Source organism: Octopus sinensis, linkage group LG17 (genome assembly GCF_006345805.1).
Source record: "Octopus sinensis linkage group LG17, ASM634580v1, whole genome shotgun sequence".
Taxonomy (NCBI): domain Eukaryota; kingdom Metazoa; phylum Mollusca; class Cephalopoda; order Octopoda; family Octopodidae; genus Octopus; species Octopus sinensis.
The window spans coordinates 5,772,195-5,827,211 of record NC_043013.1 but is presented as its reverse complement, the minus strand read 5'-3'; the positions used below and the strand labels follow the sequence as shown (position 1 = coordinate 5,827,211).

General features: G+C 37.7%; 1 protein-coding gene across 1 annotated transcript; it reads left to right on the top strand.

The window, feature by feature from the left end:
• Positions 1-12,527: 12,527 nt before the first annotated feature.
• LOC115220868 (proliferation-associated protein 2G4) lies at positions 12,528-54,388 on the top strand. The gene is made up of 13 exons (XM_029791046.2): positions 12,528-12,682; positions 21,412-21,540; positions 30,686-30,791; positions 34,942-35,011; positions 38,558-38,650; positions 40,142-40,205; positions 41,647-41,725; positions 43,504-43,582; positions 45,113-45,191; positions 47,008-47,059; positions 49,161-49,255; positions 50,540-50,667; positions 52,359-54,388. Exons 1-13 carry the CDS (start codon positions 12,598-12,600, stop codon positions 52,473-52,475), a joined length of 1,176 nt encoding a protein of 391 aa, XP_029646906.1. The 5' UTR covers positions 12,528-12,597; the 3' UTR covers positions 52,476-54,388.
• The last annotated feature ends 629 nt before the right edge of the window (positions 54,389-55,017 follow it).

The following is a 55,017-nucleotide window of genomic DNA, read 5'->3' as shown; positions in this document are numbered from 1 at the left end:
TTTGTAAGGAAAGTAGATGGGGTCTGGAATAGGGGAAGGGTCTAAGAAGTCATTGGAATAAAAGGTTAAATTTGCCACGTGAGAATTTTGGAACCTGGACGGACGAGGTGTTCTGGGAAGGAGGGGTGTGAGGGGGATGTAATGTACCATGGACATTCCAGGTAAGAAAAATGAATATTATGACGATGGAGAGGAGAAGGAGGCTAATTATGGTTAAGATTGCAATGATGATGGTGGTTGCGATAATGGTGACGATGATGACGACGATGATGATGATGACAAGGATGATGATGATGATGAGGAGGTTGGTAATAGTGGTGGTGGTGATGATGGTGAAGATGACGCCAACGAGAATAGCGTGGAGGAGGAGGAAGATGTTACTACTAATGATGATGATGGGGGTGCCACAATGGTAATGACAACGGCAATGGTGATAATAAATAATAATAATAATAAAACATTGTGTACAGTGCTCAGGTTCACTACAACTCATCTAAAGTGTATGTATAGTACATAGGGTAATGTACAAGCGTCAGGAAAAGAACAGTGCATGAGTCATGACATACACATATGTGTATGAGTATGGAAGGGGGACAATGATGATGATGATGATGGCCAGAATCCCTTTATAGCAACAGAATATAAAGCATTTTGATCTGCTGCAAATGGAATAATTTTGATAAGAAAATATTCATTAAAGAGATTAGATAAAACATGAGACTGAAAGATTTTGGAATGGAATCATTAGTGGTTACTAGATAGGTCAACTAAGAACCTTCTACATCAAGATACTAGAAACAGCAGTCAAATTCCTCTCAACATGCACATGTTTTATAAAAATGGAAGGATACATTAGAATACATTTGATAAACTGCGTCTGAAAAGATGATGAGATGCTCACAGTTGAAATACTGCTTTCATTGTGGGTCTGTTTAGTCATGGTTGACAAGGGCTAAAGGACAAGTCTACTCAACTGAGCTTGACCAAGGGCTAAACAACTAGGGTGGTCAACTAAGGAGTATACAATAACTACTAAACATTATAGAAGATGTAGATTGTCAAACTGCTGAGTGTCTGTGGGTCACATTGCTCCCATACATGTTGCCATGGGACCACATATTTTTCAACACGTTTACAACAAAGATTTCTGTCATATCAATTCTTTGTTATTAGGCAAAAATCTTTTAAAACCTTTTATTTGCTCATCAATAATCCTATTTTTATTATTAAAAATTTGGGGTGGGGGTTCCCCATTTTTAAACCTCCAGCTATTCCACTCATGGGCCTTACCTGTGTTTGAAAAAAGTCGCATGCAGCCTGTGAACCACATATTTCACATGCCCATCATAGACCTGTTGTAATAAAGAACACTGAAATCTAATAGAGATTTTTTTATTAAAAAATATTTATTTTTATCATAATAATAATAATGAAATTATTGTATACAGTGCTTGGGTGCACCACAACTTGTCAAAAGTGCATATAAAGCATGTGCAGTAATGTACAAATGTCTGGAAAGTGAACAGTGTATGAGTCAGATACATGCTTGCGTGTGTATGGAGGGGAGAAAATCAGGTGTAGCGTTGGCGAATCTCAGGAAGCATGGAAGTTTTTAAGGATGCAGTGCTCCGACAACTAACAACTGACGCCAGCAATTTGTTCCATGCTTCAGCAACTCTTAGCGTGAAAAAATGTTTCCGAAAGTCATGGGAGCTGTGCTGTTTTCTGACTTTGTAAACATGTCCACAGGTGTTAGACAGGCGGAGTTTGAAAAGGTGCTCATAAACACCAAGATGTTACTATGAACAACAAACCCAGAGATAGTTCGAAGCTTATTATTCTAGAACCAGGTATGATAGTGGTTGCTGTGATGATGTTAGCCGATCATTGTATGTTGCTGTAGCTGTTCAATCATGTTGTGACAGTGGTTGAGTTAAGTACTACCTGTCCCACCTTTTCCCTCTTCTAAAGGATATTTACCTGATTCTCTAAGCTCTCCTCACAGCCTTCCTGTGTTTCCAAATTCCTTTATTTTCTCCTCACCATCATCATCATCAACAACATTTAACATCCATTGTCCATGCTGGCATGGCTGGATAGTTTGACCAAGGCTGGCAAACTGGGGGACTGCACCAGACTTTAGTCTGATTTCACATTGTTTCTACGGCCGGATGCCCTTCCTAACGCCAACCCCTCCGTGAGTGTAATGGGTGCTTTTACATGCCACCAGCACAGGTGCCAGTTGCGTGGCACCACTATCTACTGCATCCATGATTTCCCTTGTGTTGATGGATCTACTACTCAAGCACAGCATGTTGCCAAAGGTCTCAGTCATTTTCTGTGTGTGTGTGTGTATTATATAGTTGTTGGTTATGGCCAGTAAAAAGTTACCATTGGTTTCACATCTTTTATTGCTCTTAGCAAAAGAGACAACTCATGAAACCTGCTGGATTGAGGTACGTTATCAATTTGCTAATGGAAGCAAGAATACAGTCTTGGTCAGCAGAATGGTGAAAAACAAGCACTGTATTTTTACCTTCATTAGCAAAGAGGTGCTGTGCCTCCAACCAGCAGGCCTCATGAGTTGCCTGAGCTGGCAGACACGTTAGTACACCAGGCGAAATGCTTAGTGGCATTTCGTTTGTTGTTACGTTCTGAGTTCAAATTCCGCCGAGATCGACTTTGCCTTTCATCCTTTCGGGGTCGATAAATGAAGTACTAGTTATGCACTGGGGGCCATGTAATCGACTTAATCCCTTTGTCTGTCCTTGTTTGTCCCCTCTATGTTTAGCCCCTTGTGGGCAATAAAGAATAATATATTGCTAAAAGCAATAATAAACATGAAACTAATGGTAACTTTTTGACTGGCCATAACCAATGTCTACATAATAGATGTGTGTGTGTGTGTGTACGTGTGTGCATGTGTGTGTATGATGGTAGCTGCCCACTCGTGACCAAAGAAAACCATTAGTGACCTTTAGGAACATTGTGCATTCAAGACTACCTTATACTTACACTTACAGCTCCATTGGTGACTAACAAGCCCTGCTCTTGACAAACATACACAACTGCAAACATTGCAGGCCACCAAGCTTTCCCCATTCATTACACTAGCAGTGTGTTTTCCATCAGCACACTTAGATTCTTCATGAAGAATACGTGTTCTTTCAAAGGTATCGACTCTTTCCTTTACCTGTTTCCTCCATCCATTGTGATGACAAGCATTGCTCTCCCAGTCAGCCTCTTGCATTTCACAGGCCTTTAATGAGGATTTTACGCATTCCCTAAATTGCAGTCTTGGCTTCTGCCAGGGTCGCTTTCCACTAACAAGTTCCCCATACAGCATCTGTTTAGGGATCCTGCTATCATTCATTCTAACAAGGTGTCCAGTCCAACAATAACCGGTGCTTGTGCACCATTGCCTCAATACTCAAAATATTGGATTTCCTCAGGACCTGTGTGTCTGGAGTTTTTAAGATCCAGCCAACATTCAGAATGTATATTGGTATGTGTGTGTTTGTGCCTTCTTGTGTTGATATCATGTGGTAGTTGTAAATGAGTGTCACTGTCATTCAAGCAGCACTACTCTATGAAAACATGACTGGTCATGGCTGGGTGGAGGGAGAAATATTATCTTGCTAGAGAAAAAAAGTCAGGGTTGGCAACAGGAAGAGCGTTCACCCACAGAAGACCCTTCCTCGGTGGATCCCTGATTGAAGCCCGCAAGCATGGAAAAAAGGACGTGAAAATAACAATGGTGGTGGTGATACTGATGATGGTGGTGGTGATGAGGATGATAACGATGACAGCAGCAAGAGTGGTGATGATAATGAAGATCATGATTATACACACGCACACACACACGCACATACACACTTAAAACTATTTTGTGCTCAGCCTTACAAGTTGGCTCCCATTATACAGCCCACAGATTATATTAATCTCATTTCACTCTAAACCTTGCACTTCTTAAATATCTATGTCTGTCTTATTCATAAAACATTGCTGACTTTCTGTTTGATTAAGAAGCTTGTTTCTCAACCATGAAGGTTCAGGGTTCAATCCCAGAGTGTGGCATCTTGGACACATGTCTTCTACTATAACTCAAGGTCAACTACAGCCTTGTGAACGGATTTCATAGGCAGAGACTGAAAGAAGCTTGTCATATATATATGTGGTGGTTGGCTGCTCCTTGTGCAGAGTCTGGCAACCTCTTGTACTTAAACCTTAGATCCATCATGGCATCTGATATGGCTTTTTAAACCAGACAATGTTTTGAAAAGACACCCACATAAATTGCATATCTGGTGTGGACCACTGAGAGCAGCAGTTAAGTTCTGATCTTTGTGGATCTTAAAATGTCTTTTGAGGCCTCCGTTAGAATTGCAGACTTTATGGCATAAACGGTATTGATATATAGGCAGAATATTTGCTGGAGGTTCGTTTTTCATGAGTCCACAAATGAAATTTGAGCCCAGCAAAAGAAAGGCATGGTCTGTCACAAATTTTGCACACAAAAAGGTCATTGTGATTGACCTTCTTGGTCATATCATTAATGTGTGTGTGTGTATGTATATATATATATATATATATATATATACACACACACACACTATTATTATTACCTCCGCCTTAGCGAAGGCAGAGGTATTGTTTCCAGTCGTGTTTGTTTGCTTGTTTGTCCATGGACAAGATATCTCAAGAACTGTTGGATGGATTAGAATGAAATTTTCAGGGATGTTTGGCCTCGTGACTGACACAAACTGGTTAGATTTTGGAATCGATCCTGTACCAGACAAGGATTCTGGGTTATTTTTCCGTTTTTTTTACTTAATTTTTGCGAGCGGTCAGGTTCATTTTTAGTATTCTCAATTTGTGAGAGCATTTGAGTTTATTTCAGGTATTCTCATTTTAAAAATGGGTGTTAGACAGGTAGAGTTTGGAAAGGTGCTCAGAGTTATTGTTAGTAAGATAGTTAATTGGAGTTTCAATGTATCCCTGCCCAGGGAAGTAAGGCGTTCAGAATATGGCAAATGTCTGATGGGGGGTATTCTCTTGGTTGCACGTCACTGAACGGTTTCCAGATGATTAATATCCTGGGCAAGATAGGGGTTCCAGACTGGTGATACAAATTCCAGGTGAGGCCGCACCATAGCTATATAAAGCCTCAGATAGACAGCCAGAGAGCGGCTCACAAAGGACTTGGTAAGTGATGCTAAGACACCCTTAGCCTTCTTGGCAATTTTAGCAATGTGTTTTGTCCAACGCAAATCGCTGTCAACAATAATGCTCAAGTTACGTTCACAAGAAGCCTTTTTGAGATTAGTGTTGAGGAGAGAGTAAGTAGATGCTGGGATTTTCCTCCCAAAGTGCATGGTGGTACATTTGTCCACAGGCAGCTTGAGTTGCCAGTCCATGATCCACTGCTGCATTGCGCCCAGGTCTGATTGCAATAAAGATCTGTAGTGTACAGGATCTGTCCTCTTTATTTCTTATCTCAATGAACAAGAATTTGTAATTGCTTTCTTTCTTTTTCATACTTCTTTCTTTCACTGCTAAGCCTTCACAGGTGCCACAAACCATTTTCAGTCCGGCAAATTTTCCTCCCTCATCTACAGCAGGTGCATCAAGGAGACATAAGTATGATATCACATTTAAGTTTGAAGCAGAGCAATATACCAAAGAACATGGAAACAGCACCAAAGAGAAACTTTGGACCAACACCATCTGAGATGGAAGCAGGAAGAAGAATTAAAAGTGAAAATAAACATAATCATGGCCTTCATACTGTACAAGCAAAATGGCCACACTTACAAGAAAACTTCAAAACATGAATATTAGATCAAGAGTAAAGATGTCCCTTCAGTTATGAATTACTATAGTATTGCAGCCCGAAGGTTCCCCTCCAAGGCACAAGTCTGGGCAAAGTTGTTTATGGAAGACCAGCAGTCACCCATGCATATCACCCTCCTCTCTCCATGTCACTGATGTAATCTAAGGTAAACACTGATGCACCAGTGACGTCACAATTCATTTCTACAGCTGAGTGATCTGGAACAACATGAAATAAAGTGTCTTGCTCAAGCTCACAATACAGGGAATCGAACTGACTACCTCATGATTGTGAGCCTGATGCTCTAACCACTGAGCCATACACCTTCACATTAGATCAAAGAAGTTTCATTAAATCAAAGAAACTTTGAATATGTAGAGATTATGAAGAATATAATTTTGGCAGCTGGAGAAGTGAATAATTTAAGAAAAAACTGTTTTTTGATACTTTTGTTTCATGAAACATAATGGTTTAAGTTTGTGAATAAGAATGATGGCAAGCTGGCAGAAACGTTAGCATGCCAGACGAAATACTCAGCGGTATTTCATCTGCTGTTACATACTGAGTTCAAATTCCGCCGAGGTCGACTTTGCTTTTCATCCTTTTGGGGTCAATAAATTAAGTACCAGTTACATACTGGGGTCGATGTAATCGACTTAATCCCTTTGTCTTGTGGGCAATAAAGAAATAAGAATGACATCAGCTCTGAAAATGTTTGCAGAATAAAAAGAGAAAATATTAAATTTCCATAAACTTATAATTAATTTTAGGACATAGAGTTGTCGCAAACACAGTCAGGTTGAGAACATGGGTGACATCCCTTTGGTCTTTGATGAGCTGCCCATTAAAAAAGTAAATGTAAAACAACTGAAACCAGTGACCGCTGAAACCACTGGACATAAAAATATTCAAAACACAACATCTTTAGTTTGTTGTCTCAACAGAAATTAATTACTCCCTCTGTTAATTTTCAGTTAATCATGTAGATGGAGCTTTCGTAAGTATAAAGAATTTTTCTCCAAGGATTACATATCCAAAATCAGTATACATTTTCCATGATGCAGCGACTGCCATGCCACAGAATATGGTAATTACTTTCTATTTTAATCTTCCAACTTTGTATTCTTCCTTTATTTCTCCCTCCTGTATTTATTTATTTACTAGCAGTATCGCTCGGATTTGTAAGGGAAATAACTATATAAGCATTTTTAGAGAGTTACTTCCCTTATATACACCAAGCAAAAAATGCATTAAAAATCCGAAAAAATGATGGTAAATTTTTTTTTAAATCGTAGACTCATCATAGACGCTCGCTAATACCCAGAAGGGCTCGATGTGAATCACTACTATAAGATACCCGCTTTTGGTTAAACTGCACCGCAAAATGTGGGAGTAAGGAATCTAAATCGGAGGAGACAGACTCTCACATAACTTCAGTTTTATATAAAAAGATATATTTTTGTAGATGCTAAATCATTGTCAAATTTGATGAAGGAATTATCCTTCATAAACAGGTAAGGGGGAGAGGTGTGAGATAATTAACTTTTATAACCTTAGGCGTAGGAGTGACTGTGTGGTAAGTAGGTTGCTTACGAACCACATGGTTCCTGGTTCAGTCCCACCGCGACATCTAGGGTGTCTTCTACTATAGCCTTGGGCTGACCAAAGCCTTGTGAGTGGATTTGGTAGGCGGAAACTGAAAGAAGCCCATCGTATGTATATATGTGTGTGTGTCTGTGTTTGTCTCCCCAACATCGCTTGACAGCCAATGCTGGTGTGCTTACGTCTCCATAACTTAACAGTTCAGCAAAAGAGACCGATAGAATAAGTACTAGGCTTACAAAGAATAAGTCCTGGGGTTGATTTGCTCAACTAAAGGCAGTGCTCCAGCATGGTCACAGTCAAATGACTGAAACAACTAAAAGAATAAAAGAATACATGTAATGATTGTGTTTTGGTGTAACTGAAGGTTGTCTTGTCTCCACTGGAGGACGTTTATGACATTTTTGTTTATGAAAGCAGTATAAACCAGGTGCAAGGCTCTAAGTTGGACATAGACAATATCTTAGTGAAAGATGTCATTTGTGTCTAACTGTTTGATGTTTGATACTAGCAAAACAGCTGTTGGTCCTTTTGTTACAATATTTCTGATGAAATACACTGCTTTTGTATCAATTAATTTTGAAAATAACGAAAAATTTATTAAAGTAAGTCAGTCATTATTAACTTGTTGTATAACTGCTAACGATTTCTACTTTAGGGACAAGACCTGAACTTTTGGAGGAGGGGGGGCAGTCAATTAGAATGACCCCAGTATGTAAATGATACTTAATTTATTGACCCCGAAAGGACAAAAGGCAAAGTTGACCTCTGCAGAATTTGAACTCGGAGCATAAAGACAGACGAAATACCGCTAAGCATTTCACTCGGTAGCTAACGATTCTGCCAGCTTGCCACCTTTCCATAATTAATTAAATGATATTGATGATGATTGTGGAGATTCATTGTGGGTGCTATGCAGCCAATTAGAATTGACAAGAAAGGTATTCAGCATAATGAAATGTACTGGGGGGGATACAAACACACCCTTCGTCACATCACATCACACACACACTTATACATAAACAAATATATACCTATATGTATGTAAATATATATATATACACACACACACACACATATATATATATATATATATATACACATTTATATTTGTGTGTGTGTGCATGTGTGAGAGAGACTGTGTGTGTATGTGAGAGTGTGTGTGTGATGATATTCTCTTACTCTTTCACTTGTTTCAGTCATTTGACTGCGGATATGCTGGAGCACTGCAAATCAACCCCAGGACTTATTCTTTGTAAGCCTAGTACTCATTCTATCAGTTTCTTTTGCCGAACCCCTAAGTTACAGTGACGTAAACACACCAGCATCGGTTGTCAAGCGATGTTGGTGGGGACTAACACAGACACACAAACATATATATACACACACACATATACGACAGGCTTCTTTCAGTTTCTGTCTACCAAGTCCACTCACAAGGCTTTGGTCAGCCCGAGGCTATAGTAGAAGACACTTGCCCAATATACCATGCAGTGGGACTGAACCTAGAACCATGTGATTAGGAAACAAGCTACTTACCACACGGCCACTTCTGTGCCTATATATTTGGTTGTCCGGAAAGTTCGTGCCGATTTTTAAAGGAAAGAAAATGGTCAATAAATACTTGCCTTTACATTTTTAATCAACCAAATATGAACCATTTTGTTGCACAATGCGTCTCCATCTTTCCTTTAACTTGAAAATACCCTCTTCCCAGAATTGAGGTGGTTTCATGGCAAAGAATTCATCAAGGTATCATTTTACATCATCCAAAGAATTGAAATTTTTACCATTAAGACTATTCTGCAGAGACCTGAATAAGTGGAAATCCGAAGGAGCAATATCTGGTGAATATAGAGGGTGGGGTAACACATCCCAGCCGAGCAGCAGCAAATTTTGTCTGGTTCCCAAAGAAACGTGTGGTCTTGCATTATCATGTTGGAAAACAACACCCTTCCTGTTGGCCAATTTTGGGCATTTCTCTTGAATTGCTGCTTTTAACTCATCCAGTTGTGTGCAGTATTTCTCAGAATTGTCTGCTTACCTGGGAGAAGCTCATAGTACAGAATTCCTTTCCAATCCCACCAGACACAAAACAAGACGTTTTTAGGGTGAAGACCCACTTTTGGGGTGGCTAAGGGTAGCTCATGTCACTTACTCCAGGATTGCCTTCTCTGAACATTTCGGTAGATAATCCATTTCTCATCACTTGTCACAATTTGCTTGAAAAAAGGCACGTTTTTATTCCATTTATAAAGCGAATCACAGATGGAAATGTGATCCAAAAGGTTCTTCTCACTCAACTTATATGGTACCGAAACATTGTAGCGATTTGTGTACCCAAGCTTTACCAGGTGCTCATGAACGATGGATTTTGAGAGGATGAGGCTTTCTGCCAATTCTCAGGTTATGCAATGTGGATTATTCTCAATTGATGACTTGATTTGGTCATCATCTGTAGTGGATGGTTTGCCTGATCGCTCTTTATCAATAAGGCTACAATCTCTAGCTCGGAACCTTGTGAACCACTTCCGTACAGTTCTTTTGGATAAAGAAACATCACCGTAAATGGCGCATATTTCTTTGGTTGCTTGTGAGGCATTTTCCCCTTTACCACAATCAAATGGAAATTGTAGTCATGGTTGATGCCAGAGCCGCCTGTCTGGCTCCCTGTGGAAGTGGCACGTAAAAAGCATAATCCGAACGTGGTCGATGCCAGCTCCCTTGCCCTGACTGGCTCCTGTGCCAGTGGCATGTAAAAAGCACCATCCAGACGTGGCTGATGCCAGCGCAGCCTTGACTGGCCCCCATACCAGTGGCATGTAAAGAGTACCCACTACACTTTCGGAGTGGTTGCCGTTAGGAAGGGCATCCAGCTGTAGAAACACTGCCAGATCAGACTGGAGCCTGAAGCAGCCTTCTGGCTTCCCAGACCCCAGTCGAACCGTCCAACCCATGCTAGCATGGAAAACGGACGTTAAACGATGATGATGATGGTACCATTTAAATCACAAAGCTACAAGATAATGTATGATTAAATCCAAAACAGAGTAAATAAATGTGCATTACATGTGACAGAATAATCTGAATGCCGAAGGATTAATAACCATTTGACTCAGCTCCGTGCAGTTCAGAGTCTTCAAGGCTTGTCAAACGAACCTGTCTCGTCAGGCTTAAATAATCTCTCAAAGTTAACAGTGGTGCCCCAACATGGTTGTAACTCTCCAGCTGAAACATGTAACACACACACACACACATATTTATAGATATAGGTGTGTTTGTGTGTACAATATATTTTGATTCGACAGATGTTACAAACTGACTCAAGGGGCGAAAATTTCGTTCACGGTACTTATCAAAGTATATAGGCAGACAGAGAGGTACAGAGATAAATATATATATATATATAGGCGCAGGAGTGGCTGTATGGTAAGAACCACATGGTTCTGGGTTCAGTCCCACTGTGTGACAACTTGGGCAAGTGTCTTCTATAGCCTCGGGCCAACCAAAGCCTTGTGAGTGGATTTAGTAGACGGAAACTGAAAGAAGCCCACCGCATATATATGTGTGTTTGTCCACCGATGACAACCAATGCTGGTGTGTTTAAGTCCCCCGTAAGAAAGCGGTTCGGCAAAAAAAGACCGATAAAATAAGTAGTAGGCTTACAAAGAATAAGTCCTGGGATCGATTTGCTCGACTAAAGGCGGTGCTCCAGCATGGCCGCAGTCAAATGACTGAAACAAATAAAAGAATAAAAGTATATATAGAGAGGGGAGGGGGAGAATAGAAAAAGAAAAAGTGAAACTAAATTCTAAAGAATAAAAGGGGAGGGCATAGAAAACTGATCTTCTTACATCTGATGGGGTGAGTGAGAGGACAGTGTGAAGTAGTAAAAGGGGAGCGAGGGGACAAAAGGGCCCTAGCGATAGGGTAAATAGGGAGAGCTGCAGGGGTCTTGGGTTGGTATATAAGGAATCATAAACAAAATGTGACGGACAATAAAAGCGGGTCCTGGATGAAATAAGGGAACACACAGGCTACTTGGACCCGCATATATATATATAACGGGAAGCTTTATGAAAATAGACATATATATATATACGTGTGTGTGGTGTATATGTATGTGGGGAGAGAGAAGTACAGAGTGAGGTATTGAAGAAGGGCAATACATGGGTAACAGAATAGCAATAGGAACGTGCGTAAATGAGAGACAGAGAAAAGAATAAAATCGCGGTAGTAAAGAGAGAGGAGGAGGAGAGAGAGAGAGACAGAAAGAATTAAATAGATAAAAGTTAGAGAGAAAGGGAAAGCGTGAGGGGGAGAATAGAAGAGATATAGAAATGAATGAAAAGAAAGAGGGAGAACGAAGAGAAAAATACAATTTAGAGAGAGAGAGTGGGAGAGATAGACCGTGTAGAGAGAGAGGGGGAGAGAGGAAGGAAAAGTGACAGAGAGGGGAATAGACAGACAGACAGAGAGAGATAGAAAAGGTAAAAAGAGGGAGAAAGAATTAGGAGAGGGGGGAAATTGTAAAAAAAAGTAAAAGTGAGAGATGAAGGAGAGAGAATGGAGAACCGAGGAAGCAAGGTAAAATATAAATGGGTAGGTTGATAGATAGATAGATAGAGAGAGGGAGAGAGAGAGAGAATGTGATAGTGAATAGGGGTACAATGAAATGAGGTGCAGGAGGAGGAGGGAAATTTCAACGAGTAACAAGATAAAAATGAACGAAGCATGGAGAGGGTGTATATATATATATATATGTTGGGGGGGACTGTATATATGTATGTATATATATATGTAGGGATCAGCATGTGTGTGTGTGTGTGTGCCTTGTAGCCGTCTGTATGACTATGCGTCTGTCAGTATGTATGTGTGCGCGTTAGTGCGGATATGTATGTGCGCGCATCAGTATGTGTCTGTGTGCATGCGTTTTTACTTATGTGTGTGCGCGCATGTGTCTGTTACGTAGTCTGTATGTGCGTGCGTGCGTGCGTCAGTCAGTACGTATTTCTGTACATGTGAGTGCGTGCATCTGTAGGTATGAATGTGTGTGTGTGTGTATATGTGGTGGTGGTGACGGCGGTGTTGTTGTTTGAAGGTGAGAGTGAGGCTGGTGTCGTTCCCGCCTTCCTTTACTTGGAACTCTTCATACTTCCAACATGGCTGACAAAGAAGACACCGAGAATTCTCCTGCCCAGGATTTAGTCGTCACCAAATATAAAATGGTCGGCGACATGGTAAATGGTACGTTAAACAAACGAAAAAACATCTTCAATCAACTTTTCATTAAATCTTCACTTTTTTCGCCTAGAACAATTCCTTTCTTTCATAAGAAATATACATATACATACATATATATATCTCCACCATACTATCTCTCTCAATCCCCCTCTCTTATTCTCTCTCGTCCCCCTCTCTATCATCATCTGTTCCTCTTTCTCCTCTCCCTCTTGTCTCTCTCCTTTGCTCTTTCTTTCTGTGAAGCTTTCATCATTTTCGCTTGTACTTTTTTCCATTCACTTTTCCAAGCAGCCTACCTCTTCTCTCTATTTAGTCCGTGTTTATATAATTCGATACATATATACATCTTATATACAATACATTATCCTCCACACATATACAGACCCGAATCCGTGGCCTTCTCCACTTTATATATGTCCTTATATATATTGCAGCACATGTATCTCTATTATCACCATCACCGCTAAATAATAATAATAATCACCATTATAGTTCACTAATTTCAAACTATGACCATACCCATATATATTTTTAAATTTACTTTCATACATTTGAATTATCCAATTAACAAAATCAGCTAAAATTAATTAACACTCGTCTCTCGACCAACTCGCAGTCAGCCTGACACAACCATGTATAAATACTCGTATATATATATTCGCCTCTATATTTATATATATACCCGTGCACACACATGTAGAGAACTTAAAATATATTATAATCCCTTCTAAATAATATCACCGATCGTTCGTCTATTTAGTTTGAAGAACAGCTTTGGAACTTCTTGGTGGTGGAACCGACAGAATCTTTAAATGAGAAAGTCCTGAAAATCCACAATAATACAAGACAAACAGCAACACCACATGCTTTACATATGGCACAGTTCCTTGTTTTGTCACCCACTAATTGGACGCCAAGAACACATGCTTTCTTCACGGAAATATTTTCATTTTCTTCTCTCTCTATCTTGCATTTTTTTTTTCTTAAGGCCTTCTCTTCGATTAGGTTTTTTTTCATTTTATTTTCTCTCTCATTTTGTTAATATTGTGAAATATTAACTTAGATTTTTGATAGTTTCGAGGATTTTTTTGTGTGTTGGTTTTTTTAAATTTTGTGTTAATTATTTGACACACTATGTATGTATGTGGTCTGTCTTCGTGTGAATCATATATGTGACCATATATATATAGGTATATATATATAGGTATAGGTATATATATATATATATATATAAAGATCGCCATATATATATATGTGTATGTATGTATGAGGAGCGATAGGTACGAAGGAGGTGAAAAATGGAGCGTTGAAAATAAGAAGAAATTCACCTCAGAAATTACACGCGTGTGTTTGTCTAAATAGATGTGTGTGTGTGTGTGTGTGCTTGGTGTAGTAGTTTAACACTGGGCCAGTCTTGATCGAGTAGAGTTATGATCAAAGGTGTTCCATCCATGACCAGTCCATTTGTTTGAGGTAGAAACGGTGAAATTTGGATTCCGCTAATTATTTCACGTAGAAGTATTCCCCTTGTGTATGCGTGTGAATCTGTGCATATATATATATATATATATGTGTGTGTATCTCATGTATTCGACTTGTCATATCACTCTGTGTGTGGTTCGTGGTGCCTAAGACGAACAGATGACTACAAAATTAAAATATATATATCTCAAAATATATGTGGTGGTGATCCAGTATGACCCACTACTCTCGCATTTATACACGTGTGTGTGTGTGTGTATATATATATTTATACGTTCGTATTCTAAGTACGCAAAGTATTTACATAAGAACATTTTACCCCATTATAAACTAAAAATGACCACGAACGGTGCTTGTTAATCTCGTCTCTCTATTTCCATAGTCAATCGCTTTTATTTCATAACTTCTGAAAAATTATATTCTATATCAAACCTTTTTTATATTTTCCATTGATAATAAGTAGTAATTTTTAAACAGGTATAAAATTGCTCAACTCGCTTAATGGTACTTAATTTCACGTCGAGGTGATGATCCTTAAGGTGATTATAATCCGAAGGGTTGAAAGAAATCAATCTACCTTCTACCCACTTTCGTACTATTTTATAAAGAACGGGAGATATAGATTGTGGTGGGGTATAAAAAAAACCCTTAAAAAAAAACATCGGTTCTCCCGGTGGCCACTCCGCCGGCTGGACAATAGAAATAACGTGTGTCTACTTGGCAAGCTTAAGTTACAAAGAAGTAGGCCATGTGGTGCAATAAAGCCAGTTTCTTTTTTAATGAAACCACACTTCTCTGCTTCTGATTGTTGCTGCTGTTCTCTTTCATTGCATCACACACACACATGTATGTATATTTATATATATAATATTAGATACATATGTATATCCAAGTGTGTGTGTGTGTGTAATGCATATGTAGTTGTGCTCGGTATTCTACCATTAGTATTTGTCGATACTCCACGTGCAATCCTTCCCGCAGATATTTTCTTCTCACAGTCTTTCTCCCCACCGTATTCTCTCCTCTCTTATCTCATTGTAAATAGACGTCTTTAATTATTATTATTATTATTAATAATAATAATTTCCCATCACAGCACCATCGTTAATCAATTTCATTATTTCAACAGCAGCAAAAACTATATAAAAATAACCCAGATTTTCTCTATGTAAACTTATTCCCTCTACACACACACACAATAGATTAAGTCCCTTGCGTGGACCAAATTTCTTGCGATATTTTTTTTGTATTTTTTTACAACTTTTTGCCCCCTTTCTCCCTTCGCTAGGAGGGGGTTAATAGCGATGGTGAGTGTTTGACTCCACCCCTACCTCACCAGTCACTGGTGTCAAATCAGTTGTGACACAATGCTGTTAGCAGCGCACGGCTATTAACTGCGGTTCTTTGTCTAGATAATTTTTTTTGTGGCCATTCCTGGGTTGCCTGCACTTTCGTAAACCTTACCTAAGTGTATATATATATATATATATATATATATATATATATATATATATATATATAGAGAGAGAGAGAGACGTGTGTGTCAATCTAGGTGTGGAAACGCACTGGTCCCGCTATTCTGTTCATACACGGAGCCAGCTTGGCTCCAAATACGGTGTAAATAAGTAATTAAAGTCTGCTGTTCCAGAGACGTCTTAGGCTGTGATGGAGCCCCTGACAGTATATTTACGGTCACATGGACTGGTTGAAATAGAGACATACCATACCAAACGTACCTTGTTCATAAGTATGTATGTATGATGATTCTGTATGGCTGTTGTACAGAGAATTAAGGCAGCTGTAAAACTGAAGATACGGTTGTCGCCTTGGGTATATAAGGGCTGAATCGTAGCTTTTTTGGTAGGGATAACAGAGAGGAGAATTAGTTGGACTGAGTCAGAATAATATAATCTGTCAACATTAAGGAGTACAAATTAACCTGGGGAGATATTGAGTGGATGTACTCGGGTTAATTTAATCTTCCAAGTAAATGTTGACAATATACAGCAATTAGTGTGTGAGACTCAGCTATTCTGTGAAGCTTTGGTAATGTTCAGTTTTTAAAAATGGTAAATAAAATTTTCTTCCTGGAGCTACTCACGTTTCAGTCTTGGTTCCCATAACAAAATAGCAAGAAGACTCTTGTGCAGTAGAACTTTGCTACTGTTGTCTAACCTATTAAATTTCCTTGGTTGTCATCAAGTAAGTGCATCTATCTGCCAATCCTCAGAGATGTTGCAAAGAGAGGAAATATTTTATTTCACTCTTCGTGGAACCACAGTAAACTGTTTTATTTTACTATCCTAGTGGTGGCCCGAGAGAAAGGAAAAGCAAAATCCATGGTCCTTGGGATTTTTAACTCCACATGAGTGTGTGTGTGTAATAATCCATGTGTGGCTCTGTGGTTCATTGTACAACCACCATGATTTCAGGTTCAGTCTCACTGCTCACCATCTTGGACAAGTGTCTTTTACTACGGCCCTGGACTGACAAGTGCCTTTTGAGTATATGTGGCTAACAGGAACTATAAAGAAGCCTGTTGTGTGTGTTTGTGTTTCATCACTTGACAAGTTTTGGTTTGTTTTTGTCTCTGTGACTTAATGGTTTGGCAATATGAGACTGATAGAATAAGTGCCAAATATGAAAATAAGTACTGAGGTCAGTTTAATCAATCGAAAACTCTTCAAAGTCTTATCCCAGCATGGCTGCTATCCAATGACTGAAACAAGAATTTATATATATGAGGTGCAGGCATGGCTGTGTGGTAAGAAGTTTGCTTCCCAACTGCCTGGATTCAGGTTCAATCTCATTGCATAACACCTTTGGCTAGTGTCTTTTTGTATTCTAGCCCCAAGCTAAGCAGACCCTTGTGAGAGTGAATTTGGTGGATGAAAACTGAAAGAAGTTTGAATATGTATTGTGTGTGTGTCTGAGTGTCACCATCATGTAAGCTGTGTCATTTGTTTCCAATCTTCTATGAAAACATGTCTGATCATAGGGAAGTATTGCCTTACTTATAAACTGGAAGGGCATCCGGCCGTAGAAGGTCAGCCTCAGTAAACTCTGTCTAAACCATGCTAGCATGGAAAAGTGGCTATTAAACTGACATGTGCATGCACGTGCACACACACACACACACACACACACACAGGTACATTTTCATCTTTGTTCTGTTCACTGCTGTTTCTGCCAACTGTCATAGAAAACAGGGCCACATCTCAATCTCATAGATATATCTGAAAACAATCTGATAAACGTAATTTTATATCAAAAGGATTTACCTGAGCTCTCCAAATCAAATCAGTCCTGATCAAGCAGACCTCCAGTCAAAACATTCTGTGGCCCCCTTTTTTTTTTTTTTTTTAAATGTCTTGGACTACATTATCACTAAGTGTGATTTAAGGAAAATTTGGTTTGCTGTTTCTAGCAGGTTGGCTACGGAGGGGCTACATCAAAATATTACATTTAAAGGATACTCTCTATACTGAATGTCACCTGACCAAATAACTCACTATCAGGTCAATTATGACCTGTCAGAATAATTATTGTCTTTAAGAACAAAGGTATTATTTGCCAAAAACCTGATCAAACTAATTAGAAAGGTTTTGTTTTCCAATTAACTGGAATAAATGAAACCTGTCTGGAAAGAAGTGAGGTGAGTACGAGCTGTTAGATGTGTATTCTTAACATAGATGAGCTGAAAGTTGGGTGTGAGGGCTTTTGAGGGAAACCTTTGTAGTGTGTAGGTGGGAAGATCATATGATGTGTATGGAGGATAACAGATGGGTGAAGAAATGTCAAACAAATCAAGTGGAAGGAATATCATTCATTATTTCAATGTTCACTTTTCCATTCTGACATGGGTTGGACAGAATTTGTGGAGGCACACTTTCAATAGCTGAATACTCTCTCTGTTGCCTAACCTCACCTGTTTCCAAGTCGGGTAATATTTTTCGCTAGTCCTTTGGTCCTTTGTACAACAAACAGCTTGGTGGTCGAACATATTTACATGGAAGATTAACCTATATGATACTGCCCTTGGTCCTGTGATACAAACTTTGTTTTAAAATTATCTAAATTATCTAAATTAAAATGTCCCACTTCATTATTTCCAAAATTAAAACAAAACCAGTGTATTTCAACAGAAATATAAGGAAACAGTTAAAATCCTCCAAACCCCAGCTTAATAATAAGTTATTTTAGTGAAACTTTCATCATTTTTAATTGAAACAAAAGAGTTAACTAAGTTGCATGTCTCTTTCATTTGTGACTTTTTGGAGTAATGAACCATGTTCCACCATTCTTATGTAATGCTCAAAGTCTGGATTCAATTCAGACTGAATGGCCAGGATTTAAGCAGTACACTTTTGGTCATGGTCAAACAGCTGAGAAGTAATAGTTATGACTCAGAAAGATGACTATTTAGTTCTACTAAATATACCTGACTTGACTTTTAGTGAGCTTCCTTAGTAAATAAGATATTTGTAGCCTGTTCAGTGGAACTACTTTCACACTGATGTGTGGCTTGAAGGGAAATGACTTGCAAAAATAGGGAGTGGAGAAAATACTTTGTGTTTTATTAAGGGTTGACTTAGCCTTTCATTCATCTGGAGAGAAGAGGGGTCAATAAAATGAGTTCCAGAATCATATTGCATGTTGATTTAATAAATTTTACCTCTTTGTTCCATATGTTTGTGGCTGAAGCTTGCTTCCAGACCATGTGGCTCTGGGTTCAGTTCAACTGCTTGGCACCTTGAGCAAGTATCTTCTACTACAGCCCTTGTGAATGAATATGGTAGACAGAAACTGAAAGAAGTCCATTGTATATGTATGTGTTTGTGTGTGTGTGTATGTATATATATATATGTGTGTGTGTGTATGTATATATATATATATATAAATAAATAATGTGTCTTTGTGTTTGTTCCCCACCACCACCACCACCAATGCTGGTGTGTTTATGCCCCTGTAACCTAGCGGTTCAGCAAAGGAGACTGACAGAATTGGTACCAGGCTTTAAAAAATAAGTGCAGGGGGTTGATACATTTGACTAAAAGTTCTTTAAGGCAGTGCCTCAGCATGGCCATAGACTGAAATGAGTAAAATTTAAAAGACATAGCCCCGTCATTAACTGTCTAGCTGCAAGTGAATGGAATAATATTGTGGCTGTGTGTCCCAGATGATGGTTGTGGGTGAGTGGAATATGGTAGGTGGAAACTGGAATTGTGTGGATGCCTTGCTGAAGGACCAGGGACCATCCATGCTGGTGTAATTCATTGCTTGGTTTGAAACCACCACCACTGGCCCTTAAGGATCTTCAGTGAAGTCCACCCAGCAAGCATTCATGTCAGGTCTCTGGTCTGAGGAAGGTCACCTGACTGTAAAATAAATAATGTCTCAACTGTATGTATTTGTCTAATTTGCATCAGCATGGCAAACTGTGGACTTGATGGTTTTAGGGCTGGTTATATTGATTAGTAATTAGTTTCCACAGTAAGATAATTATTAGAAAGTGATTTTTTTTCTCTCAGAAATTCTAAATTCTTATGTAAAATATTTGTAGTTCTGTGGAGAAAAAAAAATTCCATGGTACTTTAGTTTACTTAAGTGAATAATTAATGACAGAACAAGTCAGTAATCTTAAAATAGCAGCCAAATCCCCCTTGAATCACATTGTACCATCATTAAAAGACAGATTCGAGAATAGCTCAGGGTACATTACGCTTGAAAAAAAATCCAACGTTGAGATGATCATGTCTGAAAAACTTTGGTCACAGATCTTCTTAGCTTGGGAGTAAACATCCATATAAATTCAAAATCTTTATGGTGAGTAGTTTTCCATGATGCTGTCTTCTACAGTTTATTAAGGTCAGATTTACTGTGGCTAATTGCCCTTCCTGTTGCTAACCCTCACCTGTTTCCAAGCAAGGTAATACTTACCTGTGGCCAGACATGTTCTTGCAGAATAACAAATGAACAATGCTGCTTGTCTGACAGTGATACTCATTTACAACTGTCACATGATGTCAAAGACAAGGAGACACAAACCCACCGCAGGCTTTTAGATTCCACCAACCAAATCCACTCACAAAGCTCGTTCAGTCTGGCGATGGTAGAAGACACTTGCCCGAGGTGCCATGCAGTGGGACTGAACCAAGAACCATGTGGTTGGGAAGCAAGCTTCTTACTACACAGCCATGCTTATACCTGTGTGTGTATGTCATATAGTTATCCTGAAGCTGCCATCTCTGATGCGAAATTTGACATTTCTAAGTTAAAATATCAATTCTGGAAATCAGGTTTTAGAAATAAACTGACCCACTTGACAACAAAGGTTTATGTTCTACTTTATCTTTTTACAGTAAAATACTTGATAAAGCTGGACTGATATCTCTGTTTTATATTCTTCCTCTCTCCTTGACTGAAGGATTTTGTTTTAAATGTTTCTGTAGTGTTGTAGGTTTTATAGTATACAGGGAGAGTTTTTCTATGTACAAGAATTGACTCTGTGATGATAGAGATTGGAGTTGCTTTTGTTTGGCAGTAATCTGAATTTGTGGTTGTGTGTTATAATTGAAACACATGCATCATACAAGATTTAAGGTAGCCATTCAGAAAACATTCACACAAACTTTACATTCACTTTCGTTTTGTAAAAGTATTCCATGCTATAAATTAGTAAAGTGTTGTACATTTATGACTTAGTTACTGATGAAGCCATTGTGTTGCTGTTGGTTACATAGCGTAAAATATTTACCCTTTAGCATTCAGATTATTTTGTCAAATGTAATGCTTATTTATTCCCATTGATTTGAATTAATACCTTTGAGATTTCAATGTTGGGATTGCCTACTTTTAGTATGACATTGTGAGGTAGGCATGAGAGACTACTTGTCCAATTTAAGCATAAAACAAAGAGAATATTTTTGCCAGATATGGCCAGTTAAAATGCTATAAAGTTAACCCTTTTCATGCCAACCTACCTGTGACTGTCCCTAGTTCTATAAGTTTCCTCATGTACTAAAGTGATCTAAATCAAAACTTTCAAGTTTTATGTTAATCTATGTTGCAAACACCAATGACAAAGTTGGTATATTAAATTCTGTGTTATTTTTCAAAATTAACTGTAACGAAGGCAATGGCTGCAAAAGGGTTAAACCTGTGTTTTATGCAAGAGCAGGTGGTCTAGAGACTTTTCCCCCCTCCATTTCTATTATTAACTTTTACCATATGCTTTTTTTCTTCTACAGGAATCCTAAAACTTGTCATTGGAGAATGTAAAGCTGGTAAATCTGTTATCCAAATTTGCAAATTTGGGGATGAATTATTGCTTGAAGAAACATCTAAAGTATTCAAGAAAGATAAAGAAATGAAAAAAGGTAAAGAATTTATTTTATCTTTAAAAAAACAAAACCCACCTTTTTAAACTTTTTGTAACCAAATTACCTGAAACTGCTGGTTTTTTTTATACAGACTGATTGCTTTAAAATGATCTGAGTTAAATCTTCCATCAAAATTTCATGTTTATGTTCCAAACACCGACTTAAAAACAACAAAGTTATTTTACTAATTCATTATTTTCAAAATTAATTGAAGCAAAAGCAATCTATTGCAATAGAAATATAGTACCAAAAGGATTCAAATTAACATTAATTTCTTACTTCATAGTAGCTTGATGATGGCGATTATTTTAATTGGTCCTTCATGGTTTTCTAAATTAATTGAAAGGCTATGTATAATCAACAGAGATAAGCAAAGATTTAAGAGATGAAAATGTTGGAGATTTGATCCAGTAGTCATGCCTTCCCCAAAACAGATTTAAGGACCTGCTTTTTTCCTTCCATTGTTAAGGGTTATTTTGAAATACAAGCATGACTACAGATCACTCTAAAGCAGTGTTCTGCGACACACTGGTGTGCCGCAGTGTAACCTCAATATAATCTTTGTCCCTATACTTTTAGTTATATTTTTAGTCTGCCGAATTTTGAAAAGAATATAAGTGTACCTCAAGTGAAAAGTGGTTGCGGAGCACTGCTCTAGAGTGACTGAGGTTGTGAAATCAAAGAACAGGTTACTCTTATCTCCAACCACCTAACCACTGCTACATGTAAGTTTTACCACAGTTATTACATGTTACATGGTACCTATGCATAATCCCATACACACACATCCATATTGTTGATATGGCATTTGGCCAGCTTACAAACATTATCATGTACGGACCAAATCCCAGCCCAGGTATTTTAGTGAAGGCTCAGTGTGTTGGGTACAAATCAGTACCAAGCCCATTCCCTTGGCTGTGGTTTCGCTAGACAGTAGATAGGAACGGTGGGAATCTCGTTGATTCCCAGCCCAGTGTCTGGTAAATGATGCTAGGTAGCTGTTAGCTATTATCACTATTTCAAAGTATTTGATATTGACTGTTCTGTCTCTTGCTTTGCTTCATCTGTTTATATGGAAAATTCTATTGTGTATGTAAATGGCCCTCACCCCTGGTTGGTAGGGTTGATTCATAGTATACAGATAGATCTCTGCTGGTGGGTTTCACTTGGTGTTAATGGATCTCTTCTGATTTTGAGCCTGAAATCAACCAGATAGATATGAAGATATGGTGTTCAACTTCAAAGCCTTGTGAGTAGATTTGAGAGGCAGAAGGTGAAAGAAGCCATTGTGTGTGTTCATGCTTTTCTGGTCTTCAATCCTTGAGACCTTTGGTGATGTTGCACCCTAATTGGAAACAAACGTCACCATCATACAAACTGTTGTCTGCAATTATCTGTGAAAACATGCCCAGCCATTGTGCAGTCAGAGTTCAAAGGACTATGGGGGAAATATTACCCAGCTTAGAAACAGGTGATGGTTGGCAACAGGAAGAGTATGTGGATGTAGGAAGATCTGCCTCCATGAATTTCATCTGGCCCATGCAAGCATGGAAAAATGGACTTTAAATGCCGATGCTATAACATACTTTATGTACAATTTTCTTCCTCACAAGACGTAATCTAGACCTATAGATGAGGATCATCATCATCATTTAACATCTGCTTTCCATGCTGGCATGGGTTAGATGGTTTGACTGGAACTGCACCAGGTTCCAGTCTGATTTGGCCTGGTTTGTACTGTTGGATGGCCTTCCTATTGCCTACTATTTCAAGAGTGTCGTAGGTTCTTTTTACATGCCGCTGGCACAGGTGCCAGTTATGTGACACCAGCATCGACCGTGACTGCAATTTCATTTGGCTTCACAGCTCTTCTCAAGCACAGCATATTGCTAAAGGTCTTGGGAATTGAGGAGTTGTGCGCCCCAGCTGGTCCATAAATGTCTTGGGCAGTAGACTTGACAGACTTAACCCCTACAGATAGTCCTGATATCTGTTTATGTTCTGGATTCCCTAGAATAGAAGTGGGTATTGTTCACAATAAGCATCATCTGCTGGTGGGGATCTGGGGACATGAAGGGACAGCAGTAGGACTTCTAAGAAATGCAGGGGTTGGTTTTATTTGGTTGATGCTTGGGAAAACAGGTAAAGAGATGTAGAGATAAATGACATTTATAGACTGAAGGAATGTCTGTTGTATGGAGGTAGGGGTTAGAATCACTGAGGCTTCTATTGATGTGATTGGAGCTAATGTGGAGCATAGGTTGGAGGATTTTGGACAGGAACTCGGATATTTTAAATGAAGGGCCTTCTATAATAGGGACAATGCATTTGATCTGAATTTGTAGATTCTAAGAAAATGGTAGATGATAGGAAGTTTGTTTACAGTTATAAAAACTGATTAAATTTTATTGGAAAATCTTCTCAAGTTACATTCGTCCAGTTGGTATCCTTTTTTTTTTTTTTTTTTTTGCTGGTTGAGTAGATAAAGAATTCCAATTGACTGGTTATGGTGGAAGTGATTTCATCCTAGTTGGGTATTCCATTGCTTGATCATTGTCTATCTTGATGCAGAATTGTCTCCCTTTTGTTTCTGGGTTTTGTCTGGAACTTCAAGAAGTCAGGGGCTGGGGCAGTGTGTTTCTGTAAGATGTTGAAAATGAGATGCTCAGTTCTAGAGTTCCGTGTTCAGTTTACAGTTGGTTGTCAAGGTGGTAGGTAGGCATTGTAGTTAAGGTCGAGGTTGGTTTCACAGTTGATACCCATTTCAATTGGTGGGTAATTCTATTAAAACTTAGTTTCTATGTTAAGTTACTGGGTGAAGATGCACTTAGGGCCATGTTTTAGTAGTTGCACAAGTGGTTAAGTTGCTACAATGGGTTATATGTATCCTGTGGTATTGGTAGCCGTGTTAGTGTGGGTGTCCAAAACTGATTGTGATTAGAAGAATCATTGTAGTGGTGCTTACTCTTTTATTCCCAGTTTACATGGCATTGGTTTCTAAAAGACATCTCTATTTTGCAATACTTCAGCATCATCCTCATTTTATGTCTGCTTTCCATGCTGGTATGGGTTGTCAGTTTGAGTCAGAAGTTACTGCTTTCAGAAATGGGCCAAGCAGCCATATCTGATTTGCATGTTTTGTTTTTGGCTTGATTCTGTACAGCTGGATGCCTTTCCTAATGCCAACCACTTCAAAGTGTGCACTGGGTGCATCTTATCGTTGCTCCAGCACTGGACAGGGTCTCCCTCAACCCAACGCCTTCTTCAATATATAAACTATACCAACTGGAAGTGTTAGTGTTCTGCTCCATCCAACTTCTACCTTCCTGGCATTAAAGAATCTGGGAGAGGTAGAATTAGACCAAATTATTTTGTAATCACTGATGTGTATAATATAAGTTATTAAACTTTATATTCAACCCAGCTTATGCAATTGAAGTAGCATTTATATTGTTTTTAACAAACACGTACCAACTAAGAAATTTTATCTTAGACGGAAACAGTAGTATTTGGCTTATCAACTGTGTAGATACATAGATAATATATAGATAGCTATTTGACATTGTGTAGGCACGTGTGGTCTTGTGGTTAGGGTGTTGGACTTGTGATTGTAAGATCATAGTTTCAATGCCTGGACTGGACAGCACATTGTGTTCTTGAGCAAGGCACTTCATTTCATGTTGCTCCAATCCTCTCAGCTTGCAAAAAAAGTGTAGTCCTGCAATGGACAAGTGTCCCAGTCCAGCAGAGAATACGTGCACCACAGGACCCGAGAAACTGGACCTATAAGTCTATATGACTGAGAAGGATCTATTTGACTTTTAATATTTCACTATTAGCTCTTTGAGTTTGTTCTAAAACTCAGAGATGTTGGTAATAAACCAATTATGTCTCCATGAGGGATAGTTGATTAAATGGTTATGGCTGAAGAAATATTTAAAAAGTTCCCTTGACATTCTCTTTCTGGAATTCATGACTTCCACTACTGCAGGCCATTTTGTTTATACACTATCAAATTGAAAGTCCACCACCACGCTACACTTGTAGCATTTTTTAATATTATTATTTGCATTGAAAATTCATTCGAAGATTCAGTATTTCTGGCCAAATCTGAAATTTCTATAACTTTTGAAAATGTTAGAAAATTATGGTGGAGGAAATGTGGATTTGGGAAAAATTTTGAGAACACCAAAATTTCACGTTAGGGCAATGTTAGACATTGTACAGTTGTTTAGGTAATGATATCACTTTATCTTAAATTTTTGTCTGTTTTAATTTGTGAATAGATAAATCCAGATGGTGTTGGATACATTGGTAATATATCGACTATATCAACACAGGTGGTTTGGGTAACAAGATTTGATCCACAATCAACTTGTTTGTTTTTTTACCAGATTTCCAACAAAAGCAGTTATTGAATTTGTTTCTTGTGCCTATAAAAATGGTTGTAAATCAAGGAATATTGGTAACAGACAATTAACCCATTTGATACCAAGTTACTACAAACTTCTATTGTTTTACATTATCTAAATTAAAACCTTCCTCTATCAAAATTTCATCCGAACAGCAGCAGTTTAATTACCCTTTCCATTATAGGCACAAAATCTGAAATTTTGCGAGGAAGGGGCTAGTCGTTTACATTGACCCTGAATGGATGAAAGGCAAAGTTGAACTGAGAATATAAAGTTGGATGCCTCTAAGCTTTTTGTCTGGGGTGTTAACCATTCTGCCAACTCATTGCCTTACATCAGTGTAATTATGGCAGTTTTTTAATTTAATATTTCAGATTTTCAAAATTAATTGAAACAAAGTTTTCAGAAATACAATAGAAGGGTTAAAGTAACTCACATTGGTTTTGATGGTACACCCACTATACTAGCCATTGTCTTGGTGGTAGTCGTGGCTGTGTATTCACTAAACCACATTAAGTAGCCTAGCTGTATTCCAGGTGGTGGTACTGGTGGGCTCTTTGTGAGTCAATTGCAGTCAGTTGTCTGGGTCTTGTAAGGTGTCCATTTTGCAGAGCCCTGGTTGAAATTGTAGTTACTGGTGCAGCAAATGGGGAAGAACTGCCTACATTCCATCACTGAAGCTGTGGAGATGGTCACTAGATGGCTTCAGATAAATAGGGTAGACTTGTGGTTCTCTGTTGTTGAGGAGCAAGTTGTTATGTGGTCAAGCTTAACTGGGTAAGGATGGAGGTCTGATGTTGAAAGATTCAGAGCCTTCTAAGTCTCCAGAAACCTCACTGATGATGCATCTCAGATCATCTGTGAGATATGTCTTCAAACTAACTAAACCATGTTTTTTCATTTTCATTTTTCCCAGTATGTTACTCATGATCTATCAACCATATGTGTTACTATAAATGCAATTTAGATATTAAACATCTGATCAGTTTGAGATAATGGGATGGGGTCCTTTACCTGGGCATCTTCCTGATATCACACTCTACCAGTTTAAAAAAGGGATCACATTAGATAATGTAGTCTTGGATATACAGAAAAAAAAATGGGGTGATAATAGGCTTACATCAGTGGTCCATATGACTCTTAAAGGTCCATAAATTTTGTTAAAATTTATGTGGAATAAACTAGTTATACTTCTACTATATACAATATTTTAACAGTTTTTTTATACTATTATTATTAATACTTGATTATTAAAATGTTTTTTTTTTTAAACATGGGGCTCTAGTAGAGTAAAATACGAATGAAAGGGGTCCATATGCAAAAATGGTTGAGAACGTCTGACCTGGAATTAGACACCTGCAACTGCTTGGTTATTGCGGTTTACAATAATATTCTATCACTTTTTTTTTTAATCTGTTGTATCACTTTTGTGTTACCTTCTCCTTATCACACACTTAACCTAGTTCAAACTAATGAAGGAGTCTCCATACAGTTCTTTGATCTGGTACAAACAGTACCCAAATCTCTCAACTTACACCCTGCTCTTGAAAAAAGAGAAATTAGAAGATATGATAAAGCAAAGATAGGTTGTTCAGGGTTGATTGGGAGGGCCAAAGACTGCAACTTAGCCTCATTATTTTCCCTCTCATTTATGTCAGTCTTAGTACTTTTAAGTCAGATGAGCTGGTCTTGTACACACCGTTCTGTTCTAGTCTCTAATGTAGCAGCTGTGTGTGTATAGCTGTTGGCTCATCTTTTACTTGTTTCAGTTATTTAAGCTGCTGTCATGCTGGGGCACTGCCTTGAAGAACTTTTTGTCAAAGGAATCAACCCTAGTACTTTATTTTATTTATTTTTATATGCCTGGCACTTATTCTATCAGTCTCTTTTGCTGAAAGGCTAAGTTGAGGGGGCGGGTGAACACACCCAACACTGGTTGTCAGGTGGTGGTAGGGGACAAGCACAGACACAAATACACACGCACACCCAGATATATGCATATATACGATAGGCTTCTTTCAGTTTCTGTCTCCCAAATCTACTTGCACAGCTTTGGTCAGCCTGAAGCTATAGTAGCAGATACTTCCCTGAGGTGCCACGCAGTGGGACTGAACCCTGGAAAGACCATGTGGTTAGGAAGCAAGCTTCTTTCCATGCAGCCATACCTGCACCTATCTTCATGATTTCCTAAGAAATCTGTTGCTGAGTGTAATTCACCACAGATTTACACTAAAACTGTGTTTAACCCTTTAGTGTTCGCATTATTCTACCAAAATTAATGCTTTTTTATCCATATTGTTTTGAACTAATCACGCATTATCTTGTACCTATGAGATTTTGATGAGGTAGCTGTTAATTTTTAAAACGATATTGTAGGGTTGGTGTGAGAGACCAGATCTGATCATTTTGAACATAAAACAGGCAGAATACTTTTGGCTGGATATGGCCGGTTTAAATGCTAACAGGTTTTCGCTACCGACCTGGTTGAAACTGGCTTTTGCTCTGTAGTACAAATGTCTTGTTTTCATAAGTTTTGAATTGAAATCTTCTACCAAACCTTAGTCACAATTTATGTTCCTAACACTATCTGAATGATAACTAAGTTATTTTATTAAATTCTTTGTTATATTTAAAGTAATTGAAAGAATCACATAGCATCTCAAAATAAATACAGTAACGAAAGGGTTAAATAGATCTAATCGTGTATTTTCCATTTGTATAAGTTTTATCCTTCTGTTAATTAATACTGAGAGAGTTTCAAAGGATTCACGGATTTGGAAGAGTTCAATGTAGCAGAGGTTAACTCTTTCGCTACCATAATATTGATACTGCTTTTGGTTGGTGGATTTTGAAAAATAACAAAAAAATTAGTGAAATAATTTTATTGTTAAGCTGGTGTTTGGAACATAAATTAACACAAAATTTTTGTAGCAGGTTTTTAATTTGGATTAACCTTTTTGTTAAAATACGCTGCCTTTGTTTCAATTAATTTTAATAACAAAGCTTTTGTTGAAATAACTTGGTTGTTATTAAGCTGGTGTTTATAAAGAACAAATTAATATGAAGTTTCCATGGATGGTTTTGATTTAGATTACTTTAAAACCGGAAGGTTGTATCATATAACCAGGGATGGTCTCGGGTGGATTGGTATCAGAAAGGTTAAAGGCCATGACTTACTACTCTTCAGTCATTTGGTGAATGAGGGGTCATAACTAACTGTCCAGCCAATCTTTTCAGGATCTCTTGATATTTATTGTTGCCTTGTCAGTTTTCTCTCTTATTTTCCACAAGTTTAGTTCTGTGTTATCTAAACACGGTTCATGTAATCACTGATTCCTGTCATTCAGTGCAGACTTGATGTTGATGCTGTACTTACTGTGTGTGATATTTTGATTTGTTAGTCTGCTCATATCCAGATTGAAGCTTCTAGTTACTGTTAATATTGTAACTTCAGAGAAACGGCAGATGTGGGCAGTTGCTAGAAAATAGTTGTAGACGTCAAATTCATATTTTACTTTGATTTTAACGTTTTAGCATTTAACCCTTTCATTACTGTATTTATTTTGAGATGCTCTGTGTTTCTTTCAATCACTTTAAATATAACAAAGAATTTAGTAAAATAACTTAGTTATCATTCAGCTTGTATTAGGAACATAAATTGTGACTAAGGTTTGGTAGAAGATTTTAATTCAAAAATTCTGAAAACAAGACATTTGTACTACAGAGCCAGAGCCGGTTTCAGCCATATCTGACCCAGTATTTCTACCTGTTTTATGTTTAAACTGACCTGGTCAAGCCTCTCACATCTACCCTACAATGATATTCTAAATATAAACAATCACATCATTCAAATCTTGAAGCTACAAGATCATGTATGATCAATTCAAAATAATGTGAATAAAAAAAGCATTTCTTTTGCGAGTGTAATCTGAATGCTAAAGGCTTAGACACAGTGCAGACATGATTATGTGGTTAAAAGGCAAGTTCATTTTGCAATCGTCTGATTTCTGGTTCAGTCGCACTACATGGACACCTTGGGTTCTGGCAGTGTTAATGCGTGGTCGGCCTATTTTCTTGGAGTGCCTTGTGAGTGAATTTGGCAGACAGAAACTGAGGAAAACTTTTGTTGATTTGTAAGTCACCATAACTTAGCATGTCTGCGAAAGGGACTGATAGAATAAATACTATACTTAAGAACTGGGATTCATTGATTCAACTAAACCAGTGGTTCCCAAAGTGGGTGGTATTGCTCCCTGGGGGGGGGGGTGAAGAAAAGTGGAGTTATAATGGGGGTAGTGATTTATGTAAAAACAACAACATAATGAGTTCATTAGGTGAGGTTTTATTTGTGAAATACAGTTGCTTTGAATTTGCTTCAGAAAAAGGTATATGTTTGTGGTGGTTAGTCGGAGGGTGGGGGCGCTAGGAATGTGACTTCGGTGAAAAAGTTTGGGAACCACTGACCTAAACCTTTCAAAGCAGTGCTCTAGTATGGCCCTAGTACAATGACTGAAATAAGTAAAAAGTAGAAGATGGTCAAAGGAATTCTGAATCTCTTGCTCTTTTAATTAAAACAATTTTCCTTTCATCTGGAAGCTCTTGGCTCTTTTTATTTAGTAACCATTTCATCTTTGTTATTTGTTTCCTTTAGTTTGCATTTCAAGAATGATTTTACAGACGAAGGTTTTTACTTTGTGATCTTTGCAATAAAATTCTGTTTCATTTTTCAGGTTTGGCATTTCCTACTTGCATATCCGTCAACAACTGTGTGTGTCATTTCTCACCCTTGGAAAGCGAACCTGAGATTTTATTGAAAGATGGAGATGTTGTTAAAATGTAAGTATTTTTCATTAAAAAAAAAAGAATCGGTTACCATGGCACATAAAAGAGGGTTGGTGGTGGAGCTGGGCTGGTGGCCAAATTGTTGATTTCATTTGGTTTTTATGTCCATTTAGCCAATCTTGCATGTGTTAGATATATTATTACAGTATTATTTTACTGCTCCCCCCCCCACCCTAGGCTTGTCTGTTTTTCGAAAAAGGGATCTTTTCTTCCACATTGGGAGTGTGGAACCAGTGGATGATTTTATTGGCAGGAGAAACAACAAAGTTCACTGCTTTTTCATGTGAAGCATTTAGGATGTAAACATTTGCACAGACACATAGGGGCACAGGCGTAGCTGTGTGGTTAAGAAGTTTGCTTCCCAACCATGTGGATTTAGGTTCAGTGCCTGGTGCAGCACCTTGGGCAAATATCTTTTACTATAGTCCTAGGTCCACCGAAGCCTAGTGAGTGTGTCTGGTAGGGGAAACTAAAAAGGGTTCAGTGTGTGTATGTGTCCTTGTGGCGACATCAGATAATGGCCGTGAGTGAGTATAACTGTCATCCAAATGAAGTTTCCAGTCTTCTCTAAAGACATGGCTAAGCTATGGGAAGATATTACGTTGCCTGAAAACAGGTGAGGCTTGGTAGCAGGAAGGGCATCTGGCTGTAGAAAATCTGCTTCGACTTCAAATTCTGTCTGGCCTATGTAAGCATACAAAAGTGAACATTAAAACGATGTTCAGATGGGCTTTGTAGTTTCCAGCTATCAAATCCACTCACGGGGCTTCGTCTTGGAGCTATGGTAGGAGATACTTGTTCAAGGTGTCACATAGTGGGACTGAGCCTGGAACCATGTGGTTGAGAAGTGAACTTCTTAACCACATGACCATTCCTACTCAGACAACCATTAAACATTTTATTGTAGTCATTTGATTTATCAAACTGAAAATATTTACCACATAGCCATCCCTATTCACTTTCATGAACTTCCTACTCACACACCCTGGGCAATCCTCTACCATTCCATTTATATCCCCATCGCCCTTGTACCTTAAAAGTACATCCTAGCACATTGTCACCACCTCTCTCTCTCTGCCTGGGTTAACTGTTTCCTCCACAGCAAGACACTTGTTTCTGTCTGTCTGTCATATTTTAATCACTTTGCACATTTCAAAAACTCACCTCTGGCTAATCGCTGAGAAGACGACGGCGTTGCCTTGGTTGAGGTTTGTGCTCGCTCATATTGTATTAAATTCATCATGTATTGTAGCTTCAAGATTTCAATGACATAATTGTGCATTTTCAGAATGACATTGGAAGATAGGTGCTGAAGACCAGACCTGGCCAGTTTGAACATAAAACAGATAGAATATTTGGACTGGATATCATAGAACCAGAGCAGTATCAAGAGTTAATACTACTCCCCGCTCTCAATTGAGAGAGCCTTGTCTTGCAAGTTACTTGCTGACCTCACCGTTGCTGCTACCACATAAAAAGTACCCACTCCACTCTGAAACGTGTTTGGTGTTAAAAAAAGGCGTCCAACCATAAAAACCATACCAAAGCAGATGGTGAAGACTGGTACAGCTCCTGTGAAACTGTCCAACCCATCCATGCCGGCATGGTTATAGTTTCCCCTCTAGTCCTTCCAACAACATAATGGCTGGACATGTTTTCACGGTGGATTGCAAACTAGACACCGTTTGTATGACAGTTATAATCAGCACACAATTTCAAGATAACACAAACACACTGACTTGCTAGATGTAATAGCCAAATCTCTCAAATCACTACACCACACTGCTTTATAAAAAGCATACATTGAACAAAGTTGTTCAAAGTACACATTTCTGGAAGATAGAAATGGCATGGTCTTGGCCTTTGACCATAGGCCTGTCCATTCTATGAAGCACAACCTGGGACTAAACAGCAACTAGTGAAACAGGAACAACCTGACTCTACAACCATGTCATCTACAAATACCCACCCAAACCAATGAGAGCCTTTGTATGGTTATTCAACCTGCTAGAAATGGCAGTTAAATTTTCCACTTTCCCATGCATGGGGTTATATTGAAGTGGATTTTCTGGGATGGAGACCTTTCCTGTCACCACCTTCACCTGTTTCAAAGTAAAGTGACATTTCCCCATAGCCAGACATGTTTTTGCAGAGTATTGGAAATGAATGAGTAACACTAATTGTGATGTCAAGAGATAGACACAAACATACACTTGCATATACACACGAAGGGCTTCTTTCAGTTTCCATCAGCTAAATCCACTCAAGGTTTTGTTTAGTCCAGTACTATAATATTGAACCTGAAACCATGAGTTTGGGAAGGAAACTTGTTGGCCACACAGCCAAGAGTTTGCCTTTGAATAAAATACCTTAATTGAAAAATGAGTTTATCGTGAAGAACATCTACCTGGTCATAGAATGTTGTTGCCTCAAGAAATTTTGTCCTGTCTACCAATATAGAAATTGGGTGTAAAAGTGACAATGATGGTTACTAAAGACAAATGTAAAATAAGTTAAAATCCTCTTTTGTGAATGCTTCAAATTATTCCCATTATAATTTTGCTAGTGGTTATCAAATATTTCAGTGTCGGGATAGGGTGGTTATTCTGGAGTAAAGAGTATTTGCCAACATAAAATGGCAGTCCTAGTTTAGGACTAATGTTGCTGTAATTTAGCCCCATGAGACATTGTCTCCAGCTGGTTGTAGTTCCACCTCTGGCCGAACAATTATTTTGCGCTGATGAAGGGAAATAACCCGGAAATCGCGATACACAGATATTGTTTTGGGCTGAGTGGGGGTGCTAGATTCCCTTGCTCAAAAATATAAGGAGAGAGGTCGTGTCGTATAGCCAGCTGGAGATGATGTCTCCTGGGGCTAAATTACAGCAACATTCATCCTAAACCAGGACTGCCATGTTATGCTGGCAAATAGTCTTTACTCCAAAGTACTGTTGCTGAATCTCTCTTGTTTTGAGATTTACAATTAGTAATTTTCTAGTGCTTATTCTGTTTACTGTGTCCCGACCCTGTAGCATGTGAATATCTCAGCTTGTTCTTTACAGTTCAGATAGTGTTTAGAAAGTGGGGTCAGCAGTATTTCAAAGAACTAAGACTAAACTTCTAAACTAGGGGCCTACACGGCTGTGGGGGTTAAGAAGTTCACTTTGCAACTGCACAGCTGTGCTGGCATCGAGTACAGAAACATTCCCATTGTGTGGCACCTTGGGTAAGTGTCTTTAGTTATAACCCAGGGTTGAACAATGCCTTGGGAGTAAATTTGGTAGATGGAAACTGCAGGAAGCTTGTATGTATGTAAAATGTTGATATTCTATGCTTACATGAAATGGTGACAATGTTGATATAATGAGTAGTTGTACTACACCTAGAATATAAAATCCCTTGTGTCAGGAAGAGCATCCAGCTGTAAAATCCTGCCTCAAATAATTCACCATCTAACCTGAGCTAGCATGAAGAAAAGAAGATGCATTGCACCAATTAATGAACATAATCACTTCTTTAAAACCTTACCTTCTAGTTTTTAGAGGCATAACCATATCTTACCTCAATAAAAGTACATCAATGCTGCTGGTAGTTGAATGGTTAGGTTAAATAATTACTTTAACTCTTTAGCATTCAGACTGGCTTTCGAGCAGGTAGCACGTAAAATGCACCAATCCGACCGTGGCCGATGCCAGCCTCGCCTGGCTCCAGTGCAGGTGGCACGTAAAAAGCACCCACTACACTCACGGAGCGGTTGGCGTTAGGAAGGGCATCCAGCTGTAGAAACACTGCCAGATAAGACTGGAGCCTGGGGCAGCCTTCTGGCTTCCCAGATCCCCGGTCGAACCGTCCAACCCATGCTAGCATGGAGAACAGACGTTAAACGATGATGATGATGATGATGACTTCATCAAATGTAATGCTTGTTTATATACGCTGTTTTCAATTAATTCTACATTATCTTGTAACTTTAAGATTTCGATGATGTGATTGTTTATTCTTGCAATGACATTGTAGGGAGATGTTTGAGGCCAGATACGGGTTGGTTGAAATGCTAAAGGGTTTAATTTCTCTGGTTGGTGCTGGTTGGGTGGAATTTTTGAAATCTATTACATTTGCTATTTTTGTTTTCTTCTCTCTCCAGTGATTTAGGTGCCCACGTTGATGGCTTCATTGCAGTGGTTGCACATACTCTGGTTATTGGATCTTCTGTTGTGAGTACCTTTTGATAATGATGCTGTTGTTTATGGATGTGTGACAAATCAAGCCACAGTATAACCATATTTTAACGTGTATAAGGAACCCCCTAATTGGGGGGGGGGGGGGGCTTAACATTTGGAAAAATGGTTTTGTAAGGGATTATAATACTGTCCTATATATAAGAAACTCCCATATTTTTTTAACGTTTTTTATAAAAAGGGGTTCCTTATACAAATTAAAATATGGTAATTTCTTTGTTAAATATAAGGGTCACCCCTTGTTTTCTTAACCCTTTTGTTATCATTTTTCTGTCGCTATACACTGCCATTAGTTTTCAGTTGATTTTGAAAATAACAAAGAATTTATTATTAAAATAAGTTTATCACTATTAAGCTGGTTTTTGAAACGTGATTAATTATGAAATTTTGATGGAGGGCTTGAATTTAAAACACTTTAACCCTTTTGCATTTAAACCGGCCATATATGGTCTTAACCCTTTTATTACTGTATTTATTTTGAGATGCTCTGTGTTTCTTTCAATTACTTTAAATATAACAAAGAATTTAGTAAAATAACTTAGTTATCATTAAGCTAGTATTGGGAACATAAATTGTGACTAAGTTTTAGTGGAAGATTGTAATTCAAAACTTATGAAAACAAGACATTTGTACTCAGAGCCAGAGCAGGTTTCAGCCAGGTCGGTAACGAAAGGGTTAATATTCTACCTGCTTATTGTTCAAACCAGCCAGATCCAGCCTCTCAAACCTACCCCTACAATGACAGTAATCTGACTACTAAAGGGCTAAAATAGGAAGTTTGTGTCAGAACCAGGGTTTATCTCAGTGGTTGGTATCGAAAGGGTTAAAGATATGCGGAGTACGGTTAACTGACTTGGTTCATTATTTGTACATGTGTGTGCACACTGCTCCTTAATTTATGTCTGAAGAGAGGAGAGTGGGATAAATAAAAACTGTCGGGACTGAAAAGAACTGTCTACCATCTTGGCAATAGAGGTTCGACCATATATCTATGCCAAGCAGTTGATAATGGTTGCACTAACGAGAGCCTGTCATTCCCTCTTCTATAAACAATGAATATGTAATTAAAATCCTCCCATTGTGTCTAGCGCTCTTTCCTCTCATTGCTCATGTTTTCACTTCATTTCCATTTCAAATCTTAGGACCACTTTCAGTGCTACACAGTCTAAAAGTATAGTTCAGCTCCCTATCTTCTGTGCTGAGTCAGCCAGATTATCTCTTATGTTACAAGATGCTATTGTGTAAACTGGAATATGTATGTGTATGGCTTTGTTACCTATTCTAACATCATGGTAAATATGTAGGGCAGCGATTCCAAACATGTTCACTACCATAAACTCCTTTTATTAAAAGGAATTTTCTCATCAGGTTTTTGGAATGTCTGTCAACTTTACAAATTTCCGACTTATCTCTCTGATCCTAGGTTGGTAACAATCAATGTAGGGCATGAGATAGGTGGGATTGTTGTGTTTATCAGTGTGACATTGGTGTTTTATCTTCATACAAAAAGCATGTGCCTTGATGAATATGTCAGATTTATTTCCATATGACACTGGAACATTGGTATTTGAGACTCAGGAACAGCAGAGTTGAGTAATCACCTCTGTATTCTTTAGGTTCATTAGAAATTTCAGTACAACTTAGCCTTGTTGTGTGCATGTATGTGTGTTAATATTGGTATTTCATCTGTATCTGGTGACAGTTAACATTTAGTGACACACATATAAAGCAGATTATTCTCTGGAATATTTTGTTTGTTACATAACCAGTTAAATTCCTTCATCAGCAGTCAGTCGTACATCGCCATGATTTCAACACCTTCAGCAGGATCTCATGATCAACATGGCCTTAGTAAAATGTGATAATTGTATAAAAAAAAATTAGGGGAGGGTCAAGGTGGTTGGAAATATAGAAAATCTACTTAGAAAACACTTTTAATTGATCTTCATTGTAATGTGACAATCAATGAAAATATGGAGAGTGGCCATTTTCTGACTTTTTAAAATCCGTGTGCTTATGAGGAAATGACGTTTTCTTGAGTTCATAGATATAATTGTGTGAATCTGAGTAAATGTCATGTTGTGTTTGTGCTTCATATCTGCCATATAATGATGCTACAATCACATTAAACTACAACTAAACAGGACAGTTACAACGAGCATTTTATTTACACAAGCAGGTAGAATTCCTTCATTAGCTGTCAATCATATGTCGTCAGGAATTTGACACCTTTAGACAAACTCTCATACACATGAATGTGTAAGTTAGAGATTAATGTTCAGTATTGAAGATTTTAGTGGCTTTTGTTAATTACTTGATCAGGCCTGGCCAACTCAAATTCCATTGCAAACAACTTTAATCACAAAGTTTTTTGAGAGCCACTTGTATACTGACAGAATTGAAAGCATTTTGCTTTCTCATACCATTATTACAATAATGAATGAATGACCGTTGATACAACATGAAATATTATCATTGCAAAAACAGTAGTATCTTTCTTTTTTACTTTTCATTACAATGTTTGTTTAAATAAATCCATTTCAAGAAAGTATCAAGTGGGCCGCATGCAGTCCGCAGGCCTCAAGTTGGCCAGCCCTGTACTTGAGCGTATATGTAATTATTTATTGCTACAAAAATAACAATAGCTGCAAATGTTCGTTTTTTGACCCTATAATTATGTTAAAATCATTTCTGTTAACCCTTTCGTTACCAACCCGGCTGAAACCGGCTCTGGCTCTTTAATATACATATCTTGTTTTCATAAGTTTTTAATTAAAATCTTCCACCAAACCTTAGTCACAATTTATGTTCCTAACACTAGCTTAATGATAAGTAAGTTATTTTACTAAATTCTTTGTTATATTTAAAATAATTGAAAGAAACACAGAGCATCACAAAATAAATTCAGTAATGAAAGGGTTAAACTTTACAAAATATGATCGACATTTGTTCATGTTAACAAATATGTTTCTTTGTTTTGGTGGTTTTGCAGTGGAGTGGAGGGGCAGATTTTCCCCATGAATTTGAATTTAAAAAATTTTTTTTGTAAGGATTGTTGGAACCAATATTTTTACATTTGAATGTCATCATTTCATTCATTAATCATTAAACAACTACAATCGCTAGTGTTTTTAAAACAGGGGAATATAAAACAAAGTATAACTGATTAACCGTTTTGTTACTAACCCGGCCAAAACCGGCTCTGGCTATGTGGTAAAATGTCTTGTTTTCATAAGTTTTGAATTAAAATATTCCACCAAACCTTAGTCACAATTTACATTCCTAGCACTAGCTTAATAATAACTAAGTTATTTTACTAAATTCTTTGGTATATTTAAAATAATTGAAAGAAACACAGAACATCTCAAAATAAATACAGTAACGAAAGGGTTAATCACAGTCAGTGTGTGTGGGGGGGGGTGATTGAAATAGCGACAGAGATAGTGATGATGATGATGGAAATTATGATAATGTCAAAGGTTAATTTTATTTAAACTTTTTATCTTTCTTTTTGTTGTTCAGGAAAACAAAGTGAAGGGCCGAAAAGCAGATGTTTGTCTTGCCGCCCACTTGGCCAGTGAAGCTGCGCTCCGCCTTGTAAAACCTGGAAATATTGTAAGTAGTTTTTTTTTTTATTATTACATATATATATATATATTATTATTTATTATTATTTCTTGATAATTGTATTATTTATTTATAACTAGGTTTATACTGTGTGTCTTTCAGAATGTCTTTTACATGGATACATGTTTGTGTTCCTCTTTATCGACATATCCTTGTTTGTGTGTGTGCATCATTTTGAAGTCTACTTTTCTTCCTTGCACAAACCAGACAGATTTTCTATGGCCAGGTACCTTTCCTGTCACAAATCCTCGCCTTTCCAAAGCAAAGTAATGGCTAGACATGTGTTTCATGGAAGCTTAGTTTACAATTGACAGACAATGTGAAGACATGGGTGCACACACGCACACATATGCTGAGCTTCTTTATCTTCCATGAAGCAAATCTACTCTCCAGGCTTTGGTTGACCTTGGGCTGTAGTAGAAGATACTGGCCAAGGTGCAGTGTAGTGGGTCTCAACCTGCCAAGATCATGTTGTTTAGGAAGCAATCTTGCTCTGCTATGTATTATGGACTTCTGCCTAGGAGTAGAATGGAAGTTGGTGACAGTCGCTATATGGTGAAAACTGTAATTGCCTGGGCCCAGAAATTCTGACCCTACATCATCAGGTAGGTGGGCAAAAAATGAGTTTGCAGGACCCTGACATAGTGTATGCCTGTAGCATAAGACTACAATGTATGGTGAGGTGGTGGTGGTGGTGGTGGTGGTGGTGTCTCAAGGCACTGAGTCTTACCATAAGGATGAGCTTAATTATTCTTATCCATAGCGCAGGAGTGGCTGTGTGGTAAGTAGCTTGCTAACCAACCACATGGTTCCGGGTTCAGTCCCACTGCGTGGCATCTTGGGCAAGTGTCTTCTGCTATAGCCTCGGGCTGACCAATGCCTTGTGAGTGGATTTGGTAGACGGAAACTGAAAGAAGCCCGTCGTATATATGTATATATATGTGTGTTTGTGTTTGACCCCTAGCATTGCTTGACAACCGATGCTGGTGTGTTTACGTCCTCGTCAATGAGCGGTTCGGCAAAAGAGACCGATAGAATAAGTACTGGGCTTACAAAGAATAAGTCCCGGGGTCGATTTGCTCGACTAAAGGCGGTGCTCCAGCATGGCCGCAGTCAAATGACTGAAACAAGTAAAAGAGAGTATAGGTAACTTTATTGGACATTAGTTGATCAAAGTGACCCCAGTACTTTTTTCATCTGTTTGTTACTTATTCTAACCATGTATTTTTTGCTGCACTATGTAAAATAATTCCGCACAGGGAAATACAAAAAGGCACAGCTATGCACACACACACAGCCACATTGACTTGTCTACCAAAATCACCCACAAGGTACTGGTTGGTCAATATCACTTGTCCAATCTACCATTGTCTGGGGCTGAACCTAAAACCACTCGGCCATGCCTGCACCAGTGTAAGAGATTATATAATTTCTGATATACATTTAATATTTATTTGTATTTCCTCTTTTGTATTGTAGAATTATACTGTCACTGATGCCATCCAGAAGGTAGCTGAATCTTTCAAGTGTAAACCTGTTGAAGGTAAATACTTTGATGGCTTTTTACACCTTATTTATCAGTCTTTCACTTTGCTATGGATGTAGGAGTCAGCTGGGGGAGTCTCAATGCTGTTGCTGGGTCTGCTAGATATAGGAGCTGGAGTTCCTCAAATTGCACCTGTCTGGCTTGAAAGGGAAAATTCTTATTGGACAATGTAGCTATAGGTTTAAAATTAGAACAGAGACTCGTGTAGTCTAGGGTGTTGCATTCACAACCAGAAGATTGTGGTTTCAATTCCTGGACTGGGTGGTGCATTGTGTTCTTGAGCCAGACACTTCATTTCACATTGCCCCAGTCCACTCAGCTGTAAAGGAGTAACCCGGCAATGGATTGGCATCCCATCCAGGGGAGAATCTTGCTATCTCACCCACTTATATGCTGTGGAAATTAGATAATCAGCCCTATGAGTGTTGGGACTCAATGCAGTAATGTCCAGTCACGATGGAGGTGTATGTCAATCAGTCCTGATATGGGATTAACAACAATTTATTGGTTTCAGCAGGGAAAAATGGCAATATTTTAAACTGTTTATATGTTGACATCTCCACTGTATCCTTTTGTAGAATGGTGCTAATATCCTGAAAAGCAATGCAGTTCCAAACCCCCCATTTAGTTATTCAATTAATTTGGTCTTCTGACTTTGCTCATGGGTTGAAGTGGTAGATATACCTCATGTATATTTTGTCATATTTTTTGAAGAACCAGTTTTTTTTCCAGTGATTGGACAATAGTTCAGGATGTGTGTAGTGATTGATATATTAGGGATGTCCATCATTAATGTAAAAATATGTTCTACTATGATGATCGCTGAACCTTTTTACTAAAAGAAGACAACTTTCCATTATCCTCTTTTTCACCCTCTCCTCTCTCAACAATGGCACTTACAAGAGTCCATGTGTGATTTGCCATCTTCTATTCATCAAAATTAATAGAGTCCTCTGTTGGTGCTACTTCAGCATGCACTCTGCTGTCTATAGTTTATGCTGTGAAATGACCTGATCTAGGTCCGGGTTAGACTGCATGCTAGAGAGGCACTTCTCTATCTTCTTCAATGGTCCAGAGAGTCTCCGATTGCCGTTGTAATAGTTAGTAATAAATAGGTTATTAACCATTTGTCAATGTTAGTATTACAAGTGTGTGATAGAACTGCAGTTCCTTTTAACCTCTTCAACTACTAGCAGGCCATTCACCCATTGTGGAAGTAGTTGTAAAGGAAGAAGCTAAGGTAAATTAACCCCAATTTACCAGAGAGTAAATGTCATCCTGATTGCATCCTTTTTCCTATGTAGCTGTTTCATCTTTCCAAACACCTTGATCCTATTCACGCACACATGGAACCAAATATTTCAATGTTAATCTTATCTTGACAATATCATCATCCCAAAATGTCTGGATCCCCTAATTTTGTGACCTTTTATTGCAGGGATGTTATCACATCAGCTAAAGAAGCATGTGATTGATGGTGAGAAGGCCATCATTTTGAACCCTACAGATGCCCAAAGGTAAGCGATGCATTTCCGAAAGGAATTTATGATGATACAGAACCAATATTGTTGGTGAGGCTTGAATTCCTAGGCAGGGTCTTGGTAGCATTGGACTACCAAAGCACAGTTTGAATTATCACTCTCTTTCACTTGTTTCAGTCATTTGACTGCAGCCATGCAGTCAAATCAACCCCAAGGCTTATTCTATTGGTCTGTTTTGCTGAACCGCTAAGTTACAAGGATGTAAACACACCGCCATCAGTTGTCAAGCAATGTTGGGGGAGCAAACACAACACAGACACACAAGCATACACACACACACACACATATATATATACGGTGGGCTTTTTTCAGTTTCTGTCTACCAAATCCACTCACAAGGTTTTGGTTGGCCCAAGGCTATAGTAGAAGATACTTGCCCAAGGTGCCACGCATGGGACTGAACCCAGAACCATGTAGTTGGTAAGATAGCACCTTGTCTGAGACTGTCCTGGTTCTATGATGCAAACTTGAATCAAATTAAAAACCTTCCATCAAAATTTCATGTTACTTAGCTGTTCCAAACACTTAATAACAAGAGAGATACTTTCATAAATTCTTCATTATTTTCAAATTTTCTTAAACAGGCAATGTATTTCAACCGAAATATTGTAACAAAAGGTTTAAGATTGAGAGAAAATGTTGAACAGGAATTCATCTAATGCATTGGCAGTAAACCTCAAAACTGCTATATCTAAGCCTGTGTAACCATTCATGATACCCAGTGTAATTTCAAAAAGTGGTGGAATTATTTAAAACCATTTTGTTACCAATATTTTTGCTGTTTCTAATGGTGTTTCTGCATCGAAACTAATTATTAACTAATTGTATCATAAAATACACATTTCAATGCTTATCAAAAAAAACAAATGTTAATTTGTTTATATACATTCTGTTGCCTCGTTTCACTTGTGAAAATAGTGAAGAATTGGTGAAATAGCTTTGTCATTCATGTAGTCCCACCCATGCCAGCATGGAAGGCAGATGTTAAACAATGATGATGTTATTCAGTCAAATGTTACCTGTGTTTTTTTTTTCTCACATTGTTTTTAATTAATTATGCATTATCATATAACTTTTGAGGTTTTAGCGATGTAATTGTTTATTTGTAGAATAACATTGTAGGGAAAGTGTGAAAGGCCAGATCTGGATGGTTTGCACCTAAACAGGTTGAATATGTGGGCTGCTTTGATAAAGGGTTAAAGAAGCTTTTGTTTAAAACATAAATAAACATGAAAATTTCATGGGCAAATCAGATTAGATTATTTAACCTTTTCGTTACTGTATTTATTTTGAAATGCTTTGTTTCCTTTCAATTAATTTAAAATCTGACAAAGAATTTAGTAAAATAACTTATCATTAAGCTAGTTTTAGGAACATAAAAAATTGTGGCAAAAGTTTAGTGGAAGATTTTAATTCAAAACTTATGGAAACAAGAACCAGAGCTGGTTTGGTAACATAAGGGTTAAATTAATTTAAATTGGGAAGTTTGCGTCCCATAATCAAGGGTAAACTCAAGTGAGTTGGTATCAAAAGGGTTTAAAAAAATGTTCATAAAAAGTCTTCGTTTCTAAGCTTATAAATATCAGGCATATATAAGTAGGATTTTTTATTTCATTTTGCACAAACACTTAATCTGTTTGTGAAGATTTTAAATGTTAAACTAGACTTTTTGTTTCTTTTAATTTTCTTTTTTACATCCGTAACCTTTTTTTATATATATATTCTTTTTTTTTTGTTCAATTTCTTTTGTGTAGGAAAGATCACGAGAAATGTGAATTTGAAGTGCACGATGTGTATGCCATTGATATTTTAGTCAGCACTGGTGAAGGAAAGGTAAATACTTGGTATTACGATTTGCAATTATATAATGCGGAGAGAAATGTTGTTTTCTGTGATGTCTTGTAGTGAAGGCTATCATCCTGTTCTTATGAAGTCCCGAAGAAGCTTAAAAATAACTGATTCATTAGGTCAAAAGATGGTCATCATTGCTGTTGAGCCATGACCTTCCTGCTGTATATTTGGACATTGGGTTCTAAGATTGCATTATCCATTATCATCATCATCAGCACCATGACCATCTAATGTCCATTTTCCATGCTGGCATGGGTTGAACAATTCTACAGGGGCTGGCAAGTCAGAAGGCTGCATCAGGCTCCAGAGCCTGCTTTGACATGGTTTCTACAGCTAGATGGCCTTCCTAAGAATCATTCTTTATATATATATATATATATATATATATATATATATATATATATAATAATTATTATTTTAAAGGACTCTAAGATGCACTTTGAGAGAGGTTTGGCTGTTCTTTCAACGAAGCAGTCATCGATTTCTTTGTAATATATTTAGTGAGAGAAAACTGCATGTAGTTTAAGTTTAAATTTAACCTTTTCTAGTACAAATGTGACTATCAGCATTTGAAGTAGACTGGTTAAAGTGGCCAGCTGGAGCAGGTCAAAGATTCTTCATGGTTCTGGTTTGGAGATCACTCTACAGTAGCTACACTTCAACAGAAGGGCACAGAGAGAAAGAGAGAGATATGAATATCATCATCATTTTATGGTCCACTTTTTCGTGCTTGTGTGGGTTGGACAGTTTGATGCATTTTCTATGGTCAGATATGATTTTGTTGTAGACTATTGGAAATGAATGACACTGCTTGTATGACAGTGGTACTCATTTACAACTTTCATGTGAGTTCAAGACAAGGAGACACTCACATACATTTCTTTTACTTTCCATCTACAAAATCTATGTACAGGGCTTTTGTTGCCCCAGAACTATAATAGAAAGCATTTGCCGAAGGTGTCATGCAATGGAACTGAACACCTAACCATGTGGTTTGGAAGCATACTTCTTAACCACAACTGTGCCTGTGTAACATATGTCATTGTGCAGTATCTTGGGCCAATTCCCCCCCCCCTTTTCTTTTTGCCTAACCTCAGTTTGAGAGGTGAACAGTAAATTTGACTGACTGACTGGGACCATGGCAATACTCCAGTCCATACCAACATGGAAAGTGGATATAAAATGATGAGATTGTGTGTGAGTATCAAGATAAATATGAAAACCGATTCACTTGGGCTTTCAAATACAAATCTCATGTGATATTTGTTCTGTCCCTGTTAGCTAGATAATCCCCTAACACTCACCACCATTAGTGCAGTTAACCAATAATTGGAAACCAGAAACCAATGGTGCTGTTTATACTTTGATACTTTGATAGGTTTCGGCCATGTCTAACTTAATAGCACCACCTGCAAACTTTTGTGATATATCAGGATTAGGTCTGAAGAGGTTTGTGTCGAGTCCATTTCATTGAAAAAGTAATAATTACAATTGTAATATTTTATTTTAAAGGGAAAAGAAGTTGACACAAGGACGACAATCTACAAGAAAAAAGATGCGATTTACCAATTGAAGATGAGAGTCTCTCGCCGTAAGTTTTTGTTTTTAAATTAGAAATTTACCCACATGACTCACTGGGTTGAACATCAAACTTTTATGACAAAGGTAGGCACGGCCATGTGATTTAGAAGTTTGCTTCAGAACCACACAGTTTAAGGTTGGTTTCCCATCCCCTTCATGGACACTGTCACTTGGTGTCTTCTGTTATAACTATCCATGCTTGCATTGTATTTATTGAGGTAGATTTTTCTCTGGCCAGATGTCCTTCCTGTCACCAACCATCACCTGTTTCCAACCAAGCTAACACTTTCCCATAGCTAGACATGTTTTTTGCAGAAAACTAGAAGCAAACAACCTTACCTGTATGATGATGTTGATGCTTATTAACAATTATGTGATTTCTAAACACACACACACACACACACGTGTATGTGTGTTTGTATCTCTTTGTTTTACTATTGTGTTATTGTTGTAAATGAATGTTATTCCTTTTCAATATTCTGCATAAATATTTCTGGCCCTTAGAAACAGGAAGAGCATCCAGATAGATAAAATTTGCCACAGTGAACTCTGACCAATGCAAGCTTGGGGAAGTGGGCATTAGATGGTGGCAGCGGCGGCAACAGCAGCTGATGCTGATAACGCCGACGACATTGAAGATATAAATTTGTAAATGTTGTGCGTATATGTTTGATGGGTTGACAACTAAGAATTTCTGGCCATTGAGGAACTGAAACAGTTGTGAAATTAATGTCTGTTGTCATTTGTAACTGAGTGACAACCAGTTTGAAGACTACAAGTTCATACCACATCTTCATGCTTCTTCAGTGGACTGGCAGATTGCTTTTTAGTTACACTGGTGGCTGGAGAAATAGAAGTGCCAGTCTCTCAATGATCAACTGCTACTGGTTAGGTATCAATAACACCCTGGGGTAATTTTATTTACTACCCTTTACTACATCTTTCAAAATTGGTAACTTTTTTGTCAATGTTAGAAATTATTTCAAGATGGTGGATTGCTAGAATCATTAGAAATGTCTTATAGTGTTTATTTCGACTTTTTACATTCTGAGTTCAAATCTACCATGACTTTCCTGTTGGGGTCAGTTAAATAAAATATCAGCCGAGCACTGGGGTTAATGCTATCTGCTTAATAATTCCCCTCAAAATTACTGGACTTGTGCATAAATCAGAAACCAGGTTGTCTCTGATAATGCAGCTCAATAGATGATGGTAAGGGCACTCATCTGTAACTAAAACTCCTACTCCCAATATTGTACACAATATTGGCGGTTTTAAAAAAGGATTGTGACAGGCCTTCACAACCACCACCACCATCTTGGTGAGGGGTGGGGAAGGGAGAAACTGGAGTTTAGTAGATTCTGCTTCAATAGTGGAGGTGTGTAGCTTAGTGGTTAGGGTGTTGGACTCCTGATTGTAAAATTGTGGTTTCGATTTCTGGATGTGTTGATGTGCTGTGTCCTTGACCAAAACACTTCGTTTCGCATTGCTCCAGTCCACTCAGCTGGCAAAAATGAGTAACCCTGCGATGAACTGGTGCCCTGCCCAGGTGGGGAATTTGGAAACTGGCCCTTATGTGTTTTTTATGACTCAGGAAGGTAAATTTACCCATTTACCTTTTCTGCCTCAATAACAACCCACTCCATGTTGGAAAAAAATTAAAAGCAAAATAAGCCCTCCAAAAAAGTATTTTTGTGGGGCAGTAAAATTGATGACGTGGATGAAATTGTTTGGTATTGATATAAATAGGATGGATTGTAAAAAAAAAAGATTCTGATGAAATTGTGTATATGATTTAATTTGATCTTTTTTTTTTTCTCTTTTAGAAATTTTCAGTGAAGTTGATAAAAAATATGGGCTGATGCCTTTCACAGTACGGTAAGTAACTCAGATTATATCATGACAGTCAGTGAAAGTTGATATGAAAGGTTTCAACCTATGAGATCGACCTGCCTGGTTTTATGTTACAAACTATTTTAAAATTATTTAAATTGAATTTTTCACCACAATGTGTGTTTTAATCACCACCTTAATAATGACAAGTTATTTTAGTAAATTCTTAGTAATTTTCAAAATTAATTCAAACAAGCGCAGGTGTGGCTGTGTGGTAAGAAGCTTGCTTCCCAACCACATGGTTCCAGGTTCAGCCCCACTGCATGGCACCTTGAGCCAACCAAAGCCTTGTGAATGGATTTGGTAGGTGGAAACTGAAAGAAGCCTGTTGTGTGTGTGTACCCCCACCATTGCTTGGCAACTGATACTGGTGTGTTTATGTCGCTGTAACTTAGCAATTTGGCAAAAGAGACAAATAGAATAAGTTCTAGGCTTGCAAAAGGATAAGTTTTGGGGGTGATTTCTTTGACTGAAACCCTTCAAGGCTCTGCTCCAGCTTGGCCGCAGTCAAATGACTGAAGGAAAATAATAAAAGACTAGCAGTGCAATAGATACTTAGTAACAAAATGGTTCAAATACACCAGAGTCATTGATCCCTGTCCTGCTAGCTTTGATGCCAATCTACTAAAATTACAGCCATGTCCACTTTACATTTTAGTAATGATACACAGGGCATCCAGCCATAGAAACTATGCCAAACAGACATGTAACCTGAACAGCCCCTGTCTAACCACCCAACCCACGTCAGCATTAAATGATGAGGATGATGACTCACCTGTAAAAATATACACTCTTGCAATATACAAATGGCCTGACCTCCCCTATGCTATGAAACTATAATTACCAGTGTTTTACTCTTTTACTTGTTTCAGTCATTTGACTGCAGCCATGCTGGAGCACCACCTTTAGTCGAGCAAATCGACCCCGGGACTTATTCTTTGTAAGCCCAGTACTTATTCTATCAGTCTCTTTTTGCCGAACCGCTAAGTGACAGGGGACGTAAACACACCAGCATCGGTTGTCAAGCGACGGTGGGGGGACAAACACACACACACACACACACACATACATATACATATATATACACACATATATGACAGGCTTCTTTCAGTTTCCGTCTACCAAATCCACTCACAAGGCATTGGTCGGCCCGGAGCTATAGCAGAAGACACTTGCTCAAGATGCCACGCAGTGGGACTGAACCCGGAACCGTGTGGTTGGTAAGCAAGCTACTTGATACACAGCCACTCCTGCAGCTATTTAACAATATTTTTTTTTTCATTGCTGTAATCCACTTGGTTGGCATCAATGAGCTGTACCTGTACCTCAATGGGCCAGCTTGTCACATTGGGTGTGTCAGGCTGAATCTGCCTGAGAACTCTGTTATGGGTATGTGTGTCTGTGGAGTGCTCGGCCACTTACATGTTAACCCATTGTCTGCCATGAGCCCCATTTGGGGATCTGCTAAAAACAGTCTCACTGCCGGTTGTTCGTTGTATTTAAAGTGAATTGCTTAAGTACATTGCATTTGCAGAGGTGGGTTTAACAATATTTAGGAGTTAAAAGTTTGTCATTATTAGCTGTGGTTAATTTTATGTCATCAACTCTTCCTCTTTTTCCATTCATGAACATATTTTAGGTTCAATGTTGGCTAATATGCATGCTGATATATTCTATAGTACATTATAGTGACGAAACTAAATATTTTAAAACCTAATTAACTTCTCTGGTACTAACCTACCTGATGCTTTCTCTGGTTCTATGACAAAACTTTCCTGTTTTAAAATAATCTAAGGTTCATGTTTATGTTTCAAAGATCTGATGAATAATGAGTTATTTTAGTAAATTTTTCATTATTTAAAAAATTAACTGGGACAAATGCAGTGTGATCTAGTAGAAATAGGATAAGAGTCAAAAGGGGTTACATAGGAGCTAAATTAGTGGAACACTGGAATGAAATGGGTTTGTGCCTATATTCCACTGTTCTGGGGTTTTAAAATTAAATTCCCATTTGTTAAAGAGGTTATGTGCGACCTTGTGCTTCATTGATCCTTTATCTCTCTAATTGGTTATTGTTGTATTTCAGATTGTTTGAAGATGAAAAGAAGGCTAAAATGGGATTGATGGAGTGTGTCAAGCATGAGTTGATGCAACCTTACAATGTTCTTTTTGAAAAAGAAGGTATATATTTCTGTTATTGATTTATTGAAGAGAGAGAGAGACTTTGTGTCTTCATTTAATTAACTCAGGACTTGTTATTGTAAACATCTGAAACTAATGGGAGAGAGAGGTGTTGTTGAGGGAGTAATGCCAAAATGGTCTGCAGTTGACAATGGTTAAGAACTGGTTAAATTTCGTATTATTGAATACAAACTTCTCAGATTTTGCCTCAACTGTTCAGCATATAAATCAGTTGTATCTGGACCAGGTGCTACCTGTTTTCTGATCATAACTGGCCTCCCATATCCACGCTGCAATATTCTAAAATTAAAGTATCACATCATAAAAATCCTTTAGCTTCAAGATAATGTGAGATAAAGCCATTTCAACCTAATTGTGATTGTTAATATTGTGAAATTTTAACATTTGATTTTTTTTTTTTTTTTCAACATTTGAGATGGAGGTTGATTCTTCTATAATTACCAATATTTTCAGGACTCCATTATGGCAGTCTAGTCACCAGAGTAATTTAGATGCTAAAGGGTTTAAACCTTTACCATTCAGCTGTGGTAGCCATTTATCTCCTGCAGCAAGACACCTGTTCCCCTCTCTTTATAATACTTTTGGTCTCTCAACACCCGACACAGAGCCAGCTCTCTTAAAACTGCAGCCGCTGCTCTGTCAAGCAAACTTGTCTTGCAAGTTACTTGGTGACCTCGATGGTGCCAGGGCCATGTAAAGAGTACCCAATACACTCTGCGAAGTGTTTGGAAGTAGGAATGGCATCCAGCCATTGAAACCATCCAACTGAATGTTATAGTATATAGTATAGAAAGCAGGGTTTTCCACTCTGGCATAATAATTTATTTTTTATTAGATTTTTAGACTTGTAAGCACTTCCTGTCTCCATCTATTTTATGGCTTTGGCTGTGGTATATCTTAGCCTGTCTCTGGCATTAGAGAAGTTTTCTCTAACAAGACTAAACAATTTTTAATATTTCACATTTCTTCCATCTATTACTTTCACTTTGAGCCAGATTTTCACAACTGAATACCCTGCTACCTTTGCGCAACACTATCACAGTTTTTATTCGAAATTACGGCTTTCCTATATAGGTTGCCCTCTCTGCATCTTGCAGCAGAGGCCATATTTCTATTGTACGATTAGGGAAGGACTATTTCGATATAGTGACTTTGCCGCAGATCATCCAGTTTCTTAGACTGACCCCATCACTGCCTGACATGGAACTTCAAGTTAACTTTTGTAATTGAAATTGTTTTTGTTTTCTGTTCATTTGTTGTCAGGAGAGTTTGTTGCCCAGTTTAAATTCACTATAATATTAATGCCAAACGGACCATTGAAAATCACCAACCCGCCTTTTGATAGCTCTATTTATGAATCAGAACATTCAGTAACTGATGAAAAGTTGAAGGTGAGTAATCTGCAGTCTCTGTTATGGTGGGGTTTTTTGTTTTTTTTTTTATATTTGGTTTATATTGGTTTGATATGGTCGTTGCCCGACTGGCCGTCGTGCCAGTGGCACATAAAAGCATCCACTACACTCCCAGAGTGGCTGGCGTTAGGAAGGGCAACCAGCTGTAGAGACTGCCAGGTCAGATTGGAGCCTGGTGCAGCTCTCAGGCTCACCAGTCCTCATTCAAACCATCCAGCCCATGCCAGCATGGGAAGTGAATGTTAAACGACGGTGATGAGGAGGAGGAGGAGGAGGAGATGACAATTCACTGTATTGGACTGTTTAGCATCCAACATGGGTTTATATTTCAATTAATTTTCAAAATAACGAAGAATTTAATAGAATAGCTTTGTCGTTATTATCCTTTTAGCATTCAGATTATTCTGTCAGATATAAGGAATTTTTAAAATTCATATTGTTTTGAATTAATCATTCATTCTTTTGTAGCTTTGAAGTTTTGATGATGTGATTGTATATTTTATAGTGGTACTGAAGGGTATGTGTGATAGGCAGGATCTGGCTGGTTAGTACATAAAACAAGTAACATATTCAAGCCAGATTATAGCCAGTTTAAAAGCGAAAGAGAACTGGAATGTTGTATTACAATTAAAAGTTTATATTAGAACTAGTGGTGATGGCAGGCAAGTAAAAATCAAAAGGCTGAGTTAGCTACAGCTAGGTCTTGTATTTGTGTTGTTACTGTTCTGTTTAGGTATATTATTAATGTTTGGCTAGCCAAGAAGCAGGTTACCCAATCAGTTCGTTAACAGGTATCCAGCTAGCCAACTGTGAAATGAGAATGTAACTTCAGATGTCTGTTTCCAAACTTGAAATGATTGGCCTGATCCTGACCTGTTTAATTAACTCGTTTAGCATTTCAGATTCTTCTTCTAAATGAAATGCTCGTTTATTAACATTCTCTTCAATTAATCATACATTATCTTCTAGTTTTGAGATTTCAATGATGTGAAATACTGTTAGTATGACATTGTTGGGTAGGTGTAACAGACCAGATATGGCCTGTTTGAGCATTAAACAAGTAGAATATTTCGGCTGGTTTAAATGCCATGTCTATACCTATCTGACAATGTCATTCTAAAAATAATTACATTAACAAAATCTCAAAGCTACAAAATAAAGTTATTTCTACCTAAATATGTTTATAAAGATGAAATTTTCAACAGCTCATAGTTTTGTTTTATTTTTGTTCCAATGTTTGAAGTGGAGATGAATATTTTTGTTATTACCAACATGGTTACAAGCCTGTTTAATTCAGGTGTGGCTGTGTGGTAAGATGCTCGCTTCCCTACCACATGGTTCTAGGTTCAGTTCCATTGCATGACACCTTGGGCAAGTGTTTTCTACTATACCTCTGATCCAACCAAAGATAGAGAGTGGATTTGAGTGTGTGTGTTTGTGTATCTCATTGTCTAGACAATGTGTGGTGGTTGTAAGTGATTGCCACAGCCATAAAAGCAATGTTGTTCATTTCCAATATTCTGTGGGAACCTGTCTGGCCATGGGCATTTGTGACTTTGCTTGGAAACGGGTGAGGTTTAGGTCACTGGAAGAGCATCATGCTGAAACTTGAATTCTTTCCCTCTTCCAAACCACTCGTTCATCAAGAGTTGTTTATCCTTCCATTTCAGGCTCTTTTAGCAAGTTCAGCTGAACGGAAATGTGTAAAGAAGAAGAAGAAAAAAGCCGACCGAATGATGGCTGAGAATGCAGATGCCATCCAAAAATGTGAAGGGAAGGTCCATTGATGATAAACTGATGGTGAACCAACTGTACTTGGCCTGGAATATCTGCCTCTAGCAAATTACTTGCTGCTGGCTTGTAGTTCAAAGGACATGTAGCTTTTTTATAAGAGACTGCTTGCTACTGGTTTGGTTTGCCACACCATTACCAGTTCAAAGCAGTCAATTTCTCTCTCTCTCTCTCTCTTTCTCTCTATTTACAGCTCTCTCTCTCTCTCTCTCTCTCTGATTCCCAATGTCTAAAAGTGGACAATTTATGTTAAAAGCTGAGTAATTTTAAAGAAATGTCACTTGGAAAATCATAGACAAGAAGCTTTTTTTTCTTCTTTTTTTGTCATACTAGTCCATTTTACATATTTTATTTTTTTATGCATATGTATATGCACGTATATATATATAATATATATATGTGTGTGTGTGTATATATACATATACATACACATATATATATATATATATATACACACACACATATATATAGCTGCTATTCAACAGTTATCACAGAAAACAGGCTCAAGCTTAACTAGCTTTTTTATTTTTATAATTTTTTGGTTCCACTTAAAATATTGTAAATTTAATTTGAAAAAAAGGGAGAGGAAACAAAACAATATCAAAGCATTAAATCTTTCAGAAAATTAAATTTACTTGTGGATTCTATAAATAGCTTATTAAACCATTAATTACAATGATTCCAAGGGTAACCAAGGTTGAGTTGATTAAAAGATCAGATGAACCAATCTTCTGAAGAAATTAGCCAGGAATTTGCATCTCCTTTGCTTTCTGCACCTGAATAAGATATCTGTGGAGAATTTGTCTTTATTTACTCAGCTGGAAAATGGGTAAAGTTGCTCAGAAAAAGACTCATGTCTTATCTTTGGGTGAGTGCATCTCATCAGTTTGAATGCCAACAGAAAAGCAGGAGATAAGAGCATTGACCTAAAATACATTTTGGTTCGTGGGATGGTTAGCTTTAACGAATATCTTCCAAAAGAGACGCATACGAGGAATTTGTAATGAGGACCAAACAAAAAGGGGTGTTGATGTTTTAAAAATATCTGGGTATGGTGATAAGTATATATTTTGCTAGAATATACTTGCTTGACAAACAGCATAAGCATATTGGTGATTAGCAGTTAACCGTCAATTGCTTTAAAATATTAATTACCAATCTTTTGCTGTTTCTCCAGCTTCTCTTACCTCGAGATATGTTTACGAACTCAAAATTAACCTGCTGTGATAAATCTTTTTTCCCCCTTCTTCCTAGTTCTGGAAAATTGGTCTGGTTAAATAGATTTAACTTTTCGTTATTTCTAAACTTGTGAAGCTGTCCTTTCATTATCCGTGTGTCCTAAACTCTGCTTTCGTTTTTGGTCATTTAAGAAATACAGTTTCTACTTTTTTTCTTTATATATTCATTTTTAGTTTTTATGTTTTATTCAGGTCTGTAAGGAACCTTTTTTCTTTCTTTCTTCTTGCAGTAAAATTCCATAAAAAAACTTTCAAATCTTTGCTAATATTTTACAAACAACACCAAAAAGGGGGAAAAAAAACAAAACAAAAAATGCCAATTTTGCACACAATTATTAGAATTTTATAAAAGAGAAAAAGAGCCTTTTTTTTCTTTCAAATTTCTTTTTCTTTTCTAAAAGGAAAGGGGGAAAAAAAACTCCAAAAGACAAACCACATTTCTTTGCAATGGAATCAACTTTTAGAAACTGTTCTGTCCAGTGACTTTTTAGCAAGTAAAACTGTTATTTGTTGGAATATGTGGAGGCATTGTTATGTGGAAGTTTTTTGACAAGAGCTTCTCACAGTTAATTCTTTCCAGGGAGTGCCGTGGGTGAGACTCAGGTTCATTTTGGATCACAATAAACAGCTGTGGACGGTAGTAACTGGTCATAGCTTGAATGTATTATTGATGCCTGTCTACTTTGATTTCTCTCACTGAGACTCACATGTTTTTTATGTTTTATTGAGATTTATTGTTTGTTTTCTTTTTCTTGCTTGTATTCTCCCTACTTCAAGGTAATCCAACAAATATCCAATGTGACACCTGACTCAGTCACTGGGTAAAAAAAATTTCCAATTATATATATTCCTGTTTTTATATCCATCAATCTTTGTTGAGTGAATTATTCATTATGATGCACACATGTATATCATGACTGATACACTGTTCACTTTCCTGAATTTTGTACATAATTCTATGTACTGTACCTGCACCTTTGATGAGTTGTAGTGCACCTGAGTATAATACACAATAATTTCATTATCATTATTTATCATCATCCTCATTTTAACCCTTTAACATTCAGATTACTCTCTCAAATGTAATGCTTCTCTATTCGGTTTTAAATTAATCATGCATTATCTTGTAGGTTCGAGATTTCAATGATGTGATTGTTTATTTTTAGAATGACATTGTTGAGTAAGTGTAAGAGACTAGATAAGTCTGATTTCAATGCAAAAGTGTTATGGTCCAGTTCTTTCTCTCATGGGTCTGACAGAATTTGCAGACGACCCTGTCAAGTGATGGGCAGGTTCTCAG

Coding starts and splice junctions, on each gene's coding strand:
- LOC115220868 (XM_029791046.2), top strand. CDS start 12,598: ATGGCTGACAAAGAAGACACCGAGAATTCTCCTGCCCAGGATTTAGTC. Junction 40,206..41,646: donor CAAGTGTAAACCTGTTGAAG/GTAAATACTTTG, acceptor CTTTTATTGCAG/GGATGTTATCACATCAGCTA. Junction 47,060..49,160: donor CTGATGCCTTTCACAGTACG/GTAAGTAACTCA, acceptor GTTGTATTTCAG/ATTGTTTGAAGATGAAAAGA.